This window comes from Hypanus sabinus, unplaced genomic scaffold, assembly GCF_030144855.1.
Source record: "Hypanus sabinus isolate sHypSab1 unplaced genomic scaffold, sHypSab1.hap1 scaffold_657, whole genome shotgun sequence".
In the NCBI taxonomy this organism is placed as follows: Eukaryota; Metazoa; Chordata; class Chondrichthyes; order Myliobatiformes; family Dasyatidae; genus Hypanus; species Hypanus sabinus.
This window is the reverse complement of record NW_026781512.1, coordinates 91,208-163,296: the sequence shown is the minus strand read 5'-3', so window position 1 is coordinate 163,296 and position 72,089 is coordinate 91,208. Positions and strand designations below refer to the sequence as shown.

Genomic DNA, 72,089 nt, shown 5'->3' with positions numbered 1-72,089 from the left:
ATGGGACGGTGTGGAGGGAGATTCACTCTGTGTCTGAAGCCGGGAGTGTGTGATGGGCGGTGTGGAGCAAACCTCACTCTGTGTCTGTCCCGGAGAATATTTGTCGGGTGTGTGTGCTTTGTGCCTCACTCTGTGTCAGACCCCTTGGGTGTGTAATGTGTCCCATCCTACTGTGGGACCTTCAAGAGTTTGGGACCTACCACTTCATCCACTGAATTGATTTCGAAAAGACTTGAATTCCCGTCTGAGCATTTTTGCATGGATTTGTCGAAAGATGCTTTAAATGTGGATACGTAATAACACCTGTCTTTGTCAAAGATCCAGTCCTTCAAACAGGATTGCTCTGTAAACAGGAATACGTGACAGTGAATCTCCATCCGTACCTACACATCGCAGACCCCCGCGGATTGGGCGAGACTGAGGCGCCGAGTGAATCTCCCTCTAAACCTTCCACTCACCCTTTCCCCTGATCAAACACAGAGTGAATCCGCCTTCCTACCGTCCCATCACACACTCCCGGGGTCAGACACAGAGTGAATCTTCCTACACACCGTCCCATCACACACTCCCGGGGTCAGACACAGAGCGAATCTCCCATCACGCACTCTCGTGATCAGACACAGAGTGATTCTCGCTCCACACCATCCAGTCACACAATCCCTGGGTCAGACACACAGTGAATCTCCCTTCACACCGTCCCATCACGCACTCCCGGGGTCAGACACAGAGTGCATCTCCCTACAGACCTTCACATCACACACTACCGGGGTCAGACACAGAGTGAATCTCCCTCCACAACGTCCCATCACACACTCCTGGGGTCAGACACAGAGTGATCTCGCTCCACACAGTCCTATCACACACTCCCGGGTTCAGACACAGAGTGAATCTTCCTCCACCCCGTCCCAGCACTCATCCCGGGGTCAGAGACAGAGTGACTCTCCCTCCACAACGTCCCAGCACACTATGCTGGGGTTAGATCCGGAGCGAATCTCCCTGCACACCGTCCCATCACACACTACCGGGGTCAGACACAGAGTAAATCTCCCTCCACACCGTCCCATCACACATTCCCGGGGGCAGACACAGAGTTAATCTCCCTCCACACCGTCCCATTACACACTCCCGGGGACAGACGCAGAGTGAATCTCCCTTCTCTCCGTCCCATCACACACTCCTGGGGTCAGGCAAAGAGTGAAGCTCCCTCCACAGCGCGCCGTCACGCTCTCCCGGTGTCAGATACAGAGTGCATCTCCCTCCAGACCTTCCCGTCACACACTACCGGGGTCAGACACAGAGTGAATCTCCCTCCACATCGTCCCATCACACACTCCTAGGGTCTGACACAGAGTGAATCTCGCTCCACCCAGTCCCATCACACACTCCCGGGATCAGACACAGAGTGATTCTCGCTCCACACCATCCAGTCACACAATCCCTGGGTCAGACACACAGTGAATCTCCCTTCGCACCGTCCCATCACGCACTCCCGGGGTCAGACACAGAGTGAATCTCCCTCCAGACCTTCCCATGAAACACTCCCGGGGTCAGACACAGAGTGACTCTCTCGTCGCAATGTCCCAGCACGCAATGCTGCGGTCAGATACAGAGTGAATCTCCCTCCACACCGTCCCGTAACACACTCCCGGGGTCAGAGACAGAGTGAAGCTCCCTCCACACCGTCCCAGCACACACTGCTGGGGTTAGATACAGAGTGAAGCTCCCTCCACACCGTCCCAACACACACTACCGCGGTCAGACGCAGAGTAAATCTCCCTCCACACCGTCCCATCACACACTCCCGGGGACAGACACAGAGTGAATCTCCCTCCTCACCGTCCCATCACTCACTCTCAGGGACAGACGCAGAGTGAGTCTCCCTTCTCTCCGTCCCATCACACAGTCCCGGTGTCAGACAAAGAGTGAACTCTGTTCCACACCGTCCCATCACACACTCTTGGGGTCAGACACAGAGTGAAACTCCCTCCACAACGTCCCATCACACACTCCTAGGGTCAGACACAGAGTGAATCTCACTCCACAACGTCCCATCACACACTCCTAGGGTCAGACAGAGAGTGAATCTCGCTGCACACAATCCCATCACACACTCACGGGGTCAGACACAGAGTGAATCTCACTCCACAACGTCCCATCACACACTCCTAGTGTCAGTCACAGAGTGATTCTTGCTCCACACCATCCAGTCACACAATCCCTGGGTCAGACACACAGCGAATCTCCCTTCACACCGTCCCATCACACACTCCCGGAGTCAGAGAGTGAAGCTCCCTCCACAGCGCGCCGTCACGCTCTCCCGGTGTCAGATACAGAGTGAATCTCCCTCCAGACCTTCCCATCGCACACTACCGTGGTCAGACACAGAGTTAATCTCCCTCGACATCGTCCCATCACACACTCCCGGGGACAGACGCAGAGTGAATCTCCCTTCTCTCCGTCCCATCATATACTCCCGGGGTCTGTCAGAGAGTGAAGCTCCCTCGACAGCGCGCCGTGTCGGTCTCCTGGTGACAGATACAGAGTGCATCTTCCTCCAGACCTTCCCATCACACACTCCCGGGGTCAGACACAGAGTGAATCTCCCTCCACAACGTCCCATCACACACTCCTAGGGTCAGACACAAGAGTGAATCCCGCTCCACACAGTCCCATCACACACTCCCGGGTAGAGACACAGAGTGCATCTTCCTCCACACCTTCCCATCACACACTCCCGGGGTCAGACACAGAGTGAATCTCCCTCCACAACGTCCCATCACACACTCCTAGGGTCAGACACAGAGTGAATCTCGCTCCACACAGTCCCATCACACACTCCCGGGTTCAGACACAGAGTGAATCTTCCTCCACATCGTCCCAGCACACATCCCGGTGTCAGATACAGTGTGAACCTCCCTCCAGACCTTCCCATCACACACTCCCGGGGTCAGACACAGAGTGAATCTCCCTCCACAATGTCCCATCACACAATCCTAGGGTCAGACACAGAGTGATTCTCGCTCCACACAGTCCCATCACACACTCCCGGGTTCAGACACAGTTTTGAATCTTCCTCCACACCGTCCCATCACACACTCCCAGGGTCAGAGACAGAGTGACACTCCCTCCACAACGTCCCAGCTCACACTGCTGGGGTTAGATACAGAGTGAAGCTCCCTCCACACCGTCCCATCACACACTCCCGGGGTCAGACACAGAGTGAATCTCCCTTCTCTCCGTCCCATCACACAATCCCGGTGTCAGACAAAGAGTGAGCTCCGTTCCACACCGTCCCATCACACACTCTCGGGGTCAAATACAGAGTGCATCTACCTCCGGACCTTCCCATCACACACTCCCGGGGTCAGACACAGAGTGATTCTCGCTCCACACAGTCCCATCACACACTCCCGGGTTCAGACACAGATTGAATCTTCCACCACACCGTCCCATCACACACTCCCAGGGTCAGAGACAGAGTGCCTCTCCCTCCACAACGTCCCAGCTCACACTGCTGGGGTTAGATACAGAGTGAAGCTTCCTCCACACCGTCCCATCACACACTCCCGGGGTCAGACACAGAGTGAATCTCCCTTCTCTCCGTCCCATCACACAATCCCGGAGTCAGACAAAGAGTGAGCTCCGTTCCACACCGTCCCATCACACACTCTCGGGGTCAAATACAGAGTGCATCTACCTCCGGACCTTCCCATCACACACTCCCGGGGTCAGACACAGAGTGATTCTCGCTCCACACAGTCCCATCACACACTCCCGGGTTCAGACACAGAGTGAATCTTCCTCCACATCGTCCCAGCACACATCCCGGTGTCGGAGACAGAGTGACTCTCCCTCCGCAACGTCCCAGCTCACACTGCTGGGGTTAGATACAGAGTGAAGCTCCCTCCACACCGTCCCATCACACACTACCGTGGTCAGACACCGAGAGCCAATCTCCCTCCACAACGTCCCAGCTCACACTGCTGGGGTTAGATACAGAGTGAATCTCCCTTCTCTCCGTCCCATCACACAATCCCGGTGTCAGACAAAGAGTGAGCTCCGTTCCACACCGTCCCATCACACACTCTCGGGGTCAAATACAGAGTGCATCTACCTCCGGACCTTCCCATCACACACTCCCGGGGTCAGACACAGAGTGATTCTCGCTCCACACAGTCCCATCACACACTCCCGGGTTCAGACACAGATTGAATCTTCCTCCACACCGTCCCATCACATACTCCCAGGGTCAGAGACAGAGTGACTCTCCCTCCACAACGTCCCAGCTCACACTGCTGGGGTTAGATACAGAGTGAAGCTTCCTCCACACCGTCCCATCACACATTCTCGGGGTCAAATACAGAGTGCATCTACCTCCGGACCTTCCCATCACACACTCCCGGGGTCAGACACAGAGTGATTCTCGCTCCACACAGTCCCATCACACACTCCCGGGTTCAGACACAGAGTGAATCTTCCTCCACATCGTCCCATCACACCTCCCGGTGTCAGAGACAGAGTGACTCTCCCTCCGCAACGTCCCAGCTCACACTGCTGGGGTTAGATACAGAGTGAAGCTCCCTTCTCTCCGTCCCATCACACAATCCCGGTGTCAGACAAAGAGTGAGCGCCGTTCCACACCGTCCCATCACACACTCTCGGGGTCAAATACAGAGTGCATCTACCTCCGGACCTTCCCATCACACACTCCCGGGGTCAGACACAGAGTGATTCTCGCTCCACACAGTCCCATCACACACTCCCGGGTTCAGACACAGATTGAATCTTCCTCCACACCGTCCCATCACACACTCCCAGGGTCAGAGACAGAGTGACTCTCCCTCCACAACGTCCCAGCTCACACTGCTGGGGTTAGATACAGAGTGAAGCTTCCTCCACACCGTCCCATCACACACTCTCGGGGTCAAATACAGAGTGCATCTACCTCCGGACCTTCCCATCACACACTCCCGGTGTCAGACACAGAGTGATTCTCGCTCCACACAGTCCCATCACACACTCCCGGGTTCAGACACAGATTGAATCTTCCTCCACTCCGTCCCATCACACACTCCCAGGGTCAGAGACAGAGTGACTCTCCCTCCACAACGTCCCAGCTCACACTGCTGGGGTTAGATACAGAGTGAAGCTTCCTCCACACCGTCCCATCACACACTCCCGGGGGCAGACACAGAGTGAATCTCCCTCCGCACCGTCCCATCACACACTCCCGGGGACAGACGCAGAGTGAATCTCCCTTCTCTCCGTCCCATCACACAATTCCGGAGTCAGACAAAGAGTGAGCTCCGTTCCACACCGTCCCATCACACACTCTCAGGGTCAAATACAGAGTGCATCTACCTCCGGACCTTCCCATCAAACACTCCCGGGGTCAGACACAGAGTGATTCTCGCTCCACACAGTCCCATCACACACTCCCGGGTTCAGACACAGATTGAATCTTCCTCCACACCGTCCCATCACACACTCCCAGGGTCAGAGACAGAGTGCCTCTCCCTCCACAACGTCCCAGCTCACACTGCTGGGGTTAGATACAGAGTGAAGCTTGCTCCACACCGTCCCATCACACACTCCCGGGGGCAGACACAGAGTGAATCTCCCTCCGCACCGTCCCATCACACACTCCCGGGGACAGACGCAGAGTGAATCTCCCTTCTCTCCGTCCCATCACACAATCCCGGTGTCAGACAAAGAGTGAGCTCCGTTCCACACCGTCCCATCACACACTCTCGGGGTCAATACAGAGTGCATCTTCCTCCGGACCTTCCCATCACACACTCCCGGGGTCAGACACAGAGTGATTCTCGCTCCACACAGTCCCATCACACAATCCCGGGTTCAGACACAGAGTGAACCTTCCTCCACAACGTCCCAGCACACATCCCGGTGTCAGAGACAGAGTGAAGCTCCCTCCACACCGTCCCATCACACACTACCGTGGTCAGACACCGAGAGCCAATCTCCCTCCACACCGTCCCTTCACACACTACCGGGGTCAGACACAGAGTAAATCTCCCTCCACACCGTCCCATCACACACTCCCGGGGTCAGACACAGAGTGAATCTCCCTCCACACCGTCCCATCACACACGCCCGTTGTCAGACACAGAGTGAATCTCCCTCCACACCGGCCCATCACACACTCTCCGAGTCGGCAGTAGAGCTGTCCGAAACGTCAGTTCACACACTCCGAGTGTCAGCGGAGCGGTGAAGCTTCCTCCACAATCTCCTACCAGACACTCACGGAGTCAGATACGGGCTGAAGCTCCTTGCACTCCGTCCCATCACACAACCTTGGCGTCAGAATGTGAAGGTCTTTCCCCAGAATCCCATTTCTCTCTCTCTCTCTCTGATGAGATGCGGGGTGATATAGACTCACCTCTGATACTGGTAAAGAAGTGGCATATTTCCGGATAGGTTCTCCAAAGCAGAGTGTTGTTTGAGTCCGAGCAGATCTGAGACTGACGAATCTGTGACACTGAGAGAGACGGAGAAGGATATTTCGCGTTGACACTGACGTGTGAGTGGGCATCTCTTTCCAGTGCTCTGATCCGGGTCATGTTCCGGAGCGTGTAGATGTCACGCTGAGTGTAGTGTCAGTCTCAGGATTGTGGGGCCTGTTGGTGTCATGGTGAGGAGTGTGCTGGTGTCATAGTCAAGATAATCGGTGTCATCGTGACGTGCGAGTATGCGTCTGCGACGTGGTTATTTTTAATTCCGTGTCACAGTGAGGGACATATCGTTGTTGCCTGAAGTACGTGTCGGTGTCACTGTGATAGGCGTTTCTGTCACCCGATGAGATGTGTACCGGGTCAAGCTGAGATTAATTTCAGTGTTACGGTGAGGATATGTCGGGATCTCAGTGAGTGGAGAGTCTGTGTACTGGTGAGGGGTGTGGTGTCACACGGGCGGGTCTGCTGGTCTCACCGTGAGAGATGTGTCTGTGTCACGGTGAAGCTTGTGTCTGTGTCACGACGAAGAACGTGCTGTGATCACAGTTGGTGTGTCTGTGTTCGTGAAGTACGTGTCCGTGCCACGGTGAGGGGCACGTCGGTGTTACAGTGAATCGTTATTACAGTAACGACGGTGTCTGTCGCTATCAGTTTGAAGAATGTGTCGGTCTCATGTTCAGGGATGTGTTGGTGGGGGTACTGTTGGGGTCGTGGGGAGAGTCTGCTCACTACCACAGTGAAGGGTATGTTTCACCATCAAGTGTGTTTCGGGGTGATGTTGGGAATGTGTCGCTATTACAGTGGCCCTCTTTATTCTCTGAGGTTTGGTCGTTCCGACCGGTGTGAAACTCACCATGAATCCTCCAGCAGATACCCGTGATAATGAGGGCCGCTGTTAAAACGTAGATTAGCCATATGTTTGAGTCTGATCGGTCTCTCCTTGCGGTTCGTTCATTTCCCATGTCGTCTGTGGAAAAGTCGTTCCACGACTTTGTTACTCCATCGTCATATTCCTTGATCTACCCCACCCCTGCTCTTCCCATCCTCTGAGTTCAAATCACTCTCTTTCCCTCTTGCTGAGAAGTGAACATAAATCATAGATCAGAACTATTGCAAAGAAAATGAACACTTTTCCTGCCAACCAAATCCATCTCCCACCATTCTCTGTAAATTGACGTGCCTGAGAAACCTCTGCTAAAGCGCCTCTATCGATCTCCCTCCAGCAACAGCCCTGGCAGCACATTCCAGTCACCCAGGCTCTCTGTGTAAACAGAAATCCGCCCCACACCGTGTAGGATTCACAGTCAATACCTAGAAAGCTAAAATCGCCAAAGATCGCGACCTTACATTTCCTGTAAGAGCCTACGAACTTTCCAGAGGTGTGTTCATCTGAATCCCCAAACTGTTAGTTGATCGACAATGTAGCCCCATGAACGAGTTCATACCGATCTTGTTCCTCACTTCTGCTCTTAAACTCTCACCTAGACGAGGGATATTTTCTCTGATTTGTAAAGCCGCCCCTCATTCTTGAATTTATTCCGCATCAGCATGACTAAAACAGCAGAAAACTGTTTGAGCTTTCTGAATTTCGCCTCCTGCAAACAAGTGTCACTGATGACGACATTGTCATCCTTCCCATTGACACCGGTCCTGAGTTCATCTGCCTTCCATCCAGTACTTCCTGCTTTGAGACGTACGCAACTCAGATCATGAGTCCCAGCTGGCTCAACAATTTGCTTCCTGACTCTGTGTAAGGTCGCATCAACATCTGCCCCAACAAGCACTCCACTCTCTGCTATGTAACTCCACCACTCCCCCTTTTTAATGGCGCTTCCCGCTGGGATAATAGTTCCACTCCACTTCAGATGTACACTGAGAAATCTGCTCATGGCGGAGGAAGAAGCAGCTTCATCACGTGGGGGCATTATTGCGCGGCCTCCAGGCGGCAGTCGGTACTTCCCCCTTGCACCGCTAACCCCCCACCCCCCAGTCTTCTCTCGGCAGAAGACAAGGTCTATTGTTGTTGACTGAAGATGTCTTGTGGGCTTCAAATTACGCAGTGCCTCGAGATGTGTTTTCGTCTTTTTATTGCCAATGAACTATCTGCCTACTTTTGTCTAGACGAGAACCACCTCCCTCGTTCTACCGACCACTATATGCACCTCTATATGGACCACGACGTCTGCCTGCTCACTCTCACTCTTGATAATGTTGAGCAGGCGATATCCGACACTGGTAATAGAGGATTCTATAGTAGGGGTAAACTGAAAAGATGTTCTGTGGACGAGAGATGGCATGTTGCCTCTCGGATGAAATCTCTCTCCTTCCCTTCTGATCGAAAGAGCCATATTCAGTGCCAGAGACCGACCGGTGAGACTTTCCTCTGCTTCTCATTTGCACCCCACTCCCTCACCCAGAAAGTGGTCTACCGGTTATTCAGCAGATTGGCCACAAGGGGTCTCTGCACAGCCTCTGGCTGTTTAACTCCATTCCCCTTCCCGAATGTCGCTCATTTTCCTGTGAAACTCTCAGTGGGTCTAACTTTCCACCAATACGTCCACCTTATCATTGCCTTCAGCTTCCCCAATGATTCCGAGTTCAACCTGCTCCAGTTCTTTAATGGCGAGTGTTAGAAACTGGATGCACTTCTCACAGGAGACACGGGAGGTCTCCTTGCAGTCCCACGTCCAGCAAGGGGAGCACGCAGCTCTCCTGTCAGGAATGCCTACTGCTCTAACTGTACAATTATAAAGAAAGAATCAGCATATAAACTGAAATAAACTGAAAGAGTTCAGAGGAGATTACTGGAATGTTACCTGGGTTTCAGCACCCAAGATACAGATAAAGATTGAATAAATTAGGTCGTTGTACTTTTGAACGCAGAAGGTTGAGGGGGATTTGATAGCAGTTGACATTCATTTCGTTGACATGGATAGGCTTTTTCCAATGAGTGTAGTGGAGATTCAACCAGGAGGACATGAGTTGAGAGTTCGGGAGCAAAAGTTTAGGGGTAACACGGGGGTGAATTTCTTTTCTCAGAGAGTGGTAACAATGCGGAACGAGCTTCCAGTAGAAGTGGTACAGGCAGGTACAATATTGCCATTTATATAAAAAAAAACTCGATAGGTATATGTACAGGGAAGGAATAGAGGTTTATGGGCTGAGAGCAGATCGTTGGATAAGATGAAAGTAAGCGTTCGGCACGGACTAGAAGGGAAAAATGGCCTGTTTCCGTGCTATAAGTGTTATATTGTTATTTGAAATATTTCCGAGAGAGCTGCCCGAAGGATTGCTAGAAAGGCAAATCAAAATCCCGTTCGACTTCAAAAGTCCTTCAGGACGATTTAACCGACTTTGGAGTGGTGGTGAACTGTTCTACTGTGCAGCGACACCTGAACAAATATGACTTTCATGGAAGAGACATCAGAGAAAGGTTGAACAAGATTGAAACATATAAGATTATTAAGGGGTTGGACACGCTGGAGGCAGGAAGCATGTTCCCACTGATGGGTGAGTCCAGAACTAGAGGCCCCAGTTTAAGAATAAGGGGTAGTCCATTTAGAAAAGAGATGCTGAAAAACATTTTCACTCAGAGAGTGGTGGATATGTGGAATGTTCTGTCCCAGAAGGCAGTGGAGGCCAAGTCTCTTGTTGCATTCAAGCGAGAGTTAGATAGAGCACTTATAGATAGTGGGGTCAAGGAATATGGGGAGACGGCAGGAACGGGGTACTAATTGTGCATGATCAACCATGATCACAGTGAATGGCGGTGCTGGCTAGAAGGACCGAATGACCTACTCCTGCACCTACTGTCTATTGTCTATTAAGTTAGTTATTTTATTCATTAAGGCAGAGAAGGGGGGGTACTATCGAGGTATTTAAATACCTCTATCGAGTTATTTAAAATTATGAACGGGATAGAGAGAGTTGACATGGATAGGCTTTTTTTCAACTGAGAGCATTGGAGATTCAAACAAGAGGACATGAGATGAGAGTTACGGAGCAAAAGTTTTGGGGTAACACGAGGGGGGACTTCTTTACTCAGAGAGTGGTCGCTGTGTGGGACGAACTTCCAGTAGAAATGTTAGAGGCAGGTTCGATTTTGTCATTTAAAAAAAATGGTTAGGTATATAGACAGGAAAGTATTCCAGGGTTATAGGGTGAATGAAGATCGGTGGGACTAGGTGAGAATACGTGTACGGCACGGTCTAGAAGGGATGAGATTGCCTATTCCCGTGCTGAAATTGTTATATGGTTATCTGGTTTGATGCTTTTTGTAATGGGTGATTTTAACTTCCCTAATATTGATTGGCATCTCCTGACTGCAAGGAGGATAGATGGGGCTGAAATTGTATGGTGTGTTCAACAAGGATTCCTACACCGAATGTGGACCGGCCGTTGAGAGGAGAAGCAATATTAGATCTGGTTCTGGGTAATGAACCTCGTCAGGTGGCAGAACTCTCGGTGGGGGAGCATCTTGTTGAGAGTGACAACAATAACCTTAGCTTCGGCATAACTATGGAAACAAGTTAAAAACAGAAAAAAAAATGTGTAAGTGCCTAACGGGGAAAGGGCTAACTATAATTGGATCAGACAAGAGACATCGAGAGTAAATTGGAAACAGATGTATAGGGGTGAAATGTTAGATATAAGAAGCAGGAAGTAGGAGGGGCTCATGGAAAACAGGGTAACCAGAAGTTTTAGAAAGGACTTATGAGAGCTCGAAGGGGCTATGAGAAGGTATTGACATATAGGATTAAGGGGAGCCCTAAGGATTTCTGTGCTTATGTGAAGAACAGAAGGATGACAAGAATGAAAGCAGGGCCGCTAAAAGATAAAGAAGGCAACATGGGCCTGGAGGCGTAGGAGCTTGGCGGGGTCCTAAAGGATTACTTTGCTTCAGTATTCACAAGTGAAAAGGACCTTGACCAGGCCTGTGTGCTGGACGATGTGAAGATTAAGTAAGAAGTGTTGTGTCTTCTGAAAAGCATCAGGATTGATAAGTCCCCAGGGCCGGACGTGATATACCCCAGGGTGCTGTGGTAAGTGAGAGGAGAGATCGTTGGCGCAGTAACTATCAGCTTTTGAATCCTCTTTAGCTGTAGCGAAGGTCCCGGAGGGTTGGAGAATGGCAAAAGTAGTTCCCTTGTTTAAATAAATAACCGAATCCTCGGAACCATAGACCAGTGTGTCGGTGGTCTGCAAACTATAGGAAAATATTCCTAAGGATAGGACCTACGAGAATTTGGAGAAATATAGTCCACTCAAGGATAGTCAACATGACTTTATGAAGGGAAGGTCTTGCTTCACGAGCCAAATTGAGTTATTTGAAGAGGTAACAAATGAAATTGATCATGGTAGTGCGGTAGATATGAACTACATGGATTGTAGCAAGGGCCCCAGAAGAGACTCATCCGGAAAGTCATTATGCATGGGATCAGTAGATCCTTTGCTGTTTGGATTTAAAAAAAGGCTTAAAGGAATCAAGCAGAGGGTAGAAGTGGAAGGAAAGTATTCTGCCTGGAGTTCGGTGACTAGTGGAGTGCCGCACGTATCTGTTCTGGAACCCCTGCTTATGTGATATTTACTGATGACCTGGATGCAGAGGCAAAAGGATGGGTGAGTATGTTTGCGGATGACAAGAAGATTGGAGGGGTTGTGGATGGAGCTGTAGTTAGTCCAAAGTTACAAGAAGATATAGACAGGATGCACACTTGGGCAGTAAAGAGGTAGATAGAGTTCAATCAGGATAAATGTGAGGTGAGGCATTTGGGAAGGACAAACCAGCAGACTGAGTACAGGATGAATGGTCAAAAATTAGGAGAGTGGATGAACAGAAGGACCTTGGGTAGAAATCCATGCATCCCTCAAGGTCGCTGCACAGTTAGATAGGACAGTTACGAAGGCCTATGTGATGCTGGAGTTTATTAATAGGAGGATTGATTTCGAGAGCAGAGAGGTCATGTTGCAACTCTACAAATCTCTGGTGAGGCAACACTTAGAGTAGATTGTTCAGTTCAGTTTCTCTCATTATAGGAAGGATGTGAAAGCTATGGAGAGGGTGCAGAGGAGATTTACCAGGATGTTGCCTGGTTTGGAAAACAATTCTTAAGAGGCAAAATTAGCTGAGCTAGGATTTTTTTCTCTGAAGCGTAGAAGTATCAGAGGGGACTTGATAGAGGTGCACAAGATTATGAGAAGCATAGCCAGTGCTTGTTTCCCGGGGAACGGATAGCAAGAACCAGAGTGCATGTGCACAAACTAAACGGAGGGAAGATAAGAGAAGATATCGGGGTAAATTGTTTTTACACAGAGGGTTATGTGTGCCTGGAATGATGGAATGACTTGCCAGGGATGGTGGTGGAGGCGAAAAAATTAGGGGTATTTTAGAGTCTCTTGGACAGCCATATGGATTAAACAAATTAGAGGGTTATGGGGTCTTGAGGGTTTAGTGCTCTTTTAAACCCCATTTCCAGAAAAGTTGGGAGATTGTCCAAATGCGATAAAAACAATAATGTGTTATATGTTAATTCATGTAAACCTTTATTTAACTGACAAAAGTACCTAGAAAAGATTTTCAATATCTTAACTGACCAACTTAAATGTATTTTGTAAATATACACAAATTTAGAATTTGATGGCTGCAACACACTCAACAAAAGTTGGGACAGAGTTCAAATAAGATTGGAAAGTGCACAGAATATTCAAGTAACACCGGTTTGGAAGACTCCACATTAAGCAGGCTAATTGGTAGCAGCTGAGGTATCCTGACTGGGTATAAAAGTCAATCAAAGGCTTTGCAAGCAAGGATGGGTCGTGGCTCACCTCTTTGCCAAAATTCGTGAACGAATTGTTAGTCAGTTCAAAAGGAACATTTCCCAAAGCAGGATTGCAGAGAAATTAAATCAACATCTACAGTACATAATATTGTGAAAAGTTTCAGAGAATTCAGAGACATCTCAGTGCGTAAAGGACAAGGTCGGAAACCACTGTTGAAGGCGCGTGATCTTCGTGTCCTCAGGCGGCACTGCCTAAGATGCCGTCATGATACTGTGACAATTATAGCCACCTGGGCTCGGGAGTACTTCGGAATACCATTGTCACTTAACACTGTCCGTCGCTGCATCCAGAAATGCAACTTGAAACTGTATTATGCAAGGAGGAAGTCATACATCAACTCTATGCAGAAACGCCGGTGAATTCTGTGGTCCTGAGCTCATCTCAGGTGGACTGAAAGACCGTGGTATCAGGTGCTGCAGTCAAATGAGTCCACAGTTCAGTTGGTTTTCGAAAAAAAAAACGAGCGTCGAGTTCTCCATGCCAAAGATGGAAACGACCATCCTGATAGTGAACAGCGAAAGGTGCAAAAAAACAGCATCTGTGATGGTATGGGGGTTCATCAGTGCCCACGGCATGGGTGAGCTGCATGTATGTGAAGGTACCATTGACTCTGAGGCCTATATTAGGAGTTTAGAGAGACATATGTTGCCATCACGGCGACGTCTCTTCCGGGGACGTCCATGCTTATTTCGGCAGGACAATGCCAGACCACATTCTGGACGGGCTACAACAGCGTGGCTTTGTAGACACAGAGTGCGTGTGCTCGACTGGCCTGCTGCCAGTCCAGATCTATCTTCTATTAAAAACGTATGGGACATCATGAAGAGGAGAATCAGACAACTGAGACAACGGACAGTTGAGCAGCTGAAATCTTAATTCATGCAAGATTGGACAAAATTTCCAATTGCAAAGCTACTGCAATTAGTAACCTCAGTTCCAAAACGATTAAAAACTGTTATTAAAAGGAAAGATGATGTAACACAATTGTAAACATGTCTCTGTAACAACTTTTGTTGAGTGTGTTGCAGCCATCAAATTCTAAATTTGTGTAAATTTACAAAATACAATTAGGTTGGTCAGTAAACTACTGAAAATCTTTTCCTTGTACTTTTGTCAGTTAAATAAAGTTTCAGGTGAATTAACATATCACAGATTCTTTTTGTTTTTTCTGCATTTTGGAAACTATCCCAACTTTTCTGGAAATAGGGTTTATACATAGCTCGGCACAACATCGAGGGCTGAAGGGCCTGTACTGATCTGTAGTATTATCGTGTCTATTGTCTAGGATCCCAGTGCACACTACCGGCGTCAGTCACAGCGCTAAGCCCCTCCCACTCTCTGCCCCACCCACCTCTCAAAGTAGACTGTGAATCCGCCCCTCTGAACTGCCTGTTGTTGTCGGTCTGGTTCGCGGCCATCTTGTCGAGTCTCCGAGCTCAGGAAAGGGATTGAACCGTCGATAGAGGAAACCCATAGCGGCAAACCGTCGTCCACAAGTAACTGATAATAGGCCGATGATGAGAGGGACAGGGAGCAGGGGAAGAAATGCGGGGAGGAGAGAGATTGAGGGTGTGCGAGAACGCGGTCTAGTGAGATGAGAGTGACGGGAGGGATAGAAACAGAAGTGGAGTAAAGATTTGAAGAGTGATTGAGGAAGAGGGTAGAGAATGGTGAGAGAGGGAGGGAAGGAATTGAAGGAGGCGTGTAGAGGGAGATGGTAGGTGTGAGAAAAGAGAGAATGTCGGAAATATTTGTGTCCTCCAACGAAAGCCTCTACTGTGCTGGAGATTTGCAACCCCACGCCCACCCCATACATGCCGCGCCACCCAGCACACCACCACCCCCCCATTTGGGCCCTTGTTTTCGGTCCCACTGCTCCTGCTTATCGCCAGGGTTTCAGACATCAGCCGATCTGTCTGCAATACTCACCCCCCAACACACACCGAGGTGAGCGATGCGCCTCCCTCCGAGTGAGGGTAAAGAACTACCCTCGGAACTCGTACCCCTCGCCACCTTCCCTCCACACCTTCCGACTCCCTCAATCCCACCCTCACACCTCACCCGGTTCTTTTCTCCCTCCCACCATTCCCCACCACCTCCCTACCTCCAGCCGTTCCGGAATACTTTGTATGAGTGTGTGTGTCTGACAGCCTTTTTGTTGAATCCGGAAGAGGAAGGAAGGGGAGGCGAGTAGTGGGCAGGGACGGAGTGGTGAAATTGCACACACGGCAGGAACCGCATGACAGGACGATTCACACAGAACTGTGGAGAGGCTCAGAACCGAGGGATCAATGACGTTTGGAAAAGGGAGTCAAACCTGGTGTCAACTCTCCTCCATTCTCCTCATAAATCCCGGTGAACAGAGAGAGGGAGATCTGTAGAGGAGAGGCTTGGGTTGGGGTCAGGGATGTGGAGGTCTGTTGGTGATGGAGCGGTCCACGCAAACAGAGAATTGTGTCGGGGAGGTTGGAAATGAGGAAGAAGGGTGCAGTGGAGCAGAGAGTTGACTGAGTTGGGAGCAGTTTACGGGAGGGAGGGTGTGACGGAGACAGGCAGTATTGTGAGGTAGGAAGGGGTTGTCGGGGACGGGAAGTCGGTGTGGGGGATTGTGCGGTGGATATATACGTCAGAGGAGTCAGGTGTTCATGGAACGGTCAGTGGTGAGCGGGAGCGGTGGGGTGACTAGACACAACATCTTCTGTGAACTCTGTTTCGAGCACAACCTCAGTACATGAGTCAGACGTCAGCCAACGATGATTAACCTGTTATGGATCTACAGTCCTGTGCCCAACACCAGACATGATCTAAACGGAGAGAAAATTAAAAGATCTGTGGTACAAAGGGACTTGGAAGACCTCATGCAGGATTCCTTTAGGGTTAACATTCAGGTCGAGTCCGTGGCGAAGAAGGCAAATGTGATTTTGACATTCATTTCGGGTTGTCTCTAATATCGAAATAGGTATGTAATGTTCAGAATTATAAGGCACTCATTCGCTCATTCGGAGCGTTGTGGGCAGTTTCGGGACCCTTATCGCGGAACGGATGAGCTTACATTGGAGAAGGTTCGGAGGCTGTTCACCGGAATAATTCCGGGATTGAATGGCTTGTCATATGCGGAATAAGGGACATCCCTCTATTCTTAGACTGTATCCTCTAGTCTTTGACGCTAGCAGCACAGGACAAATCCGCTCCACATCCATTCTAGCAGGACCTTTCACCATTCGAGAGATTTTAATGAGGTTACCCCTCATCCTTCTGAATTCCGTTCAATATCGGCGCAGAGCCATAATAAACTTTATTTAACAAGCCTTTTATTTCCGGAATAATTTTCCTGAACCTCCTTGAATCTTCCTCCAGTTTCCGCACAACCTTTGTAAGATAAGCGACCCAAAACCGGTCACTGTAATCCACGTGAGGCCTCACCAGTGTTTTATGTTTTCAGAAGTTTAAATCGTCGCGTTTATAGTCCTTAGAAATAATTGCTCACATGGTTTTGGACTTCCTGATCACAGACTCAACATGGAAATTAACCTTCAAGGAATCCTGCACAAGATCTCCCAAGTCCCTGTTAGTGTTTGGCTCCGTTTGTGTTCTCCATTTTCTCTACAATTACAAAATTGCCTACTCTTTCATTTCTTCTACCAGCATGCGTGGCCTTTTAATTTCCGACATTGTATTCATCTGCATTTCTTTGTCCATTCCCCTTATTTATTCAAGTCTTTCTGCAGACTGTCTACTTCCTCAAAACTGCCTGTCCCTCCACCTATCTCCATATAATTTACAATCAATTCTATTATCCAAATGACTGACACGGAATGTGAAAAGTATCGGTCGCACCACAGACCCCAGTAGAACAACATGAGTCACCGGCACTCAATCAGATAAAAGTCTCCCTTTATTCCCACTCTTTGCCTCTTGCCAAATAGCCTCTGCTTTATCCATGCCAGAATGTTTCCTGCAATCCCATGAGCTCGCAGCTTGTTAATCAGCCTCCTTTGTCTCACCTTGTCAAAGGCCTTCTGACAATCCAAATAGCACGTCATTAACCAATTCTCTTTTGTCGATCTGCATATTATTTCATTAAAACGTACAGCAGATTTGTCAGGCAGCATTTTTCCTGAAAAAACAACTTAGGCCTACTTTATACCGGGTCTCCAGGTACACTGCGACCTCATCCTTAGCAATGGCCTCAAATAAATTCCCAACCGCTGAGCTTAGACTAACTGACCCAGAGTTTCTTTAACAATAGACTCTAATACCTTCGCAACCGCTGAGCTCAGACAAACTGGCCTAGAGGTCCCTTAACAATGGTCTCTAATACTTTCCCAAACGCTGAGTTCAGACAAACTGGCAAAGAGTTCCCTTAACAATGGTCTCTAATAACTTTCCAAACGCTGAGCTCAAACCAACTGGCCGAGAGTTCCCTTAACAATGGTCTCTAATAACTTTCCAAACGCTGAGCTCGGACCAACTGGCCAAGAGTTCCCTTAACAATTGTCTCTAATACCTTCCCAACCGAGATATCCCAACCAGTGCCTGGAAATGTATGATCATGCATTTTGCCGGAACGAAATAAAAGAGTAGTCTATTTTATTTTTTTAAAAAATCAACAATCTGCGGCGCAATGGGATTTGGAGTTCTGGTGCATTATCCCCTCAAATTTAATTTACAGGTGTCGTCAGTGGTGAGAAAGACAAATACAATGATCGCAATCATTTCCAGACGATCAGCCTATAAGGGTAATGATTTATTTTTTTAGGCTTTGCAAGGCACTGAAGAGGTCTCATTTGTAGTATTATGAGCAGTGTTGGTTCCCTTGGATGAAAGTCGAATCACTGGCATTGGAGATCAGACGACCAGAAGACATATACAAGGAATTAGACCATTCAGCCCATCGAAACTGCTTTGCCGTTCCCATCATGGCTGATCCCGCATCGCACTCAGCTCCAGACACCTGCTTTGCGTAAGGAAACTGTCAAGCTGTCCCCATAAATATAATGACGGGTTTGGATTCCAACATGGTTTCTGGCAGAACATTCCGCATATTCGCTTCTGACCAGCAGCAAGCACTGCTCTTTGCTTCTGTTCTAAAAGGTCACCTGGCAGTTCTGAGTGTGTGCCCTCTTGTTCTGGATATCCCCACCAAAGGAAACATCCTCTCCACATCCACCCAGTCTAGTATTTTCAACGTTCGGTAGTTTCAATTAGATTATCCTGCATTATTCTGAATTCCAGTGAGTACAGGACCAAAGTTGCCGAACGCTCCTCACATGTTAACCCCTTCATTTCCAGAATTTTCCCCGTAATCCTCGTCCGAAACCTATGCAATGACAACATATCCTTTCTCAGATATGCAACGCAAATATGTTACCAATACTCCAAGTGCGGCCTTGTTGTTGCTTATAAAGCCTCCCCGTTATCTCCCTTTTCTATATATATTCGTTTCCTCTCGAAATAAATGCCAACATTGCATTTGCCTTCTTACCCCAGACTCAAACAGTCCTTCTGCACCTATGATGTTTGAAACTTCTCCACATTTAAATAAATCACCTTATGTTCCTTTTACCAAAAGGCACTGTATACCCCTCCACCTGTCTTCGTATTATTGGCAAACTTTGCCTCAAAACCATTCAAATCATTATACAAATAATTATCAAACAATGTGAAAATAGTGGGCTGATTACTGACAACTGAGGATCACCACCAGACACCGTCAGCCAACCAGAAAAGACCCCTGTTATTCCCTCTCAGTGTCTTCTGCCTGCCAGACATTCCTCTATCCATGGCAGTATCCGTCCCGTAACGCCTTCGGATTTTGTCTTGTTAAGGAGCCTCTTGTGTGGCACCTCAAAAGATTCCTTCTGAAAATTCAAACAAATGGCATCCTTTACCTCTTCTTTGTCCGCTCTGCTTGTTACTTCCTCTAGGAATTCTAATAGATTTGTCCGGCAACATTTTCGCTCAACAGAAACCATGCTGACTTTGACTTACTTCATCATTCCTCTCCAGGAACCCCGAACGTCCATCCTTAATAATAGATTCCAACATTTTCTCAACAACCGAACTTAGGCTGACTGGCCAATCATTTCATTTTTTTAGCCTTCCTTCCTTTTCAAAGATTGGAGCGATATCTGTAATACTCCAGCCCTCTGGGAATTAGGTGATGTTGAAGATTATGGCCAATGCATCAGTTTTCCTTTGGCAACTTCTCTCAGGACTTTAAGATGTGGGTTGTCTGTTTCAGGCGACTTATCGACGTAAGACCTTTGGGGTTTACTCGCATATTGCCCTTTGTAATCGCCATGGCACTCACGCCTGCTCCCTGACCCTGACTGGTCTCTGGCACACTGCTAGTTTACTCCATCGTGAAGACATTTGCAAAGTACAAATTACGCCCATCCGCCATTTTTGTCACCCATTAATACCTCACCAGCATCATTTTCCAGTGGCACAAAATCAAGTCTCACCTTCCTATTAACCTTGGCCTCACTGAAAAATGAACTTATAGTATCCTGATTAATATTATTGGATACTTTGCAATCATATTCACACTTTTATTTCCATTTTATAGTCTTTTTCGTTGCCTTTTGTTGGATTTTCAAAGCTTTCAAATCATCCAGCTTCCCATTCACTTTTCCCACCTTATATATTCTTTCCAGGCCTTAACTTTATTCCTCAGCCACTGTTGCCTACCGTTGCCATTTGATAATAACTTATTCTGTGGGACATATCGAAACTGCTCATTATGGACAATTACCAGAAATTTCAGCCATCTCTTCTCTGCAGTCATCCCAGCCATTATCCCCACCCGTCTGTGATACTGATACATGTGAATTATGCTTCTCCCTCAGAAAATTGAGAACCAATTTAATCACACCTCTTCAGTAAACAGAATTAAGGCTTTTGGTCACATCACTTACGAATGCTGAGGACTCGGTGTGAGATAACCCGCACCCTAGCACGCGGGAAGCAACACACCATTCAGGAGTCGAATTCTGGCACAGCGAACATCCTTTCTGTCCCACTAACTAACGAATCCTCGATCACCACAGCTTGTCCTTTCTTCCCCACCCCTTCCGAGTCAAGAGGCAGACTTACTGCCAAACAGCCAACCACTGGGATATCACTCTCTCCGCTCGTCCGCCACCACGATCTTTCCAGTCATTGTTCTGCCACTTTGGCTCCAATCCCTCTTGAACCGGTTGGCACCCATGAGTGTGAAATGTATAAACTTTCTGGTTATTGACTGACGAGCACGTGACTTGGGTTTCATCACTACCGTGAAGGTCCTGACCTTTAATCTAACTCCCTGTATCCCCTCATCTCTCGTTCCACCCATGCCATGGGAGGTCAAATACAACACGATCTGACATGCCCCCCCCCCCACAGGGCGTTGGACCATATGGACAATTGCAACACCGACGTCAGGATGTGATTTAATGACAACAGCTCAGAGTTCAGCGCAAACATTTCCTCAGTTCTTATCAACGAGCTCCAGATCCGGGACAGTGCATCTCCCTCTGCAACAGAATGTTCGACTTCTTCATGGGGAAACCACAGTCAGTGTAGTTCGGTCATAACACTTCCGATCAACAAACAGTGTTGAAGTCACAGAGAAGATGCATAAAACAGAGGGGGAGATTTATTAACCACATAACCATACAACAATTTACATCACGGAAACAGGCCATCGCGGCCCTTCTAATCCGTGCCGAACGCTGACTCTCAACTAGTCCCACCTACCTGCACTCAGCCCATAACCCCATCCCATTCCTATCTATATACCCGTCCATTTGTTTAATGACTAAATCTAACCTGCCTCTACCACTTCCACTGGAAGCTCGTTCCACACAGCTACCACTCTCTGAGTAAAGAAGTTGCCTCTCTCGTTACCCCTAAACTTTTGCCCCCATCTCTCATCTCATGTCCTCTTGTTTGAATCTCCTCTACTCTCAATAGAAAAAGCCTATCCACGTCAACTCTATTTATAACCCTCATAACGCTAAATACCTCTATCAAGTCCCCTCCTTCAAACTTCTACGCTCCAAAGAATAAAGACCTAACTTGTTCAACATTTCTCTCTAACTTCGATGCTGAAACCGAGATAACATTCCAGTGACCAGAACTGTACACAATACTACAAATTTGGCCTCATCAAAGGCTTGTACAATTTTAACATTACATCCAAACTCCTATACTCAATACTGTGATATATAAAGGCCAACACACCAAACGATTTCTTACCACCTTCTCCACATGCGATTCCACCTTCAGGGAACTGTGCACCATAATTCCTAGATAACTCTGTTCTACTGCATTCGCCCATGCCCTACCATTTACCATGTATGACTTATTTTGATTAGTCCTACCAAAAAGTAGCACCTCACACTTATGAACATTAAACTCCATTTGCCATCTTGCAGCTCACTCTTCTAACTAGCCTAAATCTCTCTGCAAGCTTTGAAAACTGACTTCATTATATACAAAGCCACCTATCTTAATATCATCTGCATATTTACTAATCCAATTTACCATCCCATCATCCAGATCATTAATGTATATGACAAACAACATTGGACCAAGTATAGATACCTGAGTCACACCACTAGACACCGGCCTCCAACCTCACAAACAGTTATCCACCATTACACTCTGGCATCTCCCATCCAGCCATTATTGAATCCAATTACTACTTCTACATTAATACCTAACGATTGAACCTTCCTAAATTAGCTTCCGTGTGGAACCATGTCAGAGGCCTTAATGAAGTCAATATAGACATCATCCACTACTTAACACTCCTCAACTTTCCTTGTAAGCTCTTCAAAAAATCAATAGGTTGTGTCAAACATGACGTTCCGCGCACAAATCCATTTTGACTGTTCCTAATCAGACCTTGTGCATTCGGATAATTATATATGCCATCTCTAAGGATACCTTCCACTAATTTACCCATCACTGACGTCAGACTTACAGGCCGATCATTGCTAGGTTGACTCTGAGAACACTTGTTAAACAATGGAACCGGATGAGCAATTCGCCAATCCGACGACACCATCCCTGTTTCTAACGACATTTGAAATATTCCTGTCAGAGCCCCTGCAGAGTCACCGGCAGTAAACCTAAATAATTCTCCGTTCATTCCCACTCTTTGCCTCCTGCCACGGAAACAGCACTTTATCCATTTTAATCCGCACATTACTGCATTCAGTCCTGTATTCATCCTTTTCGATGGTGTCCAAAATTCACCATGCATCTCAGACGATTGGCTGCAATGTCTCCCCCTCAACACCCTCTCCTCAGTACAAATTGCCTCGGTTTGTAAAACCAGTTACCTTATCCTCAGCACTATTTTCAGCCAATGCCGATCCTTCTGCATTGAAATGTGTGCAGCCCAGGGCAATATTTGCACCGATCTCAACCATCTGATTACCACCTCTGTGTGTGTTCTTATCACCATCCATCTCCACAGCCTCTCCGCTAACTGATCTGGCACTCTGGTCCCATCCCTCTGGAATTAGTTGACACCCATGTGTGAAAACTGTATAATCTCTCTGGCTCTGGCCCGGAAAGCACGGTGCTCGGGTTTCAATACTGAGATCACTACCCTGGAGATCCTGCCCTTTAACCCTTATCCCTCTAGTCAATCATCCTAGCCATGGCATTGGTAGCCAAGTGGGACACGATCTGACTTGCTTTCCATTGGGCCTTGGGCATTCTGGAAATTTGCAATACCCACACCGGGCTGCTGTTTATTGACAACAGCTTAGAGTTCAGCAGAATTATTTCCTCAGTTCTTACCAACAATCTGAGCATCCGGGGCAGTGCATCTCCATCGGCAACAGAATGTTTGACTTCCCCATTGCGAACCCACAGCCAGTGTAGCTCGGTCACAACATTTCCGATCAACAAACTGCACAACAGAGGTCCATCGGCCAGGAAAGCATTGCCGAAAATGCTCTTATCTTGGAAATTACCAAGGGTAAACAACATTGGACCAGGTATAGATCCCTGAGACACACCACTAGACACCAGCCTCCAACCTGACAAACAGTTATCCACCATTACACTCTGGCATCTCCCATCCAGTCATTATTGAATCCATTTACTACTTCAATATTAATACCTAACGATTGAACCTACCTAAATTAGCTTCCGTGTGGAACCGTGTCAGTGGCCTTAATGAAGTCAATATAGACAACATCCACTAATTAACACTCGTCAACTTTCCTTGTAAGCTCTTCGAAAAATTCAATAGTTTTTGTCAAACATGACGTTCCGCGCACAAATCCATTTTGACTGTTCCTAATCAGACCTTGTGCATTCGGATAATTATATATGCCATCACTAAGGATACCTTCCACTAATTTACCCATTCACTGACATCAAACTTACAGGCCGATTATTGCTAGGTTTACTCTTAGAACCCTTATTAAACTATAGAATCGGATGAGCAATTCGCCAATCTTCCGACACCATCCCCGTTTCTAATGACATTTGAAATATTCCTGTCAGAGCCCCTGCAGAGCAACCGGTAGTAAACCTGAGTACGTCTCCATTCATTCCCACTCTTTGCATCCTACCACGGAAACACCACTTTATCCATTATAATCCGCACGTTAATGCCTTCAGTCCTGTATTCATCCTTTTCGATGGTGTCCACAATTTACCAGGAATCTCAGACGATTGACTGCAATGTCTTCCCCTCAACAGCCTCTCCTCAGTACAAATTGCCTCGGTTTGTAAAAACAGTTACCTCATCTTCAGCACTATTTGCAGCCAATGCCGATCCTTCTGCATTGAAATGTGTGCACCCCAGGACAATATGTGCACCGATCTCAACCATCTGATTACCACCTCTGTATGAGTTCCTATCACCATCCGTCTCCACTGCCTTTCCAATAAGTGTTCTGGCACTTTGGGCCCATCCCTCTGGAGCTAGTTGACACCCATGTGTGAAAACTGTACAATCTCACTGGCTCTGGCCCGGCGAGCACTCTGCTCGGGTTTCAATACTGAGATCACTACCCTGGAGATACTTTAACACTTATCCCTCTACTCCCTCGTCACTCCTCCTAGCCATGCCATTGGTAGCCAAGTGGGACACGATCTGTCTTGCTTTCCATTGGGCCTTGGACAATCTGGACATTTGCAATACCCACACCGTGCTGCTGTTTATTGACAACAGCTCAGAGTTCAGAACATCACATCCTCAGTTGTTATCAACAATCTCCGCATCCGGGGCAGTGCATCTCCCTCCCTCTGCAACAGAATGTTTGACTTCCCCATTCGGAAACCACAGTCAGTGTAGCTCGGTCACAACATTTCCGATCAACAAACAGCACAATAGAGGCCCATCGGCCCCCAAAGCATTGTCGAAAATGCTCTTATCTTGGAAATCACCAATGGTAACCCATAACACTATATTTTCGAGGCTCCATGCCCCTGTCCAGGAGTCCCTTATGAGACCCTATCGTATCCGCCACAGCCACTAGCGCCGGCAGCCAATTCAACGCACTCTGCACTAAAAAAAAACCCTGGCATTTCCTCTGTAACTGCTTCCAAGCAGATTAAAAAAGCGCCCCCTCGTTCTAGCTATAGTTTCTTTTGTCCTGCACCGTGCGTGTAACTACCTCTCTATACGTTAAATCTATCACCTGGAAAGCCTCTCGAATTATTTAAAAAATTCCTGGATGTTAGCATCTGTGCACAGTCAACACGTTGACCCCGTTGACCTTGTCTCTCTCCACAAGCGGTCTGCAATGGCTGGACTCTCCTGCTTCCAAGTGGCCTCAGTCAGTCTGGAGAATTGGAATATCTCCATCAGGCTGCGGTTTTGTTGACAACAGCTCAGCGTTCAGAACAATCATTTCCTCAGTTATAATCAACAATCTCCAAACCCTGGGTCAGTGTATCTCCCTGTGCAACCGAATGTTTAACTAACTCATGAGGAAACCGCAGTCAATGCAGATCGGCCATAACATTTCCCATCCACAGGTAGGGTTCAAGTAGCAGAGGGGCTACAAAAGGGCTGAGACCGATTGCGGAAACGGGCAAAGGCATGGCTGATGGAATAGAGTGCCGGGAAGTTTTTGGTCCTGCAATTCGGTAAAATAAATAAAAATGCAGAATATTTTCGAAATGGAGAGAAAATTCAACAATCTACGGCCGAAAATGATTTGGGAGTCCTTGTGCAGGATTTCCTTAAGGTTAATTTATTGTTGGAGTCCGTGGTGACGAAGGCAAATACAACGGATTCATTGCTTTCCAGAGGACTAACATATGAAGACGATCAATTAATTTTAAGGTGTTTTTCGGAGGCCTGATCCGGGGTATTATGGCCCTAATTGTGGACCTTATATAGGGAAGGATGGGTGGACGTTCTGAAGGGTGAAATTGAGTTTCGCGAAAATGATTCCGGGGTTGAGGAGAATCTGGGCCTGTACTCACTGGAATTCAGAAGAAAGAGAGGTGACGTCATTGACACCCGTCAAAAGTTGAAAGTCCTCGATCGAGTGAATGGAGAGAGAGATGGTGGGGGAGACTAAGGCCTGCGTGGACAGCCTCAGCATGCAGGGATGAGAATTTAGAACGTATGTTCGGAGGGATTTCCTCTGCCAAAGAGGGGTGGTTTAAGGAATTCCTTGTCGTAGGCGGCGGTGTAAACCAAGTCATTGTGTATGTACAACACATCAGTAGATCGAGGTAAAAGTTTCTGCTGAAGGAATTAACCAGCTACGGGCTTAAAAAAAAAGCTAAAGCAAAAAGGAGGTAATCTCCTGATTACAGCCTCAGACATGTGAAATTGGCTTAATGTAAAGAAGATTAGACAGTCAAATGCGTGTGTCAAGGATTGGTGTTGGAGAAGTGGGTTCGAATTCATGAGAAATTGGCACCAGTACTTGGGAAGGAGGGAGCTGTTCCAATGGGACGGATACACCTGAACCGTGATGGGACCGGGATCCCAGAGAGCCACATGACGCGGGGATGTGTGCAACAGATTGGCGGAGTATGGATAAAGTAAAAGAGAAAAATGTGGATGAAGTTAAAGTAAAATCAAAAGATAAAAAAAGAGAAAAGTAAGTGTGGAGTGAAGTGAAGCGAAGAAACTTCAAGTGTAAAGTGAGAAAGATGACATGATTTTAAAAGCACAATGAGTGTAAAATCACTTTATCTGAAAGTCCGTAGTTTTCCAAATAAGGTCAGTGAAATCGTGGCACAAATCAGTACAAAGGGGACTGATTTAGTGGTCATTATAGAGACGTGGCTGCAAAGTAAAGAGGATTGGAAATTCAATATCCAAGAATATCAGGGAATACGAAAGGATTAGCAGGAATTTCAGGAGGTGGTGTAGCGCTCTTGATTGAGGCGGATGTTAGGGCGATATTTGGAGACGACATAGGATCTATGGAGCAGAATGTGGAATCAATCTGGGTGGAGATAGCACATTCACTCAAACACGAAGAAGGTGCCAAGTTCCCGACCGAAGAGCGGCAGGCATTCAGGTCTCGGCGCGTCCATTCCCTGAGTGTGGTTAGCTGTCACTTTCCCTTTAAGGCTCTGACTACCAATTATTGCCCGTCAACAACCCTCCCCTCCATCGAGGACATGTTCAAGAATGAATGCGTCCGGAATACCGCCTCCAGCCGGGAAATACCCTGTGCTCATCGGTACCATCGGGGAGGGGGTACAGGAGCCTGAAAACTCAACAATTTACAAGCAGTTGCCTCCCCTCCGCCATCAGATTGCGAACTCTCCGTGAACACTTAAACACTCCCTCGGTATTCACCTTCATTGCAGTATTTATTAGTTCTCCCTATTTACGTTAATTTTACATCTCCCTATTTACGATAATTTTGCACCGTACCGAAGTCACCTTGAAGTTGTACAAGGCGTCGTTGAGGCCGCGCTTGGAGGGCGGTGTTCACTTCTGGTCCCCCTCCTGTAGGAAAGCTGCCACTAAGCTGGGAAGAGTGCGGGGTGAGATTTACGAGGATGTTGCCGGGTCTCGACGGTCTGAGTTACGGACAGAAGGAAAGCAGAAAGGATGTGTCTACAGTTCTTGGAGCGAGGGTATGAAGCCAGGAGGGGCACAAGGAGGGTAAATGTTCACATTGGGTTGGGTTGGGGAATTGAGAGCCAGAGTTCACAGAATTGAGGTGAGAGTGTGTGGAGAGAACGGAGAGAGGAGAGGCCGAGAATGGGGTCCGAGGGGGAGAGAGCCAGAGCAGAAGAAGAATGTGTTGGGGAGAATGGCAAAGAGAAGAGTAGAAAGAGGGAGTAATTGTGGCGAGCGGAGGAGAGAGGGGCAGGAAGGGTGAAGAGTGGTCTGGATGGGGAGAGGGAGAGTAGTGGGGGAGAATGTGGATGCGATTAGAGGAGGAGACTGGTGTACGATGGAGTGGGTGTGAAGGAGTAAAAGGGTTGGGGTTTGTGAGTGGGGTAGATTGAATGGGGAGAGGTGGGGTGCATTCATTTGATTTAAGTCTTCCCCACGGGGTGTTGACAAAGACCTCGGATCTCTGCAGGAATATCCGACTTCTCGCAGAGGAATCTGTGTTTTGTTTTGCAATCGTATGTCCAGGATCCGTCGCATTTTCTGCAGCTGGGCCGGCTATAGGACTTGTACAGAAGATTAGAGTCCACATTCCTGTCAAAGAGGGTTAGACAATTTCAACAGAGACGAAACAGATGCAGCAGCCAACCTGAGATCGTCGAAAATAACTATTCCACTGATCTGCGCTCGCCCCCCAGCCCCGGATCCACAGCCGTACGAATCCCACTACACCCTTCTCCCCGAAAATCCCGAGTCAGTTCCGAAATCAATCCCACTGCACCACCCTCTCCCGACAACCCTGGGTCAGTGAACAGTCTAATCCCACTGACCCACTCTCTCACTGTCCACGGCCTCGTGTCACTCTCAAACCACGGACCTGTAACAGTCCAAACCTCACCCGTCTCTGCATTTTCCAATCCAGTAAGTTCTGTATACATCGCCGACAGAGGTGGAAACAAACTCCTGTGAAGTGAAATCCTTTCCATTAATATGCTTGCAACGTCCTGGGAAATGTTTCACTGCTAATGTACTGGTTTCTCTGTAGCAGCAGTGTGTTTGTGTTATGACGAGAGATAACGGGTGCTTTGGAATGTGTGGCGTCCGCTGATGGGAGGGGTTTTCTTTCCTGTGAGCCCGTGAACGGGGAACTCGCGGGCTTTTGTTCGGTATAAGATGGAAAGAGGAGATGCCAGAATGGGGTAATCGTAGACTGCAGGTCTGAGCGGACTTGGAATGGGGTCGGGAGTCGACCACACTCGGGAGAAATCGATGGAGAACGGACGGACGGGAAAACAGTGAGATCCAAGGAGCGCGTTGGACTGTTTCGTTAAAATGGTAAAATTGTTTTCTAGACTAACCCTGTAGTTAAATGAAGAATCATAAAGCCCAACCGTTTAATTGCAAATGGTGAACTGCTCGTTATTTCGTGGGATTGATTTGTAACCGGGCAACACGACCACACAAACAAGCTTTTCTCGGATTGGCCTGGCCGACGGCAGTATCTCCCTCACACACCAGGCAAAGCATGCTGGTAGAACCTAACGGTGACATTGCGCCTCTCCCCATGTCTGGCCACGGGAAAATTTGAAGAGATGGCATAGACATGGAAACATCCAGTGTCATATCCCAGGAATGGGTGATGGGACGGCTTTGTGGGTGCTTCACTCTGTGCCTGACCCAGGGAGAGTCTGACGGGACGCCGTGAAGGGACTTCATACTGTCAGAATCAAAAACTTCCATAATTGTACCGTGCAGAGCATTCTGGCAGGCTGCATGACTGTCTGGTATGGAGGGGCTATTGCATCGGACCGAAAGAGCTGCGGAAGTTTGCAAATCTAGTCAGCTCCATCGTGGGCGCATGTCTACAAAGTACCCAGGACATTTTCAGGAGGCGGAGTCTCAGCAAGGCAGTGTCCATTATTAAAGACCTCCACCAGCCAGGGCATGCCCATTTCTCTCTGTAACCATCAGGTAGGAGACACAGAAGCTTGAAGGCCCTCACTCAGTGATTCAGGAACAGCTTCTTCTCCTCTGCCATCCGATTCCTAAATGGACTGGAAACTTTGTACACTACCTCACTTTTTATAATGTAGACCATTTCCGTTTTTTTTTTACATTTTAATAATCAATTCAATATACGTGTTTGATTTACTTGTTCATTTTTTATTATGCTTTATTTTATATTCATTATTATTTTCTCTCTCTCTGTTAAATTATGCATTGCATTGAATTGCTGATGCTAAGTTAACAAATTTCACGTCACATGCCAGTGATGATAAACCGGGTTCAGATACTGGTCCTCGTGGGAGTTTCACTCTGTGTCTATCCCCGGGAGGGTGTGATGGGACGGTGTGGAATGTTTCGATCTATCTTACACCCTGGGAATCACTTACCTCTTCCTCTTTTGAATTTATTTCGAGGAGCCTTGCATCCAAGTTTGAACAATGATCCCTCGCTCCATCATAAGTTTTCTCCAAGGAAGATGTGAAATAACACCGATTTCCGTTATCGATCCAGTTCTGAGGACACGTATGCACTACAAATCAGGAACAAAAAACAGTGAATCACCCTCCATAACACCCATTGCACCGAATGGGATCAGAAAATTCAAACTCCCTTAACAACGTCCAATCCCGGATTCAGACAGCAGGTGTCGCTCCTTTCACACCGTCCCATCACGCACACCTCCGGCCAGACATAGAGAGAACCTCCCTCCGCATCGTCCCCCCATCTCACACTCGCGGGGTCAGAAACAGAGTCTCTCTCTCTCTCTCTCTCTCTCTCTCTCTCTCTCTCTCTCTCTCTCTCTCTCTCTCTCTCTCTCTCTCTCTCTCTCTCTCTCTCTCTCTCTCTCTCTCTCTCTCTCTCTCTCTCTCTCTCTCTCACTCTCACCACAGTCGCATTACACACACATGGGTTCAGACTGCACGCTGCCCATTGTCAAACCACGCGCTCTTGCGGGCAGACACAGAGAGAAGCTCACTCCACACCGTCCCATCACACATTCCCACAGGAAGACACGGAGTTAAGCTACTGTGACAGTGTCCAAACGCCCACACCAGTGATCAGACACAGTGTAGCTCCTCTAGCACCGTTCGATTACTGACACCCGGAGAAATTCTGAAGGTCACTGGTTCGAGCTGAGGCAGTCTGTTGTGTCCTTGAGCAAGGGACTTAACCACACATTGCTGTGCGATGTCACCGGGGCCAAGCTGCATGGGTCCTAGTGCCCTTCACTTGGACAACATCGGTGGCGTGGAGAGGGGGAGACTTGCAGCTTGGGCAACTGCCGGTCTTCCATACAACCCTGCCCAGGCCTGCGCCCTGGAAACCTTCCCAGGCGAAAGTCCATGGTCTCACTAGAACAACGGGGACCTAGAAACTGAAATTAGAAAAACAACTTATAGCGTCCTGTTTTATAATATTGGCCAGTTTACCATCATATTCCAGTTATATTCCAGCTAGTTTTTTTTTTTATTATTTCACAGCCTTTCTTGTTGCCTTTTGTATGATTTTAAAAGCTTTCAAATCATCCAATTCCTACTCACTTTTGCCATTTTACATCAGCTTTCCCTGGCCTAACTGCAATCCTTAATTTCCTTTGTCAGCCACGGATGCCTACTCTTATCTTGTAAGAACCTCTTCTTCGTTGGGGCATATGTATCGTGTTCATTGTGTAAAATTACCAGAAATTTAGTCCGTATGCCCGACTGCATCTGAAGTGTTATACCGGCTGCTGATGAGGATGACCACTGAACTGGCTTCCCGGCTGTCACCCAGTTTCCTGTGTCCTCCACCTTGGATGTAACCGCCTCTCTGTGTACGTCTCCGTTTATTAACACGCTTGATCTCTTGCCAAAGAAGCGCCGCATTATCCATTATACTCCAAACATTAAAAGTTAACATTTTCTGTCCTGTGTTTGTTCTTTTCGATGGTGTCCACAATTTACCAAGCATCTCAGACGATTGACTGTAATTTCCCTCCTCAACAGCAAATGCTCAGGAATCACTATCGGAGAGTAAATCTCCCTCAACACTGTCCCATCTCAAACAACAGGGGTTACACATAGAGTGAAGTTCACTTCACACGGTCCCATCACACACTCCCGGGGTCAGACACAAGAGTAAATCTCCCTCTACACTTTCACATCAGACACTCCCGGGGTCAAGACACAGAGTGAATCTCCCTCCACTCCGTCCCATCACACACTCCCGGGGTTAGACACAGATTGAATCTCCCGCCATACCTTCCCATCTCACATTCCGCGGGTCAGACACACAGTGAACATCCCACCTCACAGTCCCATCGCACACTCCCGGGGTCAGAAACGGAGTGAATCTCCCACCACACTGTCCCATCACACAACTCCCGGGCTCAGACACGGAGTGAATCTCCCTCCACACCGTCCCATCTCACAAAGTCTCGTCACGCACTGCCTGTGAATCTCTTCCGCAATGGCCTCATCACGCATTCCAGCATTCAGACGTGTCGTGAAATTTCCTGCACGCCGTCCAGTCACACTCCTCCGGTGGAAGTTTCTCCGTGTTTCTCCATAGAACCATAAAACTATAGAACACAACAGCACAGTACAGGCACTTCAGCCCTCCATGTTGTGCTGACCCATATAACACTTAAAAATGTACTAAACCCACACTACCCAATAACCCTCCATTTTTCTTTCATCCATGTGCCTGTCAAAGAGGCTCTTAAATACCCCTAATGTTTTAGCCTCCACCACCATCCCTGGCAGGTCATTGCAGGCAATCACAACTCTCTGTGTAGAAAAGAAAATTACCCCTGGTATCTCCCCTAATCTTCCCTTCCTTAATTTTGTATCAATGCCTCTGGTGTTTTTTCTTTTGGTTCCCTGGGAAACAGGTACAGACCACCGATTCTATCTATGCCTCTTATAGTCTTCTAGACGTCTATCAAATCCCCTCTCATTCTTCTACGCTCCAAAGAGAAAAGTCCCAGCTCTGCTAACCTTGTTTCATATGACTTGTTCTCCAATCAGGCAACATCCTTGTGAATCTCCTCTGCACCCTGTCCATAGCTTCCACATCTTTCCTATAATGAGGTGCCCATAATTGAACACAATACTCTAAGTGCGGTCTCACCGGAGATTTGTAGAGCTGTAACATGACCTCTCTACTCTTGAACTCAATCCCCCTCTTAATGAAGTCTAGCATCCCATAGTCTTCTTAATTACCCTATCAACCTGCGCAGCGACCTTGATGGATGTATGGATTTGAACCCCAAGTTCCCTTTGTTCACCCACACTCTTAAGTAACTGACCATTAATTCTGTACTCAGTCTTCTGGCTTGTCCTTCCAAAATACATCACCTCGCACTTGTCCGGATTGAACTCCATCTGCCATTTTTATGCCCAACTTTGCAGCCTGTCTATATCTTCTTGTAACCTTCGACAACATACAGCTCCATCCAAAGCTCCTCCAATCTTCGTGTCATCCACGAAGTTACTCAACCATCTTTCCACCTCTACTTTCAGGTCATTTATAAAATTCACGAACAGCAGGGGTCCAAGGACAGAGCCCTGCGACACTCCACTAATTACCGACCTCCAGGAAGAATACTTTCCTTTCACAACTACACTCTGCTTTCTTCCTTTAAGTCATTGTTTTTTTATCCAAACACCTTCCACAACGTCTCATCAGACACTCCCGGTATCAGAAACTGTGTGAAACCTCTTCTGCAATGTCCCATAACTCACTCCCAGATTCAGGCACAGAGTGAAGCCCCAGCTGCACCGTCCCGTCACACACGCCTATATTTAGACTGAAACTCTCTCTCTCCACGGTGCTACAACACACTTCAGAAGTTAGACATGAGGTGAATCCCTCTGGGCACTGTCCCAACATACAATCCCTCTGTCAGACACAGAGTGAAGCTGAATCCATACTGTCCTATCAGAGATTCACGGAGTCAGACATAGAATAAAATTGTAATGCTACGTCTCACAATCCCGTGGTCAGACCCAGAGTGAATGCACCTCTACAACATCCCGCCACACTCTCCTGGGTTCAGTGACAGAATACAACTTCTTCCAGACAGACGCGTCACCCACTCCCGATGTCAAGCACAGAGTGACGGTTCCTCTCTCCATGCCTGTCCTGTGATGAGGAGCGGCTGAAAGAGGGGATGATGCCTCACCTTTTCTGCTGGTCAACAATTCACAGATTTGAGCCTTGGTTTCGTTGACAGATCTGTACTTCGTTTCCATCTCAGTGAACTGGTGACGGAGATAGCTGTGCATTCGTTTAAGATCGGATAGATTAGAGTTGAGCGCAGAGAGATTTTTCAGACAGGTTCTCCGGGAGAAATTCAGGTGGGAATTCTCGGATATCTTGGATTGAAGGGTTGAGTTTAACTCCTGGTAATTTCTGTCGGATGCGATCTCAGACTGACGAATCTGTGACACTGCGAGAGATGGTAAAGGATGTTTAGCCTTTACAGTGACACGTGAGTCAGCGTCACGCTACCGAACGGGTCACAGAGAGTGTTGTGTCAGTGTCACGGTGAAGGGTGTCACAGTGAAGCATGTGCTGATGGCACAGTGAGAGGCGTCGGCACCATTTTGAGGGTCGTGTCTGTGGCACGCTGAGGGGTATATCAATGTCCCGGTGAAGATTGTGTTGATTTTCCAATGGGGGTCTGCGTCACTATCATGGGGAACATGTCCGAGTTGCTCTGATGAAAGTGTCGGTGTCACTGTGGTGCTTTGCAATAACAATTTATTTACTTTTGGAGCCATTTCGGCTCAACTTGTGTCGAGAGCCTGTCAACAATCACGATAATGGCGGAAGTAACTAGACAGAGTTGGCAGATCCTGCAGTTCGATCTATTTCCGATGCTCTCTTTCAGTGTGTGCATTCAGCTGTGTCCCCCACTGGGACTCCTTTCCACCCACCAGCCGCGGTCTCTCCTTCCACCACGATCACCGCCTCCCTCTCTCAATCTCAGTTACATTGAGCCTCATCGCTGCGAGTGCAAATCCCTTGACTTCCCAGGGCCGACAAGTGTCTCTCTGATTCCAGAGATTTTGACATCGATTAAGTTGGAACTGTGGGTGTTTATCTGAGCCCTCAGGGGAGGCTTATCCAGAATATGGGAATACATGGGATGCACGGGGAATTGGCTGTCTGGATTCAGAGTTTTACAGTCATGTTTTATTCCACACTCCCAGCTTACGGTCTGACTCCAACCGGAGTCCGTTCGACTCACCATGGATCGAGAGCCCGACCACTGTCGCGAAGAGAACGAACGTAACTAGGCAGAGCAGGCAGATCTTACGATCCGGTCTATTTCCGATGTTCTCCTTCGGCTGATGTTTATGCGGACCTGAGGAGATGCCATTCAGGGAAACAGAAGGAGAATTCAGGGAATGGTGTGGGGAGCGATGGTCGGGAAAATGTGATCAAATGGGGGACAGAAAACGAGAAGAGAAAGGAACTAGGAAATGGCCGCGTGCGAAGAGGAAGCGATGTTCGGTGTGAATGGGGAGTGGGATGTATGAGAGAGACAGAGAAAAAGTGGGGAAGAGAGAGGGAATGACGAGAGAAAAAAAGTGGGAGAGAGGGGTTGGAGCGAGACAGAGGGGTGAGAAAGAGTGGGAAGAGAGAGTGTCACTGGTTTCTTATTCTCCGTAGCAGTATCATTGTTCGCCCGCTTTGTTCCTTTTTCAAGATTATGACTGTCTTGAGGGGATGAACATGTTGTGGGGATTTTCGTGGACTCCATTGTGTTTCTTTGTTTTGTGGCTGCTGGCAAGGAGAAGAGGAGTGCGGGCACGTGATGGTTAGCGCAGCGCTTTGCGGTAACAGCGACCCGGGTTCAATTCCCGCCGCGGCCTGCAAGGAGTTTCCAATACTCCCCATGAGCCAGTGGATTTCCTCCGGGCGATCTGGGTTCCTCCCACAGCACAAAGACAGACCGGTTTTTCGGTTAAATGGTTACTGAAAATATATCTGTCATTAAAAAGGAAAAAAAAATCGGAGTATTGTTGGGCAATGCGGCCTGAATGGCTGGAAGAGCCGGTTCTGAACTGTTTCTCTATAATAAAAAAAAATTAGAAAAAAAGATAAAAGATGGTGGGAAATGGTATACATATACAACCGGAACATCCACTGTTTGTGATGGGTATGACTGTCCTGTATGAAAATAGACAGGGAAAGCTGTAAAATCTCAGACGACACAACGATTGGTGATGTTGTGGACAGTGTGGAAGATTACCAATAGATTCGGTGGAGTATGGATCAGTTGTAGATCTGGGTGGAAAATGGCAAACGGAGTTTAGTTCAGTTAATTGTGAGGTATTTTACTTTGGGGCGATAGATGTGAAGGGACAGGAGACAGTTAGCGACGGAACGCTTAACTGTCGACTGGGAAATGGATCTCGGGTTGATCACGCGATTCAATGGAGAGATAAAGAGTTAACTGCAGACGGGCTTTTGACAAAGTCTCTCTCATGGGAGATCCATTCACAAGGATTTGTTGACTGGGATTCACAATGTATTTTGAATTGAGTTTCCGTACTGGCTTGTCCACAGAACACAGAGGCCGACGGACGTCCCTGACTGGTGGTGTTACCCAGGGTTCCGCACTGGGAACTCTGCTGTCTCCGGCCAAGACCTGTGAGAACCTGAACATTCAACAAGACCTTGTGTGTTTATAACATCCTGCATCGTAGACCAGACAGTACAGCACAGGAACAGGCCCTTCGGCCGGCAATGCTGTCCGGGATGCATTCTCTCAGGTGTTACACATTTCACATTTGGGAATGATACCCTCTGTAACTCTTATGATCTTGTGCCATCTCTGAGCATTTCGCAAACCAAGGTGCAACATTTTAAGTTTGTCCGGGTTAAACACCATCTGCCATTCCTCCATCCCATATCAGCAACTGATCCAAGTCCCGCGGAATTCTTCGCAGGTCCTCTAAACGAACACAACACCCATCAACGTATCATCTACAAGCATACCAAACCACCCATCTACATTCCCATCCAGATCGTTTATATATTACTATCTGATTATCTAATTGACTGCAATTTACATATAATCATATAACAATTCCAGCAGGGAAACAGGCCAACTCGGCCCTTCTAGTCCGTGCCGAACGCTTACTCCCACCAAATCCTACCGGCCTGCACTCAGCCTATATCGCTCCAGTCCTTTCCTGTCCATATACCTGTCCATTTTTATTAAATGACAATATCGAACGTGCCTCCACCACGTATACTGGAAGCTCGTTCCACACGGCTACCAAACTCTATGTGAAGAGGTCCACCCTAAAATTTTTAGACATTAACTCTCAACTCATGCTCTCTTGTGGAAATCTCCCCTAATCTTAATTTAAAAAAAAAATCTATCCACGTCAACTCTGTCTATCCCCCTGATAATTTTAAATACATCTATCAAGTTCATTTTCAACCTTCTACGCTCAATTGAATAAAACCCGAAGTTGTTCAAACTTTCTTTGTAAATTGGGTGCTGAAACCCAGGTATCATTCTCGTGAATCTCATTTGTACTCTCTCTATATTGTTGACATCTTTCCTATAGTTCGTTGACCAGAGCTGTACACAATACCTGAAAAATGGTCTCACCAATGCCTTGTACAATTTTAACATTACATCGCAACTCCTATACTCAGTGGTCTGATTTATAAAGGCCAGCATACAAAAAGCATTCTTCACCAACCTATCCACATGAGATTCCACTTTCAAGGAAATATGCACCATTATTCCGAGATAACTAGATTCTACTGCATTCCTCTATGACTTACCACTTATCGTGTTTGTCCTATTTTGATTATTCCTACCAAAATGTAGCACCTCACACTCAGCAGCATTAAACTCCATCCGCCACCGTTCAGCCCACTCTTCCGACGGACATAATTCTCTCTGAAAGCTTTGAAAACCTCCTTCGATATCCACAACATCACCTGCCTTAGAATCATCTGCATACTTACTGATCCAAATTACCAACCCACCATCTAGATCATTAATGTATATGACGAACAACATTGGACCCAGTACAGATGCCTGACTCACACTACTGGTCACCGGCCTCCAACCTGACAAACAGTTATCCACCACTACTCTGTGACATCTCCCATTCAGCCACTGTTGAATCCATTTTACGACTTCAATATTAATACCTAACGATTAAACCTTCCCAACTAACTTTCCGTGCGGAACCATGACAGGGCCTTACTGCTTTACCCTTGTCAACTTTCCTAGTAACATTTCCAAAAAATTCAATATGATTTGTCAAACATGAACTTCCACGCACAAATCCATGTTGACTGTTGGTTTTCAGACCCTGTCTATCCTGATAATTAGAAGTAATCCACATATACATCACAGAGAGGACAGATCCCACCCACAGCAACAGATAAGGTCACTTCATTGTAGAACAAGGTTACTCAGTCACAGAACGCAAAATAAAGTATCAAAATTACAGAGAAATTGCAATGCCGTCAGACTATAAGGTTTAAAAGCCACGAAGATCTAGATTTGAGGTCAAGAGTACATCTTATCGTATTTGGGGTCCGTTCAGTAGTCTGATTACTGTAGTGTAGAAGCTGTCCTTGAGCGCCATGATACATGATTTCCCATTTTCCCTCCGATGGGAGGGTGCAGAGGACAGAATGTACCGGTGACCTTTGATGACTCTGGGTGCTTTATCGGAGCAGCAGTATGTGTAGAAAGAGTTCATGGAGGGGTGGCCGGTTTCGGAGCTGGGCTCAGCTCTTTGCACGACGCTCTGCAGTTTCTTGCGGTCATGGGCGGGGCAGTTTTTATATTTTTAGTGAGGAACCAGGACGTTTCATGAGAACAGGGTAGTAGACATGGTGAACAGGGAAGAAAATAAAACTGTATTTTTTTTTCACTTGGTAGACTACTCTGTGTAATGGTGTGGGGACCCAGAGGGGTTTGAAGGATTGAGATGATCGGATTGATAGACATAATGCACGCTTGAAATGTCCCGTATCATGATCCCAGATGGCAGATCACCCTTGAAAATGAGAGAGAGAGGAATGCAGAGAAAGACCGAGAAGGAATGGAGTGGTGAGACTGGGCTGTAGAGTGAAAGATAGGGAGAGTAAAAGAGATTAGGGGGATGTTGGCTTGTGACCCAAATAGATTTCTGGGGCGGATTTGACTGTGAAGGACAGACCAGGAATTGGTAGTAGATGTACCATTCAGAGGCTTGAACAAAGCTGTCAACAAGGTCTCAGATGGTAGATTGGTCTGGACATGGCGTGGAATCCAAGGAGTTCTTGTTTGACTAATTTTATTGCGGAGGACTGATCAGGTAGATGTGCTGGATTTAATGCACATAGATTTTTTAAGAAGCCCCAGATGGTATACCGTTCTAGGAGATTGCGTGCCGGTCAGGGAGGGATGGCTGATTACGTATACGATTGACTCGGCGATAGGAGACAAGGTTTAGGGTAGCAGTTCATTTCTCAGACCAGAGGCCCGTCACTAGCGGTGTTCACGGATGGTCGGTGGTGGGACCAGTGATCTTTGTCAACTATATCAGCCATTAAAAGCAGATTATAAAATACACGGTAGGTAGACTAGCATATGGCATTAACGTTGCTGGCGTTTTAAGCAGTGAAGGTAGTTATCTCTTATAGTGGGATCTCGATTAGCCCGGGATGTGGCCGAACAGCAGCATTTGCAATTTAGTTTGAGCTATGGTATTTCAGGAAGACAAACAACAGCGTAGAACTTGTGTCAAGGAAGGTTTCCTGCCACAATATGTGGCACAAGCCGAGAAGAGGAGAGTCTGTACTTGATTTGGTATTCGGAAATGAACCTGGTCAGGTGTGAGATCTCTCAGTGGGAGAGCAGTTTGGAGATAGTGATCATAATTCTATCTCTTTTACAATATCATTGGAGATAGATAGGAAAAGTCAGGTTGGAAAACCGTTTAATTGGAGTAAGGGGAATTATAAGGCTATCAGGCAGAAAACTGGAAGCTTAAACTGGAAACAGATGTTCTCAGGGAAAAGTATGGAAGAAATGATGTTATTTGTGTGGATTTCTGTATAAGTAAGTTCCAATGAGACAATGAAGTTATGGTAGGGTACAGGAACTGTAGTGTACAAAGGCTGTAATAATTCAAGTCAAGAAGAAAAAAAAATTACAAAAAGTTTAGAGAGGTTGGTAATGTTAGAGATCACCCAAGATATGTGTGAAGTGGTTGCGGTTCATTTTGGTAGGTCAGATATAATGGCAGAATATAGTATTAATGGTAACACTCTTAGCAGTGTGGAGGATCAGAAGGATCTGGGGGTCCGAATCCATAGGTCGCTCAAAGCAACGGGGCAGGTTGACTCTTTGGTTATCGTGGAATTCAGTTAAGGAACCGAAAGGTGATGTTGCAGCTAAAAGGATCCTGGTCAGACCCTACTTGGAGTACTGTGTTCAGTTGTGGTCGCCTCACTACAGGAAGGATGTGGAAGCTATAGAAATGATACAGAAGAGATTTACAATGATGTTGCCTGGATTAGGGAGCATGCCTTATAAGAATAAGTTGAGTGAAATGGGCCTTTTCTCCTTGGAGTGACGGAGGATTGGAGGTGACCTGATAGAGGTGTACAAGATGATGAGAGGCATTGTTATTGTGGATAGTCAGATGCTTTTCCCCGGGGCTGAAATGGCTGCCACAAGAGGACACAGGATTAAGCTGCTGGTGATTAGGTACAGAGGAGATGTCAGGGTAAGCTTTTTACTCAAAGAGTGGTAAGTGCGTGAGATGGGCTGCCGGCACCGGTGGTGGATGCGGATACGATAGGGTATTTCAAGAGAGTTTAAGATAGGTACATGGAGCTTAGCAAACTGGAGGGTTATGTGCAAGCCTAGTGATTTCTAAAGTAGGGACATTTTCAGCAGAACTTTGTGTGTGGAAGGGCATATATTTTTTTCTATGTGCTATGTTCTAACCTACACGGTCAACGTGAGGAGCCTTCGGAAATATTACAGAGCAGAGGGACCCAGAGCTAGAGATACTAGGTTCTCTGAAAGTGAAGTCACGGGTAGACGGGGACCCTGGGGGTGTGTTGTAGAGCAGAGCGACCCAGTGGTACAGGGACACGGTTCCTGGAAAGTGCAGTCATAGGTAGACAGGGCGTTGAAGAAAATGTCTGTCGTACCGCCCTTCATCAGATGGTTAGATGAATACATATGTAGGGAGGTCACGCTGGAACTGTACAAAACGTCAGTGAAACCACCCTTGGAGTAAAGTGTTCCCTTGCTGTCGTCCTCCTTTAGATAAGATGCCACTGAGCTGGAGACAGTGCACAGGAGATTTGCGAGGACATTGCAGGGACTTGAGTGACTGAATTACGGAGACTTTCTACCTCGGAGCACAGAGCTGACCTTACGGAGTTGTGTAAAACCACATGTGGCATAGTCAAGGTGAATAAACATAATCATTTTTCTCTAGGCTTGGATAATCGGGGACCAAACGTGATAGCATTAAGTTGGGGAAGAGTGACAACTTTTGATTTTACCCGGACAGTGGTCCGTCTGTGGAAAGATCTGCCAGAGGAACTGATCGAAGCAGATACATAAAACTTGAACACTTCTGCGCAAAGCTCGTGACCACTTTTACAGTGACGTCATTATTGTGAACTCTGACCTGCCTGTGCAGTCATTGACATTCCGGCGGGTCCCGAGGCAATGGGAGGATCTTCATACTCTTCCACGAGATATTCGTCTTCCGGAAGTTTCAGAAATGAGTAGGTGGAGTTCAGCCCGTCTAAGAGAGAATGAGAGAGAGAGAGAGAGAGATTAAAGGAGGAAATGTACTTTGCTATCGGCGGCGGCAACAGCACTTCCTGAAGCGGAATTTCTCGAAGCTCTGCGAAGGTTATTTAAAAAAGGGGGGATTCGAGAGCGGGAGGCAATTGAACGTGGCCTGTAAGTGGCTGTAACTGGAGTACCAATCATGAGTTGGATAGCCGGGAATGTTCAGCCACAAGAGGGAGACACTGCCTCGCGGAGCGGACAACAAAGGAGCGGTTATCAAAGGAGTGATCTGAGACAAAGCGATAGGGCTTTGGTTAATTCGGGCTTCGGCGATAACGGGTCGAGGTTAGGCAAGCTACCTGTGAGGAATAGAACAGACCGTGTGTCTGTGAGGCCGGTATTCTATACTGCGTGTCAGATGTGGGATTCCCAGCCTCCCGGACGGCCACATCCGCGCCACGTGCGTCAAGCTGCTTCTCCTGTAGGGTAGGGTAAGGTACAGAAACCGTGGTGTACAAATGTTGTAATAAATCTATTCAAGAAGGAAAGAAAAGCTTACAAAAGTTTCAGAGACCTAAGTAAATGTTAGAGCTCTAGAAAATTATAAGGTTAACTGGAAGGAGGTTAAGATGGAAATGAGGGGAGATGGAATAGGCCATAAGAAGTTATTGGCGTACAGAATTAAGGAAACCCCCAGGCATTACAACAAGTATGTGAAGAGCATGAGGATAAGACGTAAAAGACTAGGATCTATCAAGTGTGACAGTTGGAAAGGTTGTATGGAAACGGAGGGAATAGCAAAGGCACTTAATCAGTACTTTTCTTTAGTATTCACTGAGAAAAAAAGATCTTTGTGATAGTAGTGATGACTTGCAGCAGACTGAAAAGCTTGAGCATGTCGATATTAAGAAAGAGGATGTGCTGGAGCTTTTGTAAAACATCAAGTTGGATATGGCGCCGGGATCAGAAGAGATATACCCCAGGCTACTGTGGGAGGCGAGGAAGGATATTGGTGACCCTCTGGCAATGATCTCTAGATCATCAATGTGGACAGAAAAGTTTCCCGATGATTAGAGGGTTGCGGATGCTGTTCCTTTACTTAGGAAAGTGAGTAGAAATAGGCCAGGAAATTGTTGACCAGCGAATATTACCTCAGTGGTGTGTAGGTTGATGGAGAAGATCCTGAGAGACTGGATTTATGAACATTTGGAAGCGGTATAATATGGTTAGGTGTAGTCAACATGGTTTTTGCAAGGGCAGGTCGTTCCTTACGAGCCTGACTGAAATTTTGAGGATATAACTAAACGCATTGTCTTTGGATTCAGCAAGGCATTTAACAAGGTACTCCATGCAAGGCTGACTGAGAAAGTAAGGAGGCGTGTTAAGCAAGGGGAGTTTACTCTGTGAATCTAGAAAAGGCAAAGAGCGGTTGTAGACAGCTCACATTCTGCATTGGTCGGTCACCAGTTGAGTGCCTCAGAGAGCTGTCCTCGGTTTCTTACTCTGCGTGATTTTTATAAATGACCTGGATGAGGAAGGGGAGGAACGGGTTGGAAATTATTCTAATGCAGGCTATTCCTGAGAACGAGGGCATGAACCCAGATGTATTGGTCCAGGTAGGGACCAACGATGTAGGTAAGGTGAGTGAGGGGGTCCTGCTTAGAGAGTTCAGGGAGTTAGGAGTGAAGCTGAAGGGCAGGACCTCCAGGGTGACAATCTCGGGATTGCTACCTGTGCCACGTGCGAGTGAGACGAAGAATAGAATGTTTATACACATTAATACGAGGCTGAGAGCATGGTGCAGGAAGGAAGGGTTCAGGTTTCTGGATAATTGGTCTTTGTTCCAGGGACATTGGGATCGGTTTCGAAGGGACGGTCTACATCTGAACTGGAGGGGTACTACCATTCTTGCAGGAATGTTTGCCAGTGCTGCTCGGGGGCGGGGGGGGGTGGGGTTAAACAAGATGTGCAGGGGCAGGGATCCAGATAACAAGAGAAGATGATATGATGAAGGATAAGGGACAGGTGGGGAATACACGTTTCCCAAATATTAATTGTGTAAAGGAGAAAGGTGAGACAGAACATATGTTGGAAAAGTTACATCTACAGAGGGTTGGTCAGAAGGAGCATGGGGTTAAATGTGTAGAAGGTTTGGGTGATATTGAGAAGGTCATCAAAATTCAAGGTGCAAACAGCCCGATGGAAGTTCAAGGAGCTGGGTTAGGTACAATAGACAGTGTTTTAAGCAAAGAGAGAAGGAATGGACTAAGAATTCTATACTTGAATGCGCGTAGTGTCAGAAATAAGACAGATGAGCTTGAAGCTCAGATGAAAATGGGGAGCTACGATATTGATGGGATAACAGATACATGGCTGCAAGGGGATCAGGCCTGGGAATTGAGTGTACCAGGGTATAAGTGCTATCGCAGAGACAGAAATATGGGAAGAGGGGGTGGGGTGGCCCTGTTGGTGAGGAATGAGATTCAGTCCTTAGCAAGAGGTGACATGGGAACAGGGGAAGTAGAGTCTGTGTGGATTGAGCTGAGGAACAGTTAGGGTAAAAAGACCCTCATGGGTGTTGTGTACAGGCCCCCAAACAGTAGCGTGGATATTGTGTACAAGTTGATTAGGGAGTTAACATTGGCATGTGCTAAAGGTAATGCAGTCGTTATGGGAGATTTCAACATGCAGGTGAACTGGGAGAATCAGGTAGATTCTGAACCCCAGGATAGGGAGTTTGTGGAGTGTCTAAGGGATGTATTTTTGGAACAGCCTGTGCTTGAGCCAACCAGGAACGAGGCTATTTTGGAATTGGTGATGTGTAATGAACAGGAATTGATAAGTGATCTTGAAGTAAAGGAACCATTAGGAAGAAGTGATCATAACATGATAAGATTTTATCTACAATTAGAGAGGGATAAGGGCAGATCAGAGGTGTCAGTGTTGCAATTAAATAAAGGAGACTACGGAACCATGACGGAAGAGCTGGCCAAAGTTAAATGGGCGGATGCCCTGGCAGGAAAGACAGTGGGTCAGCAGTGGCAGATATTCTTGGGGATAATACAAAAGATGCAAAAGAAGTTCATTCCAATGAGAAGGAAGCATTTAAAGAGGGGGAAGGGGCCTCAGTGGTTGAAAAAGGAAGTCAGAGATTGTATAGCGTTAAAGAAGAAGAAATATGACAGGGCTAAGATGAGTGGGAATACAGATGATTGGGAAAGTTTTAAGGAACAGCAGATCTTAACTAAAAAAGCAATACGGAGAGAAAAAAAATCAGGTATGAGCTCAGTCTAGCCAGGAATATAAAAGCGGATTGCAAAAGCTTTTTTAGCTATGTGAAGAGAAAGAAGATAGTTAAGAACAATGTTGGCCCCTTGAAGAATGAATTGGGAGAAATTGTTATGGGAAACAGGGAAATGGCAACAGAATTTAATGCGTACTTTAGATCTGTCTTCACCAGGGAGGACACAAGCAATCTCCCAGATGTATGGATGGGCCAGGGTCATAAGATATCAGCGGAATTGAGACAGATTGACATTAGGAAAGAAACTGTGATGAGTAGACTGGTAGGACTGAAGGCTAATAAATCCCCGGGTCCAGATGGTCTGCATCCGAGGGTTCTAAAAGAGGTGGCTCAGGAAATTGCGGATGCATTGGTAATCATTTTCCAATGTTCCTTAGATTCAGGATCAGTTCCTGAAGATTGGAGAGTGGCTAATGTTATCCCACTTTTCAAGAAGGGAGGGAAGGAGAAAACGGAGAACTATCGCCCTGTTAGCCTAACGTCAGTCGTGGGGAAGATGCTTGAGTCCATTATTAAGGACGAAATAGTGGCACATCTGGATGGCAGAAATAGGATTAGGCCGAGCCAGCATGGATTTACCAAGGGCAAATCATGCTTGACTAATCTGTTGGAGTTTTTTAAGGGTGTAACAAGGATGTTAGACGAGGGTAAGCCAGTGGATGTTGTGTACCTAGATTTTCAGAAGGCATTCGATAAGGTGCCACATAGGAGACTGGTGAGTAAAATCAGAGCTCATGGCATTGGGGACAGGGTTTCAACATGGATATAAAACTGGTTGGCAGTTAGAAAGCAAAGGGTAGCAGTGAATGGGTGTTTCTCGGACAGGCTGGAGGTGACTAGTTGGGTACCACAGGGTTCTGTATTGGGACCACTGCTCTTTACGATTTATGTCAACGATTTAGATGTGGGCATTGAAAACTCTATCAGCAAGTTTGCTGACGATACTAAACTGGGTGGCAGTGTGACATGCGAAGAGGACGTTAGGAGAATACAGGGAGACTTGGATAGGCTGGGTGATTGGGCAGATACTTGGCAGATGTTATTCAATGTGAATAAATGTGAAATTATCCACTTTGGAAGCAGGAACAAGAGGGCAGTTTGCAACAGGCAGTGAAGAGGGCAAATGTAATGTTAGCCTTTATTACAAGGGGAATTGAGTACAAGAGCAAGGATGTTCTTTTGCATTTGAACAGGGCCCTGGTGAGACCACACCTGGAATATTGTGTACAGTTATGGTCTTCAGGTTTAAGGAAGGACATTCTGGCAATTGAGTGAGTGCAGCGTAGATTCACTAGGTTGATTCCTGGGATGGCAGGGCTGTCTTATGCAGAGAGATTGGAGAGATTGGGCTTGTATACACTGGAATTGAGGAGATTGAGAGGGGATCTGATTGAAACGTTTAAGATAATTAAAGGATTGGATAGGATTGAGGCAGGAAATATGTTCCAGATGTTGGGAGAGTCCAGTACCAGAAGGCATGGATTGAGAATAAGAGGCCAGTTATTTAAAACAGAGTTGAGGAAGAACTTCTTCTCCCAGAGAGTTGTGGAGGTGTGGAATGAACTGCCTCGGAAGACGGTGGAGGTCAATTCGCTGGATGCTTTCAAGTATAGTTAGATATATTTCTGATGGGTAGGCGAATCAAGGGATATGGGGACAAGGCAGGGTCTGGGTATTGATAGTGAATGATCAGCCATGATCTCAGAATGGCGGTGCAGACTCGAGGGGCCGAATGGTCTACTTCTGCAGATATTGTCTATTATCTATTGTCTATTGTAATGCCACAACGGTTGGAAATGTTGTGGATAGGCTGGAGGGATGTCAATGGTTACAGCGGGACAATTATAGGATGCATAACTGGGCTGAGGAGTGGCGGATGGAGTTCAACCCACATAAGTGTGAAGTGGTTTATTCTGGTAGGTCAAATTCTGCGCAGGTTGACTCTGTGGTTAACAAGACGTGCGGTGTATTTGCCTTCATCAACCGTGAGATAGAGTTTGGAAGCTGAAAAGTAAATTTGCAGTTCCTTCCTATCACCCTTACAATCTTCGAGATCTCTAACATCATCAAGCCCTCTGAAACTTTCGTAAGCTTTCTCTTTCGTGTTCATTAGATTTATTACAGCCTCTGTACACCACGGTTCCTTTACCCTACCATAACCTCCCTGTCTCATTCGAACGTACTTGTACAGAACTGCACACAAATATCCCAGAGACATTTGCCACATGTCTTGCGTACTTTTCCCCGAGAACATACGTTTCCAATTTAAACATTTATTTTCCTGCCTGATTGCATCATTACTCAAATTAAAAGTTTTTCTAACTTGTCTGTTCCTCTCTCTCTCCAATGCTATTGTCACGGAGATAGAATTGTGATCATTATCTCCAAAATACTCACCCACTGAGAGATCTGACATCTGAACTGGTTCATTACTCAGTACCAAATCAATTACAGCCTCTCTTATGTTAGGCTTTGGAAGACCTTTACTGTGTTGGCCTTCGTTAGGCGGGGGGGAGGGAAGCTGAGATCAAAATCATGAGGCAATGTTGCAGCTCTATTAAAACCCTGATTGAAATATTGTGTTCAGTTCTGGTCCCCTCATTTTCAGTAGGTTGTGGGAGCTTTAGAGAGGGTGCAGAGGGGATTTATCTGCCTGGGTTGGAGAGTAGGTCTTATGAGGATATGACACCTAACAAACTCGGCCCCATCTAATCCCCTTGCTATAGGGAGATGCCAATCGATATTTGCAAAATTATAATCTCCCATCATGAAATCTCTGTTATTATTAAAACTTTCCAGCGTGTGTTTCCCTATCTGCTCTTCGATATTCCTGTTACCATTGAGCACCCTATAAAAACACCCAGTAAAGTTATTGACCCCTTTCTGTTCCAAACCTCCAACCACAGAGACTCCGTGGAAAATCCCTCCATTGTATTCACCTTTTCTTCAACCGCGACACTATCTCTGATCAAGATTGCCACGCCCCTACCTCTTTTGCCGTCCTGCCCTTATTGAAACATCTAAAACCCGGCACCTAAAGAAACCATTCTTGTCCCTGTTCCCTCCAAGTTTCTGTAATGGCCACCGCATCATATCTCCACGTCCTGATCCACGCTCTAAGATCCGCTTTGTTAATATCTTTCCAGGGTCAGCAGGAAGTGTCGACGGAGTTCATGGAGGGGAGGCTGGTTTCAGAGATGTGGTGTGCTGTGTCCACAATGCTGTGCAGTATTTTGGTTGTGGAAGCAGGGCGGTTCATGAGTACAGGATGGTAGATGTGATATGCCGGGAAATCAATGAGGCGTTTAATGCTTCCACTTTACAGGCTATTCTGTGGAATGGTGTGGGTCACAGGGAGATCTGTCTGACTGATTTGTGCAGATTGGTAGGCATAATGAACGTTCAATTAAACAGGTCTCAGATTGTATATCGATCTGGAAGACGGAAGACAGGGGTGTAGGGTGAGACGGAGAAGTAATGGAGCAGATATAAAGGAAGGGAGGGGGACGATAGGGGGATTGGAAGATAGAAGAGCGCGGGAGATGCCAGATGGAGTGAGACACCGGGAGTGTAATCGGGCCTCTTTAATCTGGAAAGAAAGACCAGGCACCGACAGCAGATGCAGCATACACAGACTAACAGGGCTGTGAACAATGTCCTAGAAGGCACACCACTCTAGAAGATGGTGTGCGACGCAGTGAGGGCTGACCAACTGGATATACAATTGGCTAAAGGATAAATATGACAACATGTGCCTGGAGGCGGAGGAGGTTGGGAAAGTCCTAAGTTAATACCTTGCTTCAGTATTCACAAGTGAAAAGGATCTTTATCAGAGTGAGGTCGAAATAGAGCAGCCCTGTGTGCCAGGCAACGTGGAGATTCAGTAAGAAGTGCTGGATCTTCTTAAAAACATCAAGGCTGATAAACCCCCCCCCCCCCCGGGCCGGATATGTTACACCACAGGTTGTTGTGGAAATTGAAAGAAGAGGTCGCTGGAGAAGTACAGTCTACTCATGGATAGCCAACATGGCTTTGTGACAGGAAGATCGTACCTCACGATCCTGATTGAGTTTTTTGGAGAGGTAACAAAATAAATTGATGAGGTAGGGCAGTGGATGTGGTTTACATGGACTTCAGCAAGGTATTTGACAAGGTCGCTTCGCAAGACTCATCCAGGAAGGCATGAGTCACGGAATAACTGGAACATTTGTTGCTTGGCTTAAAAGGAAGACAGCAGAGTATAGTTGTGGAAGGAAAGTATCCTGACTGGAGGTCAGTGAGTACTAGAGTGCCACAGGGATCTGTTCTGGAATCCCTGCTGTTTGTGATTTTTATAAATGCCCTGGATGGAGAGGCGGAAGGATGGGTGAGTAAGTTTGCGGATAACACGAAGATTGGAGGATCGGTGGATAAAACTGCAGGTTGTCGAAGGTTACAAGAGGATATAGACAGGCTGCAGAGTTGGACAGAAAAGTGGCAGATGGAATTCAATCCGGGCAATTATGAGGTAATGCATTTTGGCTGACAAACCAGAAGACTGAGTACAGGATTAATGTTCAGTTACTTAGGAGTGTGGATGAACAAAGGGTCCTTGAGGTTCAAATCCATACATCCCTCAAGGTCGCTGCGCAGGTAGATGGGGTAGTTAAGAAAGTCGATGGGATGCTCGGCTTCATTAACAGTGGGATTCATTTCAAGAGTAGAGAGGTCAAGTTGCAAATCTATAAATCTCTGGTGTGACCGCACTTAGAGTATAATGTTCAATTCTGATCACCTCATTATAGGAATAGGCTGGAAGCTATGGAGAGGATGCGCAGGAGATTTACCAGGGTGTTGCCTGGTTTGGAGAACAAGTCATATGAAGCAAGGTTAGCAGAGCTGGGGCATTTCTCTTTGGAGCTTAGAAGAATGAGAGGGGACTTGATAGAGGTCTACAAGATTATGAGAGGCATAGATCGGATGGATAGTCACTTTCTGTTTCCCAGGGCACCAATAGCAAACAGCAAAGGGCATATGTACAAAATTAAGGGAGGGAAGATGAGGGGAGACATCAGGTGTACGTTTTTTTACACAGACGGTTGTGAGAGACTGGAATGACTTGCCAGGAATGGTAGTGGAGTCTAAAACATTAGGGGTATTTAAAAGCCTCTTGGATAGGGGCATGGATGAAAGAAAAATAGTTATGGGGTATTGTGGGTTTAGTGATTTTTTAAGGATTATATTTATCGGTAGAACATGAAGGGCTGAAGGGCTTGTACTGTGCCGTAATGTTCTATTTGTTGAAGGGACATAACTTTAGGGTTGAAGATCAGACAGACAGACAAACTATATTGATCCCGAGAGAAACAGGCCCTTCAGCCCTTCACTTCCTACCGACCTATATAATCCTTACAAAATGCTAAACCCACACTAACCGATGATTTTGCACGCTGTCATTCCGTCATTAGTGGTGTTAACTAGCATTTCAGGGGTGGGACCAGAGATCTTTGTCAACTGTTTTGACCATTTGTAGCAGATTATTCAAGACTCGGCTGGTGAGCTTGCGGACGATTCTAACGTCGGTGGCGTTGTTAAAAGTGAAGATATTTCAGGGAAATATCACTCAGTTGGGGAAGTAGGCTAAGCAGTGGCAAATGCAGTTTAATTCGGACAAAGGCGAGCTGGTAATTTAAAGGACAGGACCACTACACGTCCCAGTGAGTCGAGACATAGGGAAACCATACAGATTAGCACTTGGCTCAAGAGTTGGTATAGAACGGATGGATTAAAAATTTGACATCATTGTGATTTTTCCAAGGAAGTTGGGATGTGTACAGAAGAGACGGAAGACCGTTTACACCTAAACTGGAGGGGAACTGATACTCCAGCGGGAAGGATTTCCAGAACAGTGCATGAAGCTTTTGGGGAGAGTGGTTAAACTCGAGTTGCAGGGGGGATGGGTTTCCAGCGCAGAGTTCCAGGGTAGATAGTAAAGTCCTTATGGGGTCTGAAGTTGTAAAGACCTCAGAAAATAGCTCGAATCAAAAGGTTGAGCATGTTGCGACCAGTGTCCTGAGCAGCGTATATGTGACTCCAGGAAGGTTTAAAGGCCGTTGTGAACAATGCATTATGATATTAGAGACATTTGTTTCAGAATTACTTGTAGGAAGAGCAAGCAGGACTGCGCGATATTTCGGGTTTCTCTATGTTTAGACGTGAAAAAGGAGGAGCCATTTTGATTTTTTCTTGTCCTCATCGGAGTTAAGGGAGGCGGGACAGCGCAGGCGTGTAACGTCGGGCAGCGAAACGGGAAGGTTTAAAAAGGACACAGCCTTAACCAGCAAGCAGTGTCGTGAGGGCAGTTGGTGAGCGGGAAGCAGATTGAAGGCTTAAGGGCTTTGGCTCAGCGGGTTAAGGTGGAAAAGGGTGAGGCAAGGTGGGTTTAGGTTTCAGTATTTCCTGTTATTTGAGGAAAGGGGAAGTATGAGTGTCAGGGCAGTGTGTTGGTCTAGCCTCCTAGCCTCTCAACCTCCACATCTGCGCCAGGTGCGCCGAACTGCAGCTCCTGAGGGACCGAATTAGGGAACTGGAGCTGCGGCTCGATGACAACCGTCTGGTCAGGGAGAGTGAGGAGTTGGATAGAGAGGAGATACAGGCAGGTGGGCACACCGGGACCACGGAAGCCAGGCAGGTGGGTCACGGTTAGGAAGGGGAAGAGTAAAGTACCAGAGATTTCCTCAGTGACTGTACCCCTTGACAGAAAGTACTCTTTTTGAGTACTGTTGGGGGGAGACGGCCTACCTGGAGGAAGCAACAGTGGCCGTGCTTCCGGCACACACTCCAGTCCTGTAGCTTAGAAAGGTACGGAAAGGAAGAGGAAGGCGGCAGTAATAGGGAACTCGATAGTTAGGGGGTCAGATAGGCGATTCTATGGACGCGATCACGAGACCCGGATGGTAGTTTGCCTCCCTTTTCCCAGGGTTCGGGATGTTTCTGAACGCGTCCAATATATCCTGAGGTGGGAAGGTGAGTAGCCAGAGGTCGTGGCTAACGGATTAGAGCAGGGGGCAGGGATTGAAGTTTGGGGCAGGTGTTACACTTGAATCGAAGGGGGACCAATATCCTGGCGGGGTGATTTGCTATGGCTCCTGGGGAGACTTTAAACTAGAATGGTTGGGGGGTGGGAATCAATTTAAAGAGACTGGTGAAGAGGTGGTTAGTTCACAAATAGAGAAGGCTAGTAGACAGTGTGTGAGGGAGGATAGGCAGGTGATAGGGAAGGGGTGCGCTCAGAACGAAGATGTAGGGGAGAAGGAAGAAAAATGTAATAAAGTTGATCGCATTGTTAGGGATAAACAGAGAGGAAGAGGTGGAGTGTTTCTTAAATGCATCTAGTTTAATGCTATGAGTATTGTAACGAATGTAAATGAGCTTAGAGCATGGATTGATACCTGGGAATATCTGGGTAGCTATTAATGAAACATGGTTGCAGGAGGTGTGTGATTGCAAACTAAATATTCCTGGATTTCTTTGCTTCAGGTGTGATAGAATCGGAAGGACAGGAGGAGGAGATTGCTTGTCCGATACAATATTAGTGCAGTGCTTTGTCAGGATAGATTAGAGGGCTCATCTAGGGAGGAAATTTGGGTTGAATTGAGGAATGGGAAAGGTGTAGTGTCACTTATAGGGGTGTATTATAGACCACTTAATGGGGAGCGTGGACTAGAGGAGCAAATTTGTAAGAAGATAGCAGATATTTGTAGTAAGCACAAGTTTGTGATTTTGCGAGATTTTAATTTTCCACAGATAGACTGGGAACCCAATTTAGTAAAAGGGCAGGGTGGTTTGGCGTTTGTAAAATGTGTGTTGGACAGCTTTTTTTACAGCAATACATAGAGGTACCGACTGGAGAAGGGGCAGTGTTGGATTTCCTGTTATGGAATAAGATAGGTCAGGTGACGGACGTAAGTGTTGGGGAGCACTTCGGGTACAGAGATCACATTACCATTAGTTTCAATATAATTATGGAGAAGGATAGGACTGGACCCACGGTTGAGATTTTTGATTGGAGAATGGCTAAATTTGAGGAGAAGCGAAAGGACTTAGGAGGAGTGGATTGGGACAATTCGTTTTATCGGAAGGATGTAATAGAGAAATGGAGGCCAGTTAAAGGTGAAATTTTGAGGGTACAAAATCTTTATGTTCCTGTTAGTTTGAAAGGAAAGGTTGAAAGTTTGAGATCGCCATGGTTTTCAAGTGATATTGAAAAATTGTTTCGAAAAAAGAGGGAAATCCAGAATAAATATAAGCAGCATTGTGTAAATGAGGTGCTCGAGGAATACAAAGAATGTAAAAAGGATCTTAAGAAAGAAATTAAAAACGCTAAGAAGATACGAGGTTTCTTTCACACGTAAGGTACAAGTAAATCCGAAGGGTTTCCACAGTTATGTTAATAGCAAAAGGACAGTGAGGGATAAAATTGGTCCCTTAGAGAATCAGAGTGTACTGCTATGTGTGGAGCGGAAAGAGAAAGGGGGGATTTTGAACAATTGATTTTCTTTGGTATTCACTAAGGAGTAGGATATAGAATAGTGTAATGTAAGGAAACAGGTAGGGAAGTGATAGGAACTATGACGATTAAAGAGGATAAAGTACTGGCACTTTTAAGGAATATGAAAGTGGATAAATCGCCGGTTCCTGAAAGGATGTTTCCTAGGACCTTGAGGAAAGTTAGTGTAGAAATAACAGGGGCTCTGACAGAAATATTTCAAATGTCATGAGAAACTGGGATTGTGCCGGAGGACTGGCGTATTGCTCATGTGGTTCCATTGTTTAAAAAGGGTTCTCAGAGTAAATTTAGCAATTATGGGCCTGTCAGTTTGATGTCAGTAGTGGGTAAATTAATGGAAAGTATTCTTAGAGACGGTATGTATAATTATCTGGATAGAAAGGGTCTGATTAGAAACAGTCGGAATGAATTTGTGCGTGGAATGTCATGTATCACAAATCTTATTGAATTTTTTGAAGAAGTTACGGAGAAGGGTGACGGGGGTAAATCGGTGGATGTTGTCTATATGGACTTCAGTAAGTCTTTTGACAAGTTTCCACATGGAAGGTTAGTTAGGAAGGTTCAATCGTTAGGTATTAATTTTGGAGTAGTAAAATGGATTCAACAGTGCCTGGATGGGAGATGCCAGAGAGCAGTGGTGGATAACTGTTTGTCAGGTGGTGTGCGTCAGGGATCTCTATTGGGTCCAAAGTTGTCTGTCATATAAATTAATGATCTGGATGATGGGGTTGTAAATTGTATTAGTAATTATGCAGATGATACTAAGGTGGCGTTGTGGATATTGAAGAAGGTTTTCAAAGCTTGCAGGGAGATTTATGCCAGTTAGAAGAGTGGGCTAAACGATGGCAGATGGAGTTTAATGCTGATGAATGTGTGGTGCTACATTTTGTTAGGAATAATCCAAATAGGACTTACACCGTAAATGGAAGGACATTGAAGAATGCAGTAGAACAGTGTGATCTAGGAATAATTGTGCAGAGTTCCCTGAAGGTGGAATCTCATGTGGATAGGGTGGGGAAGACAGCTTTTGGTATGCTGGCCATCATAAATCAGAGCATTGAGTATTGGAGGTGAGATGTAATGTAAAAATTGTTAAAGGCCTTGGGTGAATTTGGAGTATTGTGTGCAGTTCTTTCACCGAATTATAGGAAAGAACTCATAAAATAGCGAGAGTACAGAGAAGATTTACTAGAATGTTACCTGTGTTTCAGCACCCAGATTACAGGGAAAAGTTGAACAAGTTAAGTCTTTATTCTCTGGAGCGTACAAGGTTGGGGGAGACTTGATAGACGTATTTAAAATAATGAGGGGGATAGATCGAGTTGACGTGGATAGGCATTTTCAATTGAGAATAGGGGAGAATCAAGCAAGGGGACATGATTTGAAAGTTACGGGCAAAAGTTTAAGGGTAACGCGAGGGGAAATTTCTTTACTCATATAGTGGTAGCTATGTGGAATGAGCTTCCAGTGGAAGTGGTGGATGCAGGTTCCGTATTGTCATTTAAAGTAAAATTGGATAGGTATATGGACAGAAAGGAATGGAGGGTTATAAGCTGAGTGCGGGCCACTGGGACACGTTGAGTGTAAGCGTCGGCACGGACTAGAAACGCCGAGATGGCCTGTTTTCCTGCTATAATTTTTATATGGTTATATGTTTAATCGAGAAACAGAGCACACTTGTCTAAGATGATAGCAGAAAGAGATTTGACAAGGGACCGAGTGACGACTTTGTTTTTACCCGTGCTGGAAGGAGCTGGCAGAGTAAGTGATCGGTGCAGATGCTTTAGGACCTGAATACTTGGGCATATGACAATAGACAATAGGTGCAGAATTAAACAATTCGGCCCCTTGAGTCTGCACCGCCATTCTGAGATCATGGCTGATCATTCCCTATCAATACCCAGTCCCTGCCTTGTCCCCATATCCCTTGGTTCCCTTATCCATCAGATATCTATCTAGCTCCTTCTTGAAAGCATCCAGAGAATTGGACTCCACCGTCTTCCGAGGCAGTGCATTCCACACCTCCACAACTCTCTGGGAGAAGAAGTTCTTCCTCAACTCTGTTTTAAATAACTGACCTCTTATTCTCAATCCATGCCCTCTGGTACTGGACTCTCCCAACATCTGGAACATATTTCCTGCCTCAATCCTATCAAATCTTTTAATTATCTTAAACGTTTCAATCAGATCCCCTCTCAATCTCCTCAATTCCAGTGTGTACAAGCCCAATCTCTCCAATCTCTCTGCGTAAGACAGCCCTGCCATCCCAGGAATCAACCAAGTGAATCTACGCTGCACTTCCTCAATTGCCAGAATGTCCTTCCTCAAACCTGGAGACGAAAACTGTACACAATATTCCAGGTGTGGTCTCACCAGGGCCCTGTGCAAATGCAATTGGATATCCTTGCACTTGTACTCAATTCCCGTTGTAATAAAGGCCAACATTCCAATTGCCCTCTTCACTGCCTGTTGCACTTGCTCATTCACCTTCATTGACTGATGAACTAGGACTCCTAGGTCTCTTTGCATTTCTCCCTTACCTAACTCTACACCGTTCAGACAATACTCTGCCCTCTTGTTCCTGCTTCCAAAATGGATAACTTCACATTTATTCACTTTGAATAACATCTGACAAGTATCTGCCCACTCACTCAGCCTATCCAAGTCTCCCTGTATTTTCCTAACGTCCTCTTCGCATGTCACACTGCCACCCAGTTTAGTATCTTCAGCAAACTTGCTGATGTAGTTTTCAATGCCCTCATCTAAATCGTTGGCATAAATCGTAAAGAGCTGTGGTCCCAATACAGAGCCCAGTGGTACCCCACTAGTCACCTCCAGCCAGTCCGAGAAACACACATTCACTGCTACCCTTTGCTTTCTATCTGCCAACCAGTTTTCTATCCATGTTGAAACCCTGCCCCCAATGCCATGAGCTCTGATTGTACTCACCAATCTCCTATGTGGCACCTTATCGAATGTCTTCTGAAAATCTAGGTACACAACATCCACTGGCTTACCCTCGTCTAACATCCTTGTTCCACCCTCAAAAAACACTAACAGATTATTCAAGCCTGATTTGCCCTTGGTAAATCCATGCTGGCTCGGCCTAATCCTATTTCTGCCATCAAGATATGCCACTATTTCGTCCTTAATAATGGACTCAAGCATCTTCCCCACAATTGACGTTCGGCTAACAGGGCGATAGTTCTCCGTTTTCTCCTTCCCTCCCTTCTTGAAAAGTGGGATAACTTTAGCCACTCTCCAATCTTCAGGAACTGATCCTGAATCTAAGGAACATTGAAAAATGATTACCAATGCATCCGCAATTTCCTGAGCCACCTCTTTTAGAACCCTCGGATGCAGACCATCCGGACCCGGTGATTTATTAGCCTTCAGTCCAACCAGTCTACTCATCACAGTTTCTTTCCTAATGTCAATCTGTTACATTTCCTCTGTTACCCTATGTCCCTGGCCCATCCAAACTTCTGGGAGATTGCTTGCGTCTTCCCTAGTGAAGACAGATGTAAAGTACATTAAATTCTGTTGCCATTTCCGTTTCCCATAACAATTTCTCCCAATTCATTCTTCAAGGGTCCAACATTGTTCTTAACTATCTTCTTCTTTCTCTTCACATAGCTAAAAAAGCTTTTGCTATCCCCTTTTATATTCCTGGCTAGCCTCAGCTCATACCTGATTTTTTCTCTCCGTATTGCTTTTTTTAGTTAAGATCTGCGGTTCCTTAAAACTTTCCCAATCATCTGTATTCCCACTCATCTTAGCCCTGTCATACTTCTTTTTCTTTAATGTTATACATTCTCTGACTTCCTTTGTCAACCACTGTGGCCCCTTCCCCCTCTTTGAATCCTTCCTTCTCATTGGAATGAACTGCTTTCGCATATTTTGTATTATGCCTAAGAATATCTGCCACTGCTGATCCACTGTCTTTCCTGCAAGAATGTTAGTACCCCTCCGGTTCAGTTGTAGACCGTCCCTTCGAAACAGTACCCAATGTCCCTGGAACAAAGGCCAATTATCCAAAAACCTGAACCCTTCCTTCCTGCACCATGCTCTCAGCCTCGTATTGATGTGCATAACCATTCTATTCTTCGCCTCACTCGCATGTGGCACAGGTAGCAATCCCGAGATTATCACCCTGGATGTCCTGCCTTTCAGCTTCACTCCTAACTCCCTGAACTCTCTAAGCAGGCACGTGACCCCTTCAGAATGACGTAATTACTGTGAACTCTGACCATTTAACTTTGGCCCGCTCTTCCCTCATGGCTCCGTAGTCTCCTTTATTTAATTGCAACAATGACACCTCTGATCTGTCCTTATCCCTCTCAAATTGTAGATAAAAACTTATCATGTTATGATCACTTCTTCCTAATGGTTCCTTTACTTCAAGATCACTTATCAATTCCTGTTCATTACACATCACCAATTCCAAAATAGCCTCGTTCCTGGTTGGCTCAAGCACAAGCTGTTCCAAAAATACATCCCTTAGACACTCCACATACTCCCTATCCTGGGGTCCACACCTACCTGATTCTCCCAGTTTACCTGCATGTTGAAATCTCCCATAACGACTGCATCACCTTTAGTACATGCCAATGTTAACTCCCTAATCAACTTGTACCCAATATCCACGCTACTGTTTGGGGGCCTGTACACAACACCCATTATGGTCTTTTTACCCTTACTGTTCCTCAGCTGAATCCAAACAGACTCTACTTCCCCTGTTCCCATGTCACCTCTTGCTAAGGACTGAATCTCATTCCTCACCAACAGGGTCACCCCACCCCCTCTTCCCATATTTCTGTCTCTACGATAGCACATATACCCTGGTACACTCAATTCCCAGGCCTGAACCCCTTGCAGCCATGTCTCCGTTATCCCAACAATATCGTAGTTCCCCATTTTCATCTGAGCTTCAAGCTCATCTGTCTTATTTCTGACACTACGCGCATTCAAGAATAGATTTCTTAGCCCATTCCTCCTCTCTTTGCTTAAAACACTGTCTACTGTACCTAACCCAGCTCCTTGAACTTCCATCGGGCTAATTGCACCCTGAATTTTGATGACCTTCTCAAGGTCACCCAAACCTTCTACACATTTAACCCCATGCTCCTTCTGACCAACCCTCTGGATCTGGATCCCTGCCCCCTGCACATCTGGTTTAAGCCCCCCCCCCACCCCGAGCAGCACTGGAAAACACTCCTGCAAGAATGTTAGTACCCCTCCGGTTCAGTTGTAGACCGTCCCTTCGAAACAGTTCCCAATGTCCCTGGAACAAAGACCAATTATCCAAAAACCTGTACCCTTCCTTCCTGCACCATGCTCTCAGCCTCGTATTGATATGCATAACCATTCTATTCTTCGCCTCACTCGCACGTGGCACAGGTAGCAATCCCGAGATTGACACCCTGGATGTCCTGCCTTTCAGCTTCACTCCTAACTCCCTGAACTCTCTAAGCAGGCACGTGACCCCTTCAGAATGACGTAATTACTGTGAACTCTGACCTGCGTGTGTAGTCACTGTTATTTCGGTGGGTCCCGAGGCGATGGGAGGATATTCATTCTCAACGATGAGACGTTCTTCTTTCCGAAGCCTCAGCACTGAGTAGGTGGCGCTGAAACCGTCTGAGAGAGAAAACGAAGGAATGAGAGAGAGAGATAGAGACAGTGAGAGAGAGAGAGAGAGAGAGAGAGGGAGAGAGAGAGAGAGAGAGAGAGAGAGAGAGAGAGAGAGAGCGAGAGAGAGAGAGAGAGAGAGAGAGAGAGAGAGAGAGAGAGGTCGTTATAGAATGGGGCGAGTGAGAACAGAAAGATTGAACAGAGAGAGGGGGAGAGTATTATGTGAGGTTGAGAGAGCACTGAGAGGACGTGAGGGAGAGAGTGAGTTGAGAGAAAAACACGGGGAACCCGAGGAGGAGAGAAAGGGTGGAATGAGTGGATGGAGAGGGAAAGAGGGTGAGAAATAAGAGCAATGGGTGGGAAATGGAGAGAATGGGAAGAGGGAAAAGGGGAAGAATTAGGACGGGGGAGACCGATAGAGAAGAGGGAGAGAGGACAGTGCAGGGGGAGTGAGAAGTGTGAAAGCGATAGCGAAAGAGTGAGAGGGACAGGGGTAGTGGGAGGAGGAGAGAGGGAGCGAGAGAGAATTGCAGACAGAGAGGGAGAAGACAGAGGATTATGTTTGTACTATATTTCTCCTCGTTATATTATTGTATGAAACCTTCTTTTCTAACACATTGGGTATATGTCGACCTTGCGGCTAGGGCATTTCTAGGCCGTCTCTGTAGGCGGTTAGATGGTCGGTACAACATTGTGGGCCGAAGGGTCTGTAATGTGCTGTAGATTTCTCTATTCTATGACCTGGTGATATCTATCCTCCCATTGATTTGGTGCAGAAGAAGAACGGGTGGTTGGGGGTGAGTGAAGGTAGAATTTAATGATGCTGGCTGCTTTCCCGTGGCAGCAGGGAGTGCAATCAGAGGTCATGGAGCGGAGGCTGGTTTCGGAGTTGTGCTCAGCTGCGTCCGCAGAGCTCTGCAGCTTCTCAGGGTCACGGGCGGAGCAGTTTCTATATTATGAATGAGGAACCAGAACAGTTTATGAGAACAGGGAAGTAGACGAGAATGTGTGGGGAACTCAATGATGAATTCACGTTTCCACTTTGGAGGTCACTCTGTATAATGGTGTGGGGACCGGGGGATTTGACTGACTGATTTTTCGAATTGTTAGGCATACTGCACACTGACTTTAAAACAAGGTCCCTGGAAGTCGATAACTCCAGAAGCTGGAAGAGAGGGATGGCAGAGGCAGAGAAGGAACACTGAGCACTGATAGAGGGATGGAGAGGGGAAGATAGCGCGGCTGGAAGTTAGTGTGAGAACCAGGGTCAGTTGTCGGGCTGGTTTCACCGGGTAAGACAGATCAGGCACGGAGAGTAAATGGAGCGGTGACAGACTATAACACGGCGATTAACAAGGCCGAGATAGTTGTCTATTCTGGAGGAAGATATGAAAATCAGTGATCTGTTTGACTAATTTGAATTCAGCAGGACTGATCAGGACGGGATGGTAGATATTATGTTGCAAATGGTATGCCGCTCTAGAAAAACATTAGACCATAAGACCACGAGAGTCTGGAGGCCACGTACAGGACGTCGGTAAGGCAGCACAAGGGGTACGTTATTCAGCTTTGATCGTCCTGCTCTAGGAAAGATGGAACAGAACAGGAAAGAGAGCTAGCTGAGCGAGATGTTGCCGGGCCTCCACGGACTGAGTTACTCATAGGGCAGGGATGACCTTTCAAGGGTTTCTGAAGCCACGAGGGGAACAGACAGAGTGATATTTTTTTCCTCGAAGTGGGGAATCGTGGACCAGAGCGCGCATGACTAATGTGAGGGGGGAAAGATATTTAATTGGCGAGTCGATTGACAGCATTTTGTTACCGAGATGCTGGTCAGTCTATGGAACGAGCTGACTGTGAAGCGGTCGAGGCGGAAGCATTAGAAACTTGGGTACTTGGGCACATGTCGCGCCACTTCTCCAGAATGACGTCATTGTCGAGAACTCTGACCTGTCTGTGCAGTGACTGGCAGATCGCCGAGTCCCGAGGCTACGGGAGAATCCTCATCCTCATCGATGATTGGTTCGCCTTTCCCAATGTTCAGCTGTGAGTATGTGGAGGTCAGACCGTCTGGGAGAAAATGCGAGAGAATGTGAGAGAGAGTGTTCGAGAATGGGGGGTGGCGGGAGAGGGGAAGACGGAGTACGGAAAGAAGAGGTAACAGAGGGGGAGAGAGGGATGGGAGACAGCAAGAGAAGTGAAGGAGAACAGAAGGAAGGGGAGAGGGACTAAATTGGATCGATGGGATGGTTGAAACATGCTTGATGGAAGTGGAAGAGACTGAGGGAGTGATTGAGAGGGGAAGTGTGCAAAGTTGAGAGCGAATGCGAGACCGGGGAGTGTTACAGAGTGGAGGGGATTGTGCAAGTGGAAAAAAATGAGAGGGAAGAGAAAATGTGGATGGGGATAGAGATGTTGAGAGATAGCTAGAGAGCGGGGAGAACGGGCGAGCGAGTGGTGAGGGGGGAGAGAGAGAGAGGTGGGGCAGTGATGGAGAGAAAATGGAGAGAGGGGAAATCAGAGGGTGAGATGAGGAACAAAAACGACAGAGGACGAGGGAGGGGGAGTGGATGAGGTGGCAAAAGGTAGAGGGAATACAGGAAGAAAAGGACGGTGTGGGAGAGAGAAAAAACGAGAGAAGGAGCTCAGGGAAAGGTTTGACTTTAAGTTCCAAGTACGATACATTAGGTTCAGGGGAGAGAAAATCAATGAGTATCTGAAACTGTCTGAGGCTCACGGAACACCGTCCCATCACACACTCACGGTATCACACACGCAGTGAATTTCCTTCCACACCGCGCCAGGGTCATACACAGGGTCGGACTGCCGGGTTCAGACACAGTGATCTTCCCCAGACAGTGTCGTATCGCACAGTCCAAGGCTAGAAACGAACTCGATACTCTGCGATCGCACACAACCGGGGTCAGGAACAGACTGAAATCCTCTCTACACTGTCCCATCACACACTCACGGGGTCAGAAACAGAGTGAAGCTACCCCCACACCGTCCCTCACACACTCCCGGTGTCAGACACAAAGTGAATCTCCCTCCACACTGTCCCATCACACACTCCCGGGGTCAGACACAGGGTGAAGCTACCCCCACATCGCCCCTCACACACACACGGGGTCAGACATAGAGTGAATCTCCCTCCACACAGTCCCATCACACACTCCCGGGGTCTGACACAGAGTGAATCTCCATCCACACCGCCCCATCACACACTCCCAGGGTCTGACACAGTGTGAATTCCCCTCCACACTGTCCCATCACATACTCCCGGGGTCAGACACAGAGTGAATCTTCCCCCACACCGTCCCACCACACACGCCCGGGGTCTGACACAGAGTGAAACCCCCTCCACACCGTCCCATCACACACTCCCGGGATCAGACACAGAGCGAATCTCCCCCACACCGTCCCATCACACACTCCCGCGGTCAGACACAGAGTGAAACTCCCTCCACACTGTCCCACCATACACTCCCGGGGTCAGGAACAGACTGAACGCCTCTCTGCAACGTCCCATGACACACCCTCGGGATCAGACACTGAGAAATGCTCCCTCTACATTGTTGCCTCATACGGCTCTCCTTACATGGTCAGATGTAGAGTGAAGCTCCTTCCACACTCGTGGAGAGACATAGATTTAAACTACCTCCTTCTGGCTCTCTGCTCCACTCACCTCGAGAAGGTGACCCTGGGTACGTGCTTGTGAACTTCACGTTCATGTAAGTCTCGCTGCCGTCCATCCTGTGAGGATTCACTGCCTCTCTGAGGTCAGAAGGGGAAGTGACCGTTGTCAGAGGAAGCTCATGTTGACAAGGGAGTCAGATCGACACCAACAAGCAGCAGTTGAACAGCTGCTAAAGAGAGGAACCGAGAGCAGCGGGTGGGAAGGCGGCATGTGTGGTTGGAGAGGGTATGAGTGTGTGCGAGAGGGTTGTCGACTGAGACAAGAATAGTGAGAATGCAGAGAAATGGTTGGAGGGATAGAGTGGGGAGACTGGGGGTCTGCAGTGAGAGAGAGGGAACTGTGTGTCCGTGGTCTGAGTGGGTAGAGGAATGAGAGAAGAGTGTTGGGAGTGAGATGAGAGGGAGGGAAATTACGAGTGACGGAGTTAGAGTAACCCGACTGGACGGGCTGGAGGGTTAGAAAGATAGAGGGGTAGGAGATTAGGAGAGAGAGAAAGAGAGAGAGAGAGAGAGAGAGAGAGAGAGAGAGAGAGAGAGAGAGAGAGAGAGAGAGAGAGAGAGAGAGAGAGAGAGAGAGAGAGAGAGAGAGAGAGAGAGAGAGAGAGAGAGAGAGAGAAGGAGAGAGAGAGAGAGAGAGAGAGAGAGAGAGAGAGAGAGAGAGAGAGGAGAGGGGATGCTGCCTTGTTTACGGGTCAGACGCACCCACTGCTCCTGCTCACCGTCGGGGCTTCAGACGATCTGTCTGCGTGAGTCCACGACCTCAGGACAAACACTCAAACCCCACCGATGTGAACCAGCCCTCTCCCTTCGAGTCAATAAACTGCTCTCCTCCAAACTCATTCTCTCCATAGGGTTTCCTCGACTTCTCCAAATCCTGTAATCTCAACCCCCTTTCAGTGACGTCCTTTCCCCGTCCCCGCTTCTTCCTCCCACTGCAAAGCATCGGGTCAGAGACATACAAAAAACCCCGAAGGACAAATACACTTCGAAACCACTGAACGCCGAAGTGCTGGGTAACATCGAAAAACAACATAGAGAATCTGCAGCGCAAAACAGACCCCTCGGCCCATAATGCTCTGCCGGACATGCACCTGCTTTAGTAATTATGCTGACTGTCCACTTGACCGATCTGTGTATTCTGAGCTTTGGAGAGGCTCAGAACCTGTGAAGGGGGCAGCTGTGGAGGGCTCTAGTGGATAGAGTTCGTCACGTTGATGCGGAGGGCGTGTGTCACGGGGATCACAGGTCTTTCCGACGGGAAGTGTATAATGGAGACGGAGAGTGTTGTGTCAGTGCTAGGATGCAGGGCATTTCCGTGTTTGGTTCTCACGATGAAGGAAGTGTCGGTGTCACGGCGAGGTTTGTGTTTCAGTTACGGTGGGGTGTGCGGCCGTGTCACCATGAGTGGTTTTCCAGTGTCGCATTGAGTACGCTGGCGCACTGTCCCATTCAACTGTACCCCAGCCTTCTACACCAAAGTCCATCTCTCCTTGAAAGCTTCCCACTATTCACAGGATAATCCGGACCCTTTTACACTGGGCTCCAAAATACCAAGTAAACCTTTCCCAGAACGCAGCATGCCCAAATCCACACTTTCCACACCCTTTCTGATCCCTAAATGATTTGCCTGTTCTCCTTCTCCCTCGGTGAACTTGAAGAATCTAATCCCAAGGTCTGGTCCTACTCTTTTCCATAATTGCCTTGAGACTGACGTATTTATGATCATCAGATAGAAAGAGTGCCCCTGCACAAAGTTCTGACACCTGCCTTGTCGCACTCAGTAGTAAGATAGCAAGTATTGCTCCCTCTCTTTAGACATTTACGAACTGATTTAGGAAAGTTTCCTGAACACATTGACCATCTCTATGCCAATCTTCCTTTTCCAGTATGTGACTCAGTCTCCGTGGAAAGCTGAAGTCACTTATTCCCACAATCTTATATTTCCTGTAACAGTCTGCGATCTTTCGGCAGATTTATTCATCCCAATCTTACGGACTGCTGGCTGGTCTATAACGTAGCATCTCGTACATGGTTGTATATTTCTTGTTCCTCATTTCCACCCATAATGCCTCTCTCTTGTCTCTTGCCTGTTCTGCCTGTGCACTGCGGTGACATTTTCTCTGGCCAGTAATGTCACCCCTCCTCCTTTAATTCCTTCTGCTTTCTCATGTCTAAAATAGGGATTCCCGGCATATGGTACAGTCCTGCTTGCTCCTCCTGCGACCAAGTCTCAGCAATGGCTACAATATCATTACTCAATGTGTTGATACGTGCCCTGAGCTCACTTTGAAACATGCAGCATTGAAATGTACTGAGCTCCGAGCACCAGTCGTATCATGTTCAACCTTCCGATTTCTGATGTGTTTTGAGGACTTAACAAAGTCTGTCTCCACATGTCTCTTATTTCCGACTCCCTATCACTGATTGGAGTCTGTTTCAACGCCGGAATCCACTGATTTATGAGACAGAGACAGAGCGAAGCTCCCTCTATATAATCCTATCACATACAACTGGAATAATTGAGTGACGCTTCCTCACGGTCCATCACACACTTCCCGGGTCAGAGTGAAGCTCCCTCCATGCATTGCCATCTCAAATCCCCGGTGTCAGGCACAGTGTGAAGCTGCCTCCACACCGTCCCAAAACAAACTCCATTGGATATTAAACCAGAGAAGCTCCCCAAATATTAATCCATCACATTCCCGGGCTCAAACATGTGAAGTATCTTCAGGACCATTGGAAGCACACTCTACTGGAGTCAGAAACAGTGCGAAGCTCACTCTCCCCCCGGTCTCTCCACTCACTTCGGCGTTCCAGTGCTCTCGAACTGTGTGTGACTCTCGGAGAAGGTGTGCGAATGTGTGACTGGATGGTGTGCTGAGGGTAAAGGAAAGAAGGGGTGCAGAGTGGAGGCCAGGAGATTTCAGACACTGATTCAAGTGGTGTTGGAACCACACGGCCGGCCTGTGCATGTATCGTTGTGGAGACGCTCAGGACCTGGAAAGAGATCCGGTGGAAGGCGGAAAGTGTAGCAACAGACGTCTTCTCTCCCTCATAGTCCCGACAATTTCCTGTGAACGCAGTAAGGGAGACGAATGAGTCGGCGACAGAGATGGGGTAGATTTAGGGACTGCGGATGTAACGGAGACTTGGGGGTTACCCCAGGAAATTAGGGAATAACGGAGGCGGGACGTGTGCAGCGGAGGGAATGAGTCACGGAGACGTGGTACCCTGTAAGGGAGGGACGGCTGACTGAAAGTGCATTGGTGGTTTGTACGAAGTGTGTAACAGAGACAGGGAGTAGTGCCGAAGAAGGATAGGTTGATGAAGACGGGGCCCCTTCTCGTAATCCCTCCGTCTCTGCCGCATCTGCTTTTCATTCCAGGACGATGCTTTCCTTTTTTAAAAAAACGGGCTTCCCTTCCTCCACCATCAACTCTGCTCTCAACCGCATCTCTCCCATTTCTCGCACATCTGCCCTTACCCCCATCCGACCACCACCCCACTCTGAATAGGGTTCCCGTTATACTCACCTACCACCCCACCTGGCTCCGGTCCAACTTTTAATATCCGTAACTTCCGCCAGCTCCAACGGGATCCCACAACCAAGCACATCTTTCCCTCCCACCTATTCCTGTTTTCCGCAGGTATCTCTCCCTACGCGAGTCCCTTTCACATGTGTCGCCTCTCGCATCCCTTCTCACGGATCACCCTCCAGTAAATTATGCTTGTAAGCGGAACAAGTGCTACACCTTCCCTTACATTTCCTCCCTCACCACCATTCAGGGCCCCAGACAGTCCTTCCAGGTGAGGCGACACTTCACCTGTGAGTCGGCTGGTGTGGTATACTGCGTCCGGTGCTCCCGGTGTGGCCTTTTATATATTGGTGAGACCCGGCCCAGGCTGGGAGACAGTTTCGCTGAACACCTACGCTCGGTCCGGCAGAAAAAGCAGGATCTCCCAGTGGGCACATATTTTAATTCCACGTCCCATTCCCTGTCTGATATGTCTATCCATGGCCTCCTCTACTGTCAAGATGAAGTCATAATCAGGTTGGAGGAACAACTCCTTATATGCTGTCAGGGTAGCATCCAACCTGATGTCATGAACATTGATTCCTCTAACTTCCGTTAATTCCCGTCCTCCCCTTCCTACCCCATCCCTGATTTATTTATTGCCCCTCCATTCTTTTCTCTCTCTGCCCATCACTCTTTGCCTGTATTCCATCTCCCACTGTTGCTCCGCCCCTCCCCCTTTCCTCCTCCATAGGCCTCCCGTCTCCTGATCCTTTCCCTTCTCCAGCTCTGTATCACTTTCGCCCATCACCTTTCCACCTCTTTGCTTCACGCACCGCCTCCATGTCTTTTCCTGTCATTTCGGATACCCCTCTTCCCCTGCTACTTTCAAATTTCCTGCTATCTTTTTCTTTCAGTTAGTCCTGACGAAGGGTCTCGGCCCGAAACATCCACAGTGCTTCTCTGTATAGATTCTGCCTGTCCTGCTCCGTTCCACCAGCATTTTGTGTGTGTTGCTTCAATTACCATCATCTGTAGATTTCGTCGTGTTGGGGTTTAAGTGATGGGGTGGTTCCCGCGGACGGGGAGGAGCGTAGTGAACGTTGGGGGTGACCCAAACGGAGAATATCTGCAGCGCATGGACTGTGTCATGGAGTGGGGGCAGCTCGTAAGGGATGGACAGGTGACGGAGACGGGAGTGGTGTAGTGGAGGGATTGGGTGACCGGGGAGAATATTGTAGGAGAGGGAGTGTTTGACGGATTCGGGGAGAGGGTTTGTAGAGGGAGGCAGCTATGCACACAGCGAGGAAGTTTCCTCGTTGCAGTGCAGTGTCTGTTAGTGTGTGGGAGTCACGATGATAGTTGTGTCGGTTCCACAGAAAAACTGTAAGGGGTTTTACAGTGTCGGTGTGAGTTTCTCCCACAGCCTATGTCGTCTGTGAATTGGTCGTTCCCTCTACCCTAACACACTGCTCTTCCCATCTGATGAGTTCAAATCACTCTGGACTTTCTACAGAGCAGAGAACGTAAATCACACAACAGAGAAGAACCTTTGGTCCAATAATTGTGATATACCAATTAAACTGAATTTCTTCTACCGACACAACATCCTTCTGCTTCCATTCCCTGCACACCCATGTGTCTGTTAAAGAACCACTTAAACGTCTCTATGGATTTCCCTCCACCACCAGCACGTTCCAATCACCCGCTAATCACTGTGACAAGAAAAACTTGCCAAATCCATCTCCTTTGAACGTTCTCCCTCTCACCTTAACGCGGATCCTCTGGCATTAGAGATTTCCAACCTGGGGGTAAAAGATACAAGCTATCTGGTCTATTTGCGTCTCGTTTTATAAACCTCAAAAACAACTAAACTTAACTCGAGGTTAGACTTATCCTTTTCCATAATAACCTTTTCTGTAATATCATTACCATCACTAGAGGGAAAGTGGTCCCATTACACTATCTTCTATCCCCTGGCGTGTCCTATTCGATAGAATGAGATCAAGTGTTGCACTCTCTCATTGGGACTTTCTAAGTACTGATTAAGGAAACTTATTTGAAAACATTTGACAAGCCATCACAGTGCTCGTTTCGCAATGTGAGGCTCACAGTCAGTACCAGGAGTGTTAGACTCACCCGATGTCACAACCTGATGTCTCTTACAACAGACTCCGAACGCTCCACAGGTTTGTTCCTCTAAATCCGCAGACTGTTCGGTGGTCGATAATGTAGCCCCTGGACGAGTTCAGAGCTTTCTTATTCCTCACTTCCATCTTTAAATCCACCACTCAGCCAAGATTTATATACATTAGAGCGGCTGAAGCAGCGGTAAACTGGAAAGCTGAGCTAACAGACCTGCCCCTCCTGCAACCATGTCTTACTAATGGCTAAACTGTCGTGCTTCCGATCGTTGGCCCCTACCCTGAGCTCATCTGCGTTTCGTACAATAGTTCCTGCAGTGAAACGTACGCAGCTCAGAACATGAGTCCCAGCAGGCTCAATATATTGCTTGCTGACTTTGTCTGTGGTCTTAACAACTCTGTCCCAACAATGACTCAACTATCTGTTCAAACATTCTGATAATCATCCCCTGCAACTCTAACTTAAACAGTGCAACGACCCCTTTTTTATGGCAAGCCTTCCCTCTGGGATATTAGTTCCACTCCGGTTCAGGTGCCAACTGAGAGAGTTGACCAGGTGGCGGAGAAAACGAAGGAGATGCACAACGAGGGACGTTGTGTGGAGGCCGACAGACAGGACACGGTGCTGCCCTCCAGTGTTCCGCTCGGCAGAAGACAAGATCTGTTGTTCTAGTTGGTAGATTTCGGTGGCTTTTTCAGTGCCTAAGACCTCAAGCTGCTTATATTTACGCCCGCGCGCGCGCGACAGGTGTGCGCGTGTACATAAAGCGTGAGAGTATTTCACTGATATCCTACATATGCTTGCTGTCTTTCTATTTCATACATATTATGTGTGATTTGTACCTTGTGTGACCATTGGTATTGTATTTTGCAGTTTGGCCATGACCGTCATGTGTAATGGAATTGCAAATAAACTTGCATTGAATTGAATTGAAATGAAATAAAAATGTCTCGTCTGTAGAGTTCGCACTTTCCGAGGGAAGAGAGCCCAGTGATTCACATATCCGAAGACCTCGTTCCAACCCTAACATCTTAACCACATTCTAAACTGAATGTTCTTTCTAATTTTTGCCACACCTGCACACACCGACTCCTTTTTCCTATCTACATACCGGCGACGATAACGACAACATACCATCGGGGAATCTCGTTCTCGTCCGCAGTGACATTTTTCCGTTCCTCTAACAAAGACAACCCTAGCGATACAGCTCGCAATATTTCACCCCCTTCCTTGCTTAGCCACAACAACATATTCAGTGCCAGATCCCTGACCGGTGAGACTTTCCCCGGCTTGGTCATTTGCATCTCTCTCCTCCCATCCAGAAGTATCCAAAGCGGTCTACCTGTTATTGAGCGGGTTGGCCAGAAGGGTTCTGTGCATTGGCTCTGATTGTTTAACCCCTTTCACCTTCCTGTCTGTCACCCAGTTTCAAGTATCCGAAACATTGGGTGTAAATACATCTCTATATGTCCTCCCAATCACCCCCTCGGCTTCCCGAATGATCCCGAGTTCATCCAGTTCAAATTCCAACTCTGTAATGCAGAGGGTTAGAAGCTGTAACTCGATTACCTTCTTACAGGTGAAGTTGTCGGGAAGTCTTGAGGTTTCTCTGCCTTCCCACATCTCGCAAAGAAGTATTCAACTCTCCTGCCAGACATTGCTACTGCTCTGACTTTTTAATTATAAAGAAAGAAACAATAATTAAACTGAAAACAAATCAAACAGCAGTTCTGTCACCCAAAATCTCCTCCTTGAATATTCAAAGAGATAAACACTCTGACTTCCACACAAATTAAATTCCCGACAAAACTCCAATATTCCGAAGCTCCTTCCTTATCACCAATCCCCAGAACTCCGTCGTTCCAGTAGTCTTGAATTGTGTGCCGGCTCAGAGAATGGGTATTTGTTTCTGTTCAAAGAGTGTGCAGGGGACAGGAGAGAATTGCAAGAGGGGGTGGCTTTGGTGGGAGAACGGATGTGGTGGTGAGATGTCAGTTACTGACAAACGATTGGCCTGTTCACAGAGAACATTGCAGAGGCTCAGAAACGAGAGATCCATATCCGGTGGAAGGGGGCAGGGTGGTGTAACAACAGACGTCACCTCTCCCCCTTCCTCCCAATAATTCCAAATGAACAGAGAGAAAGGATGACGTGTAGAGGAGGGTGAGAGTTAATGGAACAGTGGGGGATCTGCAGGGAATGGTGCCGTTCAGGGAGACGGGGAGAGGATTTCGGGAAGGAGGAAATAACGGAGACGGCACGGAGTGTAGGAGATGGAGGGGTGATGGAGACAGGGTGTGCAGAAAAAAAGATGGCGGTGGCGGAAACGGGGAGGGCCGTCGGTGAAGTCGTGGATGATGGTGACGAGGATAGTGGTCTGGGAAGGAAAGTTGATGACGAACAGGAGACTGAAAACTCAATGAACCAGGAACACCTTCTTCCCCTCCGCCGGTATATTCTTGAACGCATCAGCACCACCTCCGCTTTTTTGCGGCATTTATTAGATTTATACATTTGACATTAATTTTACAATTTGCGCCCTACTGATCCTTCAAAAGAACAAATCTCAGGTGGTCTAAGTCACAGATAATAAAAGAGACCGTGAATCCGGTAGAAAAGATGCGATACAGGTGGACAGGACATTTGTCACGCTGGCCTTTATCAGTCAGGACACTGAGTACGGGAGTCGGAGGTCACGTTGCAGTTGCAGATGACGTCGGTCAGGCCGCACTTGGAGTATGGAGTTCAGTTCTGCTTGCCTTGCTCTAAGAGAAATCTCAAAGTACTGGAAAGATTGCAGAGGGAGATTTCCGAGGATGCTGCCGGGACAGGAGGGACTGAGTTATGGAGCGAGGTTTGGAAATCTGAGTTTTTTCCGCTGACCTTACAGAGGTGTACACAACCACGAGGGACACAGATCAAGCGAATTCGTGCACTCCATTCCCCAGAACTGGGGAATCGAGAACATTAACGCACATGATTGAGGTGACAGTCTCTGAAGACAAAAGCGGGGAGCGAATTGGTTCAGATAAAATGGAGAAAGTGAATGGGGAGAGTGTAGAAACCGAGCAGAGAATCGCGGGAGGGACGGGGAAAAGAAGGGCGAATTGGGGAAGAAGGAGTCAAGAAAGCGAAATAGGGAAGAAACAGAGGAGAAAAATCGAAAAAGCCAAATAGGGATGAAACAGAGGAGGTGGGAGCGTCGAGGCATGAGACAGGGACTTTTTAGGGACGAGGGTAAAGAGAGGGCAAGATGGTGAGTAAGATTGTGAGAGAAGGAAATAGGAGAATAGGGTAAGGGTGAGGGGCAGCGGCGCGGAATGGGTAGTGTGAGTGGTTAAGGGAAATGTGGAAAAGAGGGTTTTATCATTATATTCAAGTCGGTCTCATTAGTTGTTGACAGAGATTCTGGATCTTTTCATAAATATCCTGGCACAAAGGTGCAGACTTCTCACAGATGAAGCGCAGACGAACATCATGGCAATGTTTAATCTCAGTGTACTATGTACATACACCACACTCGGGGACTCCACCGCTCATCCGGTACAGGACATTCGAAGCCACTTTCCTATTAAAGAGGGGTAAACAATTTCAACGCACCTCTAGCAATCAGTCTCCAAAATATCTGATACCCTCCCTCGCCATTTACCTGTGGCACCCCAACGTCCCACAACCCCACTTTCCCAGCACAGCCCTGTGTCTTTCTCCTGAATACTCCCACTGACCCACTCTCTCCCTGTAAACCTGTGTCAGTCACCAGAGTAATCCCTTCCCTCACTCTCTCCCTGCAGATCGGTGTCAGAGTCCAGAATAATAACAGTACCCAACATTCTCCTCACAGGCCCGTGTCAGTCCTCAAAATATCTCACAGCGCCAGTGTCTACCAAGGCCCCATGTCAGTCGTCAAAATGCTCCCACATTTTACTGTCTCCCCACAGGCCTGTGTTTTCTGCCTAAGTACTCACACTCACCACTCCCACCCCACAGATCAGTGTCAGTCCAAACTTCACCCACTGCCTGAATCTATCCCAACAGCACCGTAACGGTCCCTGAAATAATCTCACGGCCCAACCCTCTTCTTGGAGACCTGTG

The 72,089-nt window shown here is 47.2% G+C and overlaps 2 protein-coding genes and 1 long non-coding RNA gene across 3 annotated transcripts in view; all 3 read right to left on the bottom strand.

The window, feature by feature from the left end:
* The window catches only part of LOC132389802 (natural killer cells antigen CD94-like), a 9,122-nt gene extending 1,686 nt beyond the window's left edge, over window positions 1-7,436 (bottom strand). The window contains exons 1-3 of the mRNA XM_059962354.1: window positions 7,327-7,436; window positions 6,401-6,499; window positions 201-343 (exon numbers count right to left, since the gene is read on the bottom strand). Of these exons, the coding sequence (XP_059818337.1) occupies window positions 201-343; window positions 6,401-6,499; window positions 7,327-7,435 (351 nt within the window). The 5' untranslated portion in view covers window position 7,436. The remainder of the gene's footprint in view (window positions 1-200; window positions 344-6,400; window positions 6,500-7,326) is intronic.
* Window positions 7,437-27,097: 19,661 nt separating this feature from the next.
* On the bottom strand, window positions 27,098-29,841 carry LOC132389800 (uncharacterized). The gene is made up of 3 exons (XR_009510698.1): window positions 29,763-29,841; window positions 28,268-28,332; window positions 27,098-27,963 (listed from the first exon to the last, which is right to left on the bottom strand). It is a non-coding gene; the product is annotated as an uncharacterized LOC132389800 (long non-coding RNA).
* A 4,709-nt stretch (window positions 29,842-34,550) lies between these two features.
* Window positions 34,551-62,402, bottom strand: LOC132389799 (uncharacterized). Its single transcript, XM_059962353.1, has 5 exons — window positions 62,327-62,402; window positions 60,592-60,711; window positions 58,528-58,647; window positions 41,046-41,165; window positions 34,551-34,729 (listed from the first exon to the last, which is right to left on the bottom strand). The coding sequence occupies exons 1-5, from the start codon at window positions 62,391-62,393 to the stop codon at window positions 34,551-34,553; spliced, it is 606 nt and encodes a 201-aa protein (XP_059818336.1). The 5' UTR covers window positions 62,394-62,402.
* Between the last annotated feature and the right edge of the window lie 9,687 nt (window positions 62,403-72,089).

Coding starts and splice junctions, on each gene's coding strand:
- LOC132389799 (XM_059962353.1), bottom strand. CDS start 62,393: ATGGACGGCAGCGAGACTTACATGAACGTGAAGTTCACAAGCACGTAC. Junction 58,648..60,591: donor GCCAGTCACTGCACAGACAG/GTCAGAGTTCTC, acceptor TTTCTCTCTCAG/ACGGTTTCAGCGCCACCTAC. Junction 41,166..58,527: donor AACAGTGACTACACACGCAG/GTCAGAGTTCAC, acceptor ATTCTCTCTTAG/ACGGGCTGAACTCCACCTAC.